This window comes from Alosa alosa, chromosome 1 (assembly GCF_017589495.1).
Source record: "Alosa alosa isolate M-15738 ecotype Scorff River chromosome 1, AALO_Geno_1.1, whole genome shotgun sequence".
NCBI classification, from domain to species: Eukaryota; Metazoa; Chordata; class Actinopteri; order Clupeiformes; family Clupeidae; genus Alosa; species Alosa alosa.
The window spans coordinates 13,301,823-13,372,736 of NC_063189.1; the positions used below are offsets into that span (position 1 = coordinate 13,301,823).

A 70,914-nucleotide genomic window follows, 5' to 3' on the forward strand; every position below is an offset into this window, starting at 1 on the left:
CCAGATCAGGGGGTCAGTAGTAGTCATCTCAGTTGTCAGTACTGACTCAGCAGTTGTCAGTACTGACCCTCTACCACCAACATCCATTCAGATAGTTAGTGATGGAAAATAGTGTTGGATGAAAAAAAAAAGAGTTGAATAATATTTATTGTCCTTTTTAAAATAATATCTGACATGCCTCATATCCCCATTGGAAATTAAAGCAGAACCTTGATCATACTGGCAAAATACGATCAATATGCAGTTAAAAAAAAAAATCGATGTACAAACAAGAGTAGGCTACACAAATGCAGTTACATTTGAACTTTATTCCTTTTGTCTACTTTTTGATATCATCTTAAACAGCAATATCCACAAAATATTAACAGTGTGCAAGAAAACATGAGTTATGGCACATCAGAGAAGAACAATTACAAAAAATAGATATATTTCTTCATAATCAAGGCAAGAAAGATACGTATGCATACACAGGAAATAACACAAAATCATGACTCAGGCTGGGACTGGATTCTACTGGCTAACAACTTGGCTACAGATATAACCCACATAAAGCCTACTCTGAGCTCTCGCCAATGCACTCCATGTTTAAAAATGGCGGACAAGAAGGTCTCGGCGTCACGGCTACCTCAGCACCTTTTTTTTTAGTGTTCTTGCTTTGTGTGGCTAAAAAGAATGGCAACTCTCCTCTGTGTAACCATCAGGGTACGACATAGAAAACTCCACAACCTAACAAGCTCCAATGACAAGAGCAACGGTGATGGGGCGACATCTCGGCTGTTAATCGGCTAGTCCCGATGGAGGAGTCTAGGCAATGCTGAATCTGGCACTTAAAGAAACGAAAACAAAAGACACTTGGCACAGTGGACTCCTCACACTCCCTGCTGGTGAAGAGATAGGAAACTGTGCTCTGAAATGCTCCGTGTGTACCTTCACAGTGTTTACTCCCGTGTGTACCTTCACAGTGTTTACTCCAGTGTCATGCCATCTGAAATAGTACAAAGAGTCAACAGTTTACTTGGTTGCTGCAGATCCAACCTGGCTAATTACGGTTAGGCAATGTCGTTTTTCACACTCCGACTGCTGTTACACATCCATCATGATTAAGAAATCCTTGTCTTTTTACTGACTGGAGTCAATTTCTTTCAGCACTTGATCATTTTATTCAGTTTCAAGACAGGCCGAGACACAGCTAAGTAATATTTCTGTGTGGGGTGCCAGCTGACTTGTCCCTTTAACTGGTTAAGAACGACAGCATCATGTCCTGCTCTTTTCCTCTTCTAATTCCAAACTCTACAAGGCACGGTACAGCTTCTGCTCAAGTCCAACTGCTTCTTTGCACGGGGTCACCCAACTCACTTCTATGTCCCTTCTTCTATTCACTTCTCCAGTACTGAACACCCTTTCAATTATCAGGTGGTGGATGAGGACTGGCGAGCGAGACATCAGACACCATACCGAGACACCATACCGCTGTCTGACTCAGCAGCAGCGGTGTCTTGTGACTTCACCCTATCTCTGACTCACAAGTACAGGGGGGGGGGCTCTAATTTTCTATAGGGGCTCGGGACTGTTGTTCTCTGTGCAGTGACCACAGGTCAGAGCCTCACTTATGGCGGTCATGCTGCCATTTTCAGCACAAAGGCCAGCGAGTGACAACACAGTGCTATTGAGCGCTAGCCCAGACCATGATCTGTGGTTGTGTGTTGACGGGCAAAGTTGAAGTCATCTGACTCCATTTTTAGTCGATTCTGTGCTGTCGGTCAGGCTGCCCACTGGCAGACAATGCTCCCACTGACCCTCTCTATCGCTCACACACACACACACACACACACACACACACACACACACACACACACACACACACACACACACAGTGTGCCTTGACCTTGCTGTTCCCTACTGAAGCAGAATGTGCTACTCGAGTGATAAACCCAGGCTTGTGTCTTGTTATGTAACATGACACGCTGCCCTTGACACCACTGACTACGGGACCACAACACATATCCTAGCGTCAGAGTGCACTGGGGAAGATATTCATGAACGTTGGACCTGCATACTAGGCAGTTCACTCATATCACACAGGTAATATAGACTGCCAACACACTCAATCCATTCGCTACAGTTTTTTGAGAGGATAGAGCAGGTGGAGCTTTCGGGTTCTTTGACTGGGTGTCTCTGATCGCTATGCTGTTGGGTGTGGAGGTAGGCTATAATGAACTTATCCATCTTATCTGACACAGAGCCCATCCAGATGTTTTCCCTTCCCAATAACAAACAGAACTGTTAAACATGGTCGATGAGAAGAACAGAAATATTACACAAAAATTACAAAAGATAAAACATCCACAGAAAATGAATGCGCTTTAGTTATCAAACACTGTACAGCATCATACTCAATGACTCAGATTCCATATAGTCCATATAAAGAAGAAATGTCACCAAACAAATCCAAACAGCTAGTCTCAAAGGTAACACTTTGAAAGAAAGTTTATACATTGTTTTCTTTCTTTTTTTTCCTTCATGGATTTTACAATCAAGTTTGGTTTCAGAGACGAACAGCAATCTCTGCTTGGATGAGTCTTTTTTTTCTGAGACTCAGTCTTGTGTTGGCGTGTGGCACATACAATTCAGTTTCTTCCTCAAAATGTACTGAGAATTATCCAACGGCTATAATTTTTCTTCAATTATGTATTAGAGGTTTCCTTGCCTATCCTTCTGTTATCACATCTACATAAGCTGAAAACCTTTATGCTTCAAGTAAATAGTGGGCTTAAATATAGACTATGTTAATATAATTGAAAATGAGGACATTAAAATCAGGGGTATTTGTTTCTTTTTAGTTTTTTTCAAGATATCATATGTAAGTATGTTTTGCCAAGGTTAGTAACAAAAATGTATTGAAAACAAATATCAAGTCTATAGTTCAGTGGATCCAATTTGAAAGAATTTTAAGTGATAACTTGTCTGAGAATACTGTAAAAATATTGGCAGCTCTGCCAAAAGTCTTGAATCCCTTTGTAAATCATAAAATGTGCTGTCGCAATAAAGGTAAGCATGTCTGCAATATTTTTCTTCCATATTTGGTCATACAAATCTACAGGTAGCCACTTTCAGAAAATAACACAGCTAATCATTAACACTGAATAACCATAACCACAGTGTGACTGGACTAGCCAGCTAGACAGTCAGCTTATTCCGTCAACCCAAGACACAACGACCTCCCTTAACTTTCGCTACTCTACGCACAGTCCACATCGTCAACCCTCATCACTAGACCCGTCCATCACTCCATGGTAATATGGTCAACTCTGGACTGAAAAACATGCTTTATATCACTCAGTCGGTATATTTTTTTTCTCAATGTTTAGCATTTTAAAAATTGTCAAATCTGCCATCCCCCTGTTAAGTACATCTGTGTGAATGAATGCACTAGAGACAGTAGCCAGAGGTATTCTGCGCGTATGCACACATTCATTCACAGAGACGCACTCAACCACTGGGCTACATGATGCTGAGACGGATATTGCCCCTTCGCCTTTATCAAGAAAGTGTGGCATTTTAGTTTTTTTTTATCCAGAGTTTTTTTTTTCTGAGTAAAAAGTAGTGTTTGAATTGCGCCCACTGACTGTAACTGGGCATCCGCAAGGTCGGAGAGGCAGGGGTGGCATCGGGGCGCGGCTATAGAATGATGCAGGGCTTCTTGTCTTTGAAGGGGTTCTCCGAGGTGGGCACCCCCACCAGCAGGGGGTCGTTGCGGGCGTGCTGCTCACAGTAGCTCATGAGGTCAGCTGCAGCTTTCGACACCTGGGGACAGGTATGGGAAGAACATTACACTATTACGGGGTTTCTCCACGTGCATGAAATCAGTGTGATGCTCTTTCATTAGTAAAATCAGATGTAGTAAACTAATCAAGAAGGCCACTGTCAAGCTCCATCAACATTGAGGATCAATAAAGTATCTATCTATCTATATATCTATCTATCATTACAGAGAGCAAGGGAAGGCTGAAAACCAAGCTGAGCTGGAGCTGGGTATAGGGATGGGGGTTGGGGCATGGGAGTAGGGTTGAGATGTACTATTCTATTCCATCAATAACGCTGGGGTGAAAACTGCTTGTTCTTAATTTGGGAGGGCTATGTGTTGCCCATAGGGTCCTGTGTGCTTTTATGTGGTCACACAGTGACCAGTCCTAGTTGCTGGCTGTACCTTGATGCGCTCGATCCCCGCCTCGATCCTCAGCTGCTCCACCAGCTTCCGGGCCTGGGCTATGTTATTAGTTGTCGACATTCTCTGCCATCAGTTATGAAGCTGCAACAAGGAGAGAATGCTGGAACAAAAGAAGAGAATGGACAACATTAGAGAACGTACCACCTAGTACAAGGGCAAGAGGGAACAACGACTCGTCATTTTCAGTTTTGGGAGTTTGAATTTACTGGATATCACAGACATAAACACACACACACACGTGTGCGTGCAAACACACACACACACACACACACACACACAGAAACATATTGTGATGTTAACACAACACAAGCCCATTTTCAGTGCCTAATAGTGCTCCTTACTGGCATGACTAATTTCCTTACGCAACAAGACCCTCTAGAGTACTCCAACAGCACACCAAAATGCCTCAGACACCGAGGTGTCCAGTCAGCCGGCCAGCTATTTCAGACCTTCTCCTCAACAACCACCATCAATCACTCTATCAGTGCAACTCAGGAACAGGTGCAGTCCATCCATTGTGACCAGCCAGACGGCCGTATCTCTAGTAAACTAGCGGGGGTGCAGTGGACAAGGAGCATAACAAAGTGCAAATAGTGAGGCCTTGTATGTGAGGATGGGCTGACGCTCTCCAGCCAGAGGGAGTGAGTGTGTGGTGTGTGGGGCCCCCTGTCCTCCTGATTCCTCCGCTCCACCACCCTGTCCTATCAGTGGCACCACACACACACACACCCAGTCACCACAGCTCCTGCTCTGGATCCTGGAGGGCCCCCACAATGTCCCTCCCCACTGGGGGAAGTTACTTGAGATAAATGCACATTAGAAGTGTTTGTCTGCAACCTTGAAGCAGATTCGATGCAGATAGCACCAGTGTAAAGGCCAGTTCACTCTAACCGCCCTGTGTTTACCTTTGAGGAGAAGTATAAGTATATATACTCTTTTGATCCGGTGAGGGAAATTTGGTCTCTACATTTATCCCAATCCGTGAATTAGTGAAATACACTGCACACAGTGAACACACAGTGAGGTGAAGCACACCTAATCCTGGTGCAGTGAGCTGCCTGCAACAACAGCGGCGCTCGGGGAGCAGTGAGGGGTTAGGGGCCTTGCTCAAGGGCCTTGCACTTCAGCCGTGGCCTACCGGTCGGGGTTCGAACCGGCAACCCTCCGGTTACAAGTCCGAAGCGCTAACCAGTAGGCCACGACTGCTCCACAAGGTCAGGGTCTCTGGGCCTTTCAAACCCAAAGTGAACATCTCACAGTCAGTGGTGGTGTTAGTTGTCAGATAACTCCTCCAATGTACACTTCAGTGTTAAACATGCACATCCAAAGATCAGCTTGTTCAAATGTAAAACCAGAAAGTAAAAAATGCAAAGTAGAAATGCAATAAAAACAAAACTGTCTCCTGACTAGAAGTGCAGACAGTGTCCCGCTTCGATACAACTGTATGGTTCACAAATGCAGCTCGGGAAACATAGAAAAATAGTCATAAAAAAGACCTCTGTTCTTCTCCCTCGCATAAACACACATTACATCAAACCCCTTCTCCTTGGCACATTCCTCAGCTAGTAACTATTACCCTTTCCTCTCCGAGCTTTTCCAAGAAGTGGCTCTCTGCAGAACAGACACCTTTCTCAGTGCCTTTCTCCTTTGTCTTCACAAGGGCACACAGAGCTGCTTTTCACAGGGCACCTGCCGCCTTCCAGGAAATGTCCCGCGCAGCCCCGGAGCTAAATGCTCTACTTGAGAATACACAGACATGCTTTCATTCGAATGAAGCGAATGTACACATCTCATGAAGGACAATATTTCTGGGCTACACCTTTTTTTCCCCTTGAGACCCCCCACCAGTGTCACACTGGCCTGGTAAGAAAACGGCTACCATATGACCTGGGAGGAGAATAGCTACTGTTTTTGTCCCACTTTTGTGCCGTTCCAATGGTTTCGTAATAAAGACTGAATAAATGGCCTAGATTTGTCAGCTCACACAAATGATCTGGTCTTTGCCAGTAAACATGCATCTGATGAAATGGCGCTGTAATGTTAGGGAACTTCCATTCTCGCTCATGTTCTAAAAATGATCTTGGACTGCAGTCAAACCATCATAACCTGGTGCAAACGTGTTCATCAACAGTGTGCATTTATTGAAGGTAAGCAAAAGCAGAGATTAAAATAGTAACACACTCTGTTTCTCTGACATCACATAAAGTGGGTTAAATCAAAGGGGGTTCTTCCAGGTCGAATGGCGCCACCAGGCCCCCTCCTATTCCCCAAAGGAGAATCCATTTTCCCCTTTCAAGGCCAAGTGGAGTTCCTCACTCCCATTCAAAACACACACACACACACACACACACACACACACACACACTCCCTCCTTCCCTTCTACTCAGCCCCTCTATGAGCAGTAAGCCTCACGTGCAGTAGGCCCCCTCCCCTTTAAATTGCTGTGTGGTCTACTGAACAAGCATCTCTTTCTCCAGAGAGTGGAATTCTGTTCTTCCCAGAGGGTAGAGGGAGGAGTAGGCAGTTTGTCACGGCTCATTCTCCCATACCTGGAACACTTTCAGGGCTTTTCTATTTATCTTCTGCATGTGCAATGTCCCTTTGACCTTTGTGCATGAATGCACAAATACCCACTGAAAATGCTACGAAAGAACAAGACACTCCCTCACAATGCCCTCAGCTATTCAGATGCAATTAAATATAGTCCTATTCCATTTCTGCCTAGGAAAATGCTGTAAATGCTGAAAATGCTGCAAATGTAGTCACACAGAGCAGGGCTGTGTAATAAACTCTATTGGCACAGAGTACAGTCATCTCAGCCTTGTGACTTTGTTTGGCATCTCAACAGACAATCCTGCCCTGCAGCTCTCTTCTGACTGACTGATGGACTGAGTGAGAGCGTGTGTTTGACACCCTTACTTTTGCATCGTCTCCTGGGATTCAGATCTGTCCCTGATTTGATCGGTTCACCCCCCCCCCCCCCCCTCCGAGAAAAAACAACAACCAACAACACACGCACACACACTCCTCCAACTCCCTACAGAAGATTACTAAGAGCGAGGGAGCGAGTGAATGAGTGAGGGATGGCGGGAGGGAGAGTGGGAAACGGAGGAGGGAACGCTGGTGGGAAATGGACCCGTGGCATGGCGCGGTGAGTCTGACGTGGAACAGAGCTGACGAGCGCTGATTACAGTACGGGGTGAGGGAGTGCCGGCCACTCGCTGACAGTTGGTGGCGGGAAAAAGGCTGAGCAAGAGAGCCCTGGCAGGAGTCTGAGGAGGACGGTTGTGCCAATGAGTGTGTATTGCACTCCAGATTCGCATGTGTGTGTGTGTGTGTGTGTGTGTGTCATGTGCTTTTGTGTCTAGATGCTATGCTATTGTTCATAGCTATTACTTCATGGCATAAACATCTATGATCTATGGATAAAATGCCATACAGGGAAAGGTATCAGCTCATTCTACAGCATGGTCATTGATGTGAAAAATCTAATGAGTAACTAAAACCATTCAGGCTGTATATATGCTATATCACATAATTTAAACCTGCACCAAAGGCCAGTTGGCAATTGCTAATGACAAACTTCATTAGTTCATGCTGTTCAACGAAACAAAGATTCTATTTTTGTACTGTCATAACTGGAGTAAGCAACAGCATTTGCCCCAAATACCACAACTTTTGTGTTATACAAAAATAAAAACAGTAAGACTAAAAATAAACTGTCCTCTAGTACTTCTCTAGTACTTTGCTCTGCCCTCTCACAGCATGCCCTTTCCCCAGAATTAGAATGTGTGTGTGTGTGTGTGTGTGTGTGTGTGTGTGTGTGTGTAAGAGAGAGAAAAAGTGTATGTGTGTGTGAAAGAGATAAAGAGATAGATAGAGAGCAAATAATAAATTATGTCTATATGTATGAGAGTGAGAGAGATTACTAAAATGTGTGTGTGTGTGTGTGTGTGTGAGAGAGAGAGAGAATGAGACAGCGGGAAGTGGAGGGAGGTTTTTTGCCTCTTATGTCCCGTTGCTTCTGCTGCAACCAACACGCATGACATCAACAGCCTCCAGAAATGCTTTGGTGCCTTTCTGCCTCAGCCAATCCAGGAGCTCACTTGGCAGCAGGCCGTGGAATGCAGTGTTGGGGGGAGGGGAGTGGAAGAAAGGTGTGTGTGTGTGTGTGTGTGGGGGTTCTGATCACTCAGCTGACCTCATGTGATGAGTATGAGCTCATGGTAGCATGATGTGGAGGTGGGGTGTGTGTGTGCTGCCATTAGTAGTGGTGCTTTGTTTGTCATTTGTCAGCTGGACAAGACACTACATGGGGGGACCCCATGCCTATGTAGTTGATGGTGCTGCTAATGACCACTATCCACATTAATGACCATGCTGTTGCTCTGTCATGTGAGTCTCGGCTCACCCTTGCCTTAATCTCTCTCTCTCAATCTCTCTCTCTCTCTCTCTCTCTCTCTCTCTCTCTCTCTCTCATTCCAGTTACAGCATGGTCAGATGACTCCATGCTTCCTGCCCTGCCCCAGCTGTATATGTAATAAAGGACAAGGGCAAATGTATTGCTCAACCCTCACATTCCACCGCTGAATTAAGTAAGATAGGGTGAGGGGAGAGGATGGGAGGAGCTTGTGTGTCCAGAATTGTCACATTGCTGGTGCCAAAACATTGAATATGCACCACTGGAGCTGGTGCAGTACATTGCTATGATACGAAGTAGTGCAAATGGTGATCACCATAAGTTGACCTGTACAAAGTGATTTACAGTGACTTACAGTGCAATCAATAATATAATTATTATGTATAATATTGAAGACAGTATACAATTTAGCTATACAAAATGTTACAATTAATGCTGAAATTAGATATATAGATAGATTAACCTAACACCAAGAAAGATTGTGCGAGAGGCTAATAACACCAGTAACTGAGCATCTGATCTGGGTCATCATTATGGGGCCAAAGGTGGCAGTATCATGGCCATGCATCCATTCATATGAACTCTGACAACAGTGTGTGAAAGAGAAAAAAGAGAGAGAGAGAGAGAGAGAGAGAGAGAGCAAGGGGAGTTGACTTACATGGAGAGAAAAATATGCAGGAAGGAAATGGAGCTATGTATACACAACGAGCCTGATAACAGCCATAGTGATGGCTGCATCTATGCCCTCCTCATTTAGACTGGCCTGCTGTGAAACTCACCCCGGTCTGTGCTTGGCCACTGAGACATCAGCTCCTGATAACACATGTATGCCCATAGACTACTGAGCATAGAATCTAGAATCTAAGAAGCACTCCGGGGTTTTCCCAGTGAACAACTTGTTGACAGTCTATTAATGGGACATTCTCCTGATGTTCCATGGAGACTAATGGGGACAGAAATGTTATCAGATTATTAAAAAAACACACACTAAACAAGGATTTTACCATTTGTGCCATTCAGAAAAAATATTGTATAAATAGATCCAACCTAAATAGACCCGTCTGAACAGACACCCTGTGGCTTAAATAGCACCTCAATTGTGTGCAGAAGACAGAAAGCGGTTACATGGAGGAGAAAAACAGACTCTCTGTAATTCTGTTTTGTGCTTTGCCCTTCAAAGTTTCCCGCCCTCTTTCCACTCCCATACGTACTGAAACTTTCAAACAGAAAACAAATTAAGCCGGTCCTCCCTGTGGAAAAAGATGGGAACTGCCCTTGGCTCTGAACAGCACAGAAACTCTCTTGTTCAGTGCTGGAGCAGGCGTGACCAGTCAGGCAGGAACCACAGAAAGGCTGGCGTGGGCTGTGGGCTGTGGGCTGTAGCATACCCTGTGCTACACGGGCAGAGGTCACATGATCCCATGTGTTGACTTAAGAGGTGCCCCGGGGGCAGGAAACCAGCAGTTAAGAACACAGGAAGACGAGCTGAAAGAGGAGTCCAGTCGAGATTAGCTGAGGCGCTCCGTTGCTTTTCTACACCTCTGGGTTGTGGGGGAGGCACACAGATTTGGCAGTAAAAAAAAACTATATGCAGCTTTTATGACAACATGCTACAATTTTGATTCACTGAGTACTTAAACCAAAACAAAAAGCAAGAAACACAATTAATCCTTTGATTTGTGTAATGGGAAGACATACTCATGTAACAATATCATGTAACAATATCATGTAATGTAACAGCCATGTCCCTGGTGTCCTCTGCTATTCTGTAGCTGCAGAAAGGTGTTAAAGGCTTATCCAAATAACTCAACTTCCACAGACTCCACAGAGTGAGTGTGTGGCTCCACAGTGGGCCCCAAGGGACAGCAGTGAGCTGATTTCATCTCCTGGACCGCTATGAGGTCCACTGCTGTTAACAGCTCCTGTGTGTCTCTCCCGCCTTCTGCATTCCCTGGCACCGGTCAGACCCGGGAACGCTTTGTTCAACGGATGACAAATAACGGTCGCTGACCAAAGAGACTAGAGAGGCACGCCGAGGGGAGGGGAGTTGGAATAAACGGAGGTCCGTTTTTTTTTCTTTCTTCTTTCTTTCCCACCAGACAACAATACTTCATCCCTTCTGCAGGGCTCGTACCCAGCTCACCATTCCTAGCGCAGGTGCGAGAGCTACACCTGCTGCGTGCGCGCCTCTCTGCACCTCTCCTCGATCTGCGTGCGAACTGAGCACAACGCTTCTCTCCCGAACAGGTCGAGTCACCCTAAGCCCAGGTGCACAGTAGTAATGATAATAACAAGAAGGCCCGGCACGAGGGGGCCAGACTCAGGGAGGAAGGCGCTGGGTAGTAAACAGCGCACATAGGGCAGAGTCTGGCTGAGACAGACGGTGACTAAGCAGCCGTCAACCAGCTGGCTTCCTCTGAGGAGCACGGCCTTATAAGGCCAGAGGAAGCGCCGCTGCTGCTGCTGCTGCTGCTGCTGCTGCTGTTGCCGCTGTCAGTGGTGGAGAGCGTGGGGAAACCCTGAGGGGCCAGCCAAGACGCTTCCAGTAACAGTCTCTGCTCACCAGGGCCAGGATGGAGAGAAGAGGGGGCAGATTCCCAAACACTCCACACTCACGCATGAATGCATGCGCGCGCGCGTACTTTTTTTGCTGTTTCTCCTTTTATGGAAACAACAAAAACAAAGTGTGGCTCTCTATTAGAAATAGACAAGAAGGAAAGCGGAAAAGACACACACACACACACCCAAACACACACACAAGCTAGCTTGAAATATAGATATTATTTAAGCTCTACTGCTTGCTTAATCATTTATGCACAGGGGGGTCTCTGTGTACTATGAGTGTATATGTGTGTAGTGTGTGTGTGTGTGTGTGTGTGTGTGTGTGTGTGTGTGTGTGTGTGTGTGTGTGTGTGTGTGTGTGTGTGTGTGTGCGCATTACTCTATTGAGGTCAGTTCTCAGGACTGGTAGTAAGAATGATAACTGGCGCACAGCCTGTGCGTAGTCGTCTCGCGGAGTGCAGCCTGCAGGCCGGCTGTCCTTGAGGTGGCATCAACATGGCAGGGTGGTGGGAGAGTGGAGGTAGAGGGGTGAGATCTTGGATGACGTGAGGGATCATTGGCCAAGGCAGCTTGTGACGCAGGAGAACGCCGCGCATGGCTGTCAAGTCTCCACTGGTCCCTATTCTGATAAAAAAACGCCTGCTCTGCCGCAGGAGACGGTTGGCTGTGAATTACACCCAACATGATCACACGTGCATCACACACTGCTGTCCTCAAATCAGTCACTACATCTTCACATGGATAGCATTTGGGCCTTACATAGTCTGTGCAGCATTGAATTCAGCACCTCTTCAACAAAAAAACATTGTGGCATGTGGATAAAAATACTCCTTCCTACTTCCTCCTATTTCTTCATAATAAAGGCAGGCTGAATAAGCTCTAAGCCTACAGTGTGCACTGAAACTCCAAAACATTGAAAAGAGAAGACGTGGTGAGTGATACGTTTTCTCAGACAGGGTGCAACTCTTACTTTGCATCACAGTGAGGGAAGCTCGAGTTTCATACATTTCTTGAAACACGGAACACTTCCGCAGCAATCTGATAAGAGCACAGTAATTCTTGCAGTGCAGTAGGTTAACTCTACGCACACTGCGCATATCTGGGTCAAGTATTCCACAGAGTGGCCCACTCTCAATGCAAACCCTGACGAAGCAACCACATACCAATGACACTCGTCAAGGATTCAGGGAACTCCCCCATACATACAATACACACACACACACACACACATGTACGCACAACAAAAGCACCTATCAAGTTTGTCTGAGGAACAACAGAAGAGTGTTTTTTAGTCTTACGTATGTCTCCTATTTTTCCAGTTTTCCCTCCTACTGACTCTTAAAGCTATCAACTGTGTCTGTTTAGTGTCTGAGTTTGGATGAAAAAAAGGAGGTTTTAATCTTTACACTACAAGACTCTTTGTTCTAGATGCATTAGCCAGCCTGACTTCTATAAACATGTAAAATAATCTAACCATTCAAGATGACTGAGTGTGTGTACATGAAGGCGTGCGCACAGGCATTTTCAAGTTTTGACAGACTACCATTTTTCACTCTTGCCATTTCTACTACTTCCAGGACAATCTCATCAGATCATGCTATCATGAATGGAAGAGCATTCATCTGGACAACAGGTCGCATCCATGAAAGGATTACTGGGATCCCATCAAGTCAGAGTGAACACAATGAAGGTAAATGTAAATGCAAATCAGGTTTGTAGGCCAAGCATACTTGCTTACACAAGGAATTTGGTCTCTGCATTTATCCCACCCATGAATTAGTTAACACACACAGACCACAAAGTGAACACAGAGTGAGGTGAAGGACACACTAACCCAGAGCAGTGAGCTGCCTTGCAACAGTGGCGCTCGGGGAGCAGTGAGGGGTTAGGTGCCTTGCTCAAGGTCACTTCAGCCGTGGATGTGGGCATGGTCGGGGATCGAACCGGCAACCCTTCGGTTCCAAGCTCGAAGCCCTAACCAGTAGGCCACGGCTGCCCCAGGGTTATGTTCCTCACCATCTCTTCCCTGTTTTATCACAGTGTGTGAATGAAGGAGGTTGTGTTTGGCAAAAATGGCAGGAAAGGTCATTTGTCAAACCTAGAACACAAAACAGGAGGGCACAGTAACACACAATTACTTTCATCTTCTAAAGCTACCCACAGCCCAAGGCATACTCATTCAATTGTGTGAGCTAATCTTAATATCTCAAGTCGGACCATTCAAGTCCATTTAAGGGAAGACTACAGATGAGTGGTCCAGCAGAGGATTGCTCAAAGGATGAGCCTTATCAAGCACACTCGCGGTTACAAGTTATCCACTCATTTTTATTCTTGTCCAGTTCTGTTCCGACAAATTATGCCTTTGAGTTGCTACCAAACTTTGGACAGCTGCTGCCCTTATGTCCCTTCATACATATATTCACACATGGGGTCTGATCTGAGGGATTCAGATAATGATTAAATGTCCGGCCGGTAGATGGAGTCCAGGGCCTGTCTGGGCACGTCTGACCATTCGAATCTGCCTGCCCACATCTGAGATGTGCTAATTTAGCTTTGATGATGGCATTTAAGCAAGCCCATGGGAAATGAGTAATATGTGGTTTCAATCCAAGTGTGGGCTGTGTTTTTGAAAAATCCACCCCCGCACACACACACACACACACACACACACACACATATGCTGGTCATTACTACACACAGTAGAGGTCTGCAAAGGTCCTTTACTCATCTGTGGTCATCTGACTAAACAGCCTGGGAACCCTACGCTGACCTGCGGTGCTGTTTGGGGCAAGTTTACGGCCCTGCCTCCACGAGCGTCGGTAGCTGTAATAACAGCTTACTGAGCTGAGCCAAGGCGGAGATTTTCACACCTCAGTGCTGGAACGGCACAGGGGCAGGGTTCACGTGCGGCAGGAGGGGGCAGGAATGGGCAGGGGAGCCACTCAGAGCACCTGGGGGGTTATGGGTGCTCTCCCCACCCGGCCCTCCTGCTAGGACAGCCTGCAGAATCCCTCAATTGCACAGGTGTAGAGCTGGACTTTCCCTGCCCTCGCTGGACTCGCGAGATTTTTTCAGAGAGAGAGAGAGAGAAAGAAAGAGAGACAGGAGGCGGACAAACAATGTGTCCAGTTCAGGTTGACCACCACATAGCTGTGCTTTCATGAGATCTTATTAGTAATGATATTCCACTTGCATGGTGTCAGTGGCATACTGTATGTCTGCCAGTACTGAAACCCTTTTGATCTCTTCATTTCATTGACACCCTGTCAGTGCATATGAACTGGTGACAAGAAGGCAACGGAGGGCAAATCAGCTGCGGAATTGCCCCGTGGCCACTCCTGACCTTTCGGCCCATGCGTGGTGCGAGCCCGCATCAGGGAATGACACACTGCGTGTCATACTCAGCAACACAGCGATCGCCCAGTAAGATAAACTGCCCAAAAGAGCAAAAGTGTTTGATTGCGATGATTCACAGAGTGAATACGAACGATACGAACTGATGCAGACTTCAGTACATTCCCTGAGTTACAGTTACTAACCAAAAGCCCTTGGAGCAATGCCCATGTTCTATCTGCATTTCCATACCCAAACATGCACAGTGCATACCATGACACCAACATGTTATTGTAGGGACAACTTGGGGACAGAACAGTTCATCCATTTTAGTGGCAGTAAGTTCTGTGTGAGTATACAAATACACGTTGCACGGTGACCTCTCTGGGGTTTCTCTTTTACACAGAGTTAAATAAACAGTGACGTGTGGGAGGTAGACCTTTGCCCCCTGATGGTCAGGGCAGGGAGTCACTGCCGAGAGAAGCGGCACCTCCACTTTAATCCAACGAACCAATAGCCCCCACATGGAAAGTGTCTAAAGTCCATCTGAAATGCTCACTGGGGCAGTCATTTAGCTTTTCTCTTTTTTTCTTTTCTTTTTCTTTTTGTCCATGGATTGGGACATTGGGTCACTAGAGTAGGAAGTGTCAGGAAGCTGCAATGTTTACAGCTTTACAGCTTGTACAGATCCAGTGTGCAAACTTTCATTTCCACAAAGGCCTGAAATATGCTGACCTATTCACAAACGAAAACATACACGTGCGTGCATTGAAAATCAACGTCTCATGACAGATCATGTCTCGTGACCAAGACAAAACAAACACAACCAGCAGCCAAAGCGCAGGTGTGAGATTCCAGCACCCACCCTGTGAGTGAGGTGTCACCTCGACGCAGGAGTTCCCTGCATCAGACAGGGCGGCTGGAGCCTGGAGGGGATTCTCACGCAAGTCTGACTGGCTGATGGAGGTCACAGTTGAAGAGTTCAGCCAAGTCCCTTAAGGGAATGGTGACCAAGTTATAACACATTATCAAAACTAATTTATAGAGTGGTTGCAAGGTTTAGCCAATGCACTCAAACCCCATGATTTCTCCTTTAAAAGCCTCGCCAAGTCCACCGTGGAGTGCCTCAGGGGAGAGTGGACACTCAGAACAGCGTGTTATGGGAGAGAGAGAGAGAGCGGAGACACAAAGGGGGCAGAGGGGACAGAGGGGGACTGTCTGTGTCACAAGTGTAGCAGGGAAGCAGGACGGCACACAGGACACAAGCTGTCCTGACACCCACCCACCTGCGATTCAGGTCACCTTTGATAGTGCCGGCAGGGACGTCATAGCACATAGGAATGCTGAGTCAAGGGCAGAGACACAGGCACGTGGCACAGGGTCGGATAAAAAAGGATGCACAGGGCCCTCGAATGGGAGGACAGAAGCATCTCACATCTCTAAACAACAGTTGAAAGACAAAACGTGCAAATCTGCTAATAAAGTAGCAGGGGAAACAACTTGTTTAAAAAGATAAAAAAAGATTATGTATCAGTCTGATTTCATAACAACATGTGTTTCTTAGGCAAAAACGTATCCTAATCTAAAACATCCTGTTTAGAACATTGTAACCGCACATACAACAGGAGTTCTCAGTTAGACCTGCAGAGAATGACATGCTGACCCCTTACAAACCGTTCTCCAAAACCACAGAGCAAATCTGCCCTCATATAAAGTAAAACATTTTGTTTGTATCTCTTGCAATGCGAGCATGCAGAACTGTTAAATGAAATATGTGCATCTAAAAAGTGCACAAGAACCCACTATAGCCAAACTGATTATCAGTACACCAGTGATAACTACACATGGTGCAAGTATTTGAAATCACACCCACAAACATGCCTGAGATTCCCACTGTAACTGAAATTAGTCAGGAGGAAGAGGAGGAGGAGAAAGATGAGGAAGAGGAGAACAACGGGGAGGCAGAGACGTTATTTTTTCCTACATTCAGCATCACTATATTAGTTGTTTTTTTGGTGCTCGCCAGTGGGAAGAGAAGAGAGGGTGGCGGAGGAGAGGTGGCATGAAAAAAAAAAAAAAAAAAAACGTGTGGACGAGGGAGGCACGTGGGAGAGTAAGGGCAACCGACGCTCACATTCCCACGCACTGCATTCCTTCTCTCAACGACAGAAACAACAAGAGGGGAAAAAATGCAATAGGAACACAGTTAAGATTTGGGGGCTAAAGAGTCTGTTTGACTGACCTTCAGTGAATACATGCCCTGAAACTAGAGTAAAACATGACTTGCAACAAGACCACACTTCAATTCAGCACTTCTGCTTGTAAGTTACTCACCGGAAAAAAAAAACCCTATCTGAAATCATGCCAATGTGCACCAGAGGAGAAGGTGACTAATCTGATGCAAGCTGCTATGTTAAGCATGAAAGGACTCTTACTTATCAAATAAAGCAAGGTGCTGACTCATGTTCTGAGCGCAGAGAGCGACAGAACAGCAACGTCATCATGATCCCACACTTTTTACCCAGCTTCTCCTCGTCTGGGACTTCCTGACATCCTCCTGAGAGGCCAGGCAAACAAAGCTTATACAAATCCACTGTAACCTTTAGCAACACCTCGACCAATCACAGAGTTAAATAAACGAAGTGCCCTACCCCTCACCTTCTATTGCAAAACAATTGCACAACAGCAGTAGGGACCATCCATATATGTAATTTCCTTGAATTAATTCAGCCATGCTGTCTTGCAGAGTGGGACCTTTTAGTCTATGATGCAATGTGCACCATCTCGTGATCCTGTGCACCTACATTTCATAACCCTGTTAGTTAATAGTGGGTAGGCCATGGCTACATATCTCTTACAAGACAGTGTTTAGTCTGGGTGAGATAGATGTTATGGGGGTATGCCATGCTTCCAGTAGGTGCCAACATGGCTGAGTGTCCCTAAGCCGCACAGACTTCCCCCTGAATGAATAATCCAGCTTTCCCTGTGTGGCAGGGTGGGGGGTGGGAAATTTGAACGTGTGCGACACAGAAAAAAAAAATAACACAGTCTAAACGCAGACTGACAGTGGGCCGGCAGTCGCGCCACACAACGGTGGTTTCCGGAGGCTTGTTTTTCCAGATGAGACCCCGAAAACTTTTCCCCGACAGCCTGTGAGTCAAAGAGCTGACGTAAGAGGGGTGGAATGCGGTCGCATGTCTGACCTCAGTCGTGCTCCTCGACGGTTTAGGAAAACAAACAGAGAGGTTTGCACCCACGGCTCCACACTGCCAACCTGTGGCTTGCATTCATTACTACACAGATTTGCCTACTTGGGAAGACTTTTGGGCAGGGGTGGACAGTAACTAAGTACATTTACTTGATTACTGTACTTTGATTTTTGAGTATCTGTACTTTACTTGAGTATTAATATTTTTTGAAACTTGTGACTTTTACCCCACTACATTTTAAAGACAAATACTGTACTTTTGACTCCACTACATTTGAAATATGAGCATAAATACTCATTACTTTTAACCACATTTGAGTTTTTGAATACAATAATGCGATTGACCATCTTGAAGTTTAAATAGTCCAATTTGAACTTGGCTAAATTGGCTGTGGTAATGATGGTGACAATAGACTCTTATCAGAACATCCTCCATGTAGCCTGGGAGAACTACACAAACCTGTTTGCAATTGAGACTTGAGAAGTGGTCTGGTGTTAACCAGGTTATCCTCCATGATCATTGTGAAATTGGAATGAAATTAGACAATACCTATTACCTGACATTCACCACATAGCTAGATCTTTAGCATACATAATTAAACGATAAATAATCTACTCACAATTGAGTTATGTGGTTTTGTATTTGCCAGTTAAAATGTTTTTAGATTTGTGAACAGAGAATGACTAATGATTTACATTATATTATTGCATCCATTTGAACAGTTGCAACAAGATGTATACCCTATTACTGTAATGGCCAAATAAACATGACATTACAATGCATTAAAAAGGACAAATACTTGTACTTCTGAATACTATTCTTATTACTGCTCTTATTTTTTTATTATTATATGTGCCCTCTTATTTACTTATTTACTTACTTTTTTGTTTACTTGAATGTTATGTTTGTCTGTGGACTTAAATTGGTAAAATATGTCTTGTCTTCACCGTGGGATAGTGAGAAACGTAATTTCGATCTCTTTGTATGTCTGGAACATGTGAAGAAATTGACAATAAAGCTGACTTTGACTTTGACTTTGAAGTGTTTTTAAAAACAACTTCTGTACTTCAACTTAAAGGATAATTTCGGTATTTAGCACTTTAAGTCCCTTTTCTGGTTTGTTTTGGATAACCTAGAATGGTGGACACCGAAATTTTGACGATGGGTCCTGTCTCGACTTTCTGACTCGTTTTGAATCGCCTTTGACTGTTTCAGAGTGGCTGGCTATGGGCAGAAAGTCAAGACAGGACCCATCGTCAAAATATCGGTGTCCACCACTCTAGTTCATCCAAAACTTAAGGTGTATGTACTTTCACTTAAGTAAAGGAATTGTGTACTTCGTCCATTGTGTACTTTGTCCACCTCTGCTTTTGAGGGAACTTTTGAATGGTGCACAGCTGATTTAAAAAATCTACAGGCACTTGAAAATAACCTACAAATCTAGGTAAGGTTTTCCACTGCATTTTTCATGATGGATAAAAACTCTAGCCTTTTGAACCAGTCCATGTCAGACTTGTCAGGTGAGTTATGAATGTGGACTACCATAATTTCCCAACTATAGCCGCGGCTTGTACATTGATTTTGCAAAATTTCTTCAGCTATGAGGTTATTACACGGGGGCAGTAAATATGGTATTAATATGGTTTTGTTTCTTTTAACTTGCATAAAACACTGTCCTGCGGCTTACAATATACACAATGCGGCTAATACACAGGAAATTACTGTACATGATGTAAGATAAGCAGGACTCTTTTGTAGTGTAATAAAATAGTGCTTACTGGTAATTTAAGAAAGCACCCAATGTGTTGCCGCCTCATTAGTTAAAAGACAAAGAGGTTAGTGCTTCGGGGAAGCCATTTAGAATTGTGATGGGTTATTTGTATTATTATTATTTTGCAACAGTTGTAGCCTTTATTTCAGATACCATGCCAACTTTAACCCATTCTGGTGTCCACTTTAACAAGATAGAAACAATACCTGAAAAAGATGGGTGCAGAATATTGACTAGGTTTGCCACATCTGCTACTTCAAGGTTGGCATGGAATCCAGAACCCAGTCATGGTTAAACTCATGTTAGTGGAATAAACTATCCCATGGTTAATGTTTCCTTTGGTATTAAGTTTACCTTGGCAAACAGAAAATAAATCTTGAGTATGACCGGAAGCCCGATTCATTATCCATGTGTCAGCGGTCGCTGTTTTGCACTGAAATTCACCTTGTAGACAGCATGTCAGACTGCTGAAGGGAGAGGTTCTATATAGAGTGAGGATCTCATCACAACAAACACAGTGGCACTGCAACTATGAAAGTTTGCTGATTGACATGCATGATTATATTAACATGCATCTGATTCTGACAAGTTGTTCCAAAACACACAGTCCAGGATTTCTGTGGGGTACGATAGAGCTGTGAGGTTGTTATTCTATCAGTGTAGCAATGCTGATGATAAGAGCCTGGATCCATGCCACAAGTCTGAGAAATAAGGACATTAAATCTTAAAATGAAGGGGTTGTGTTTCACTAAAGTTACTGGAGTTTACGTGCCAAATGTCAGTGGTAGGTTTAATACCGATACCACACACACAGTCATTACACGGTGCATGTACACTACATTATACATAATCGTAGCTTACCAAACAGCAGTCAGTGAAGCAAACTGGCATGTCTCTCTGCCCAAAAACCTGCAGCAAGCACCACAGTTCTCAGAAAATTACTGTAGTTATTCTTATAACAGAGCCCAAGCCTCTAATAACTTGACTTGTAATTAATACAAACAATCTATACTAAGTATACTTTTAATTGGTAGGTCTGGGTTTCATACTATAATAATAATTATAAAACAGACACGAGATGGAGTTGCTCTGACACCTATGGAGCTGATAAACGTGTATACACTGCACTGAAACAATTACCCCCTCATGTGTCCATAGTATGGTACTGTACTCTGGGTGATGTTCTGACTCTGAGAGTGTTTCAGGATGTGATCTGGTCCTACCTGTGTGGTGATGTAACTTGTCCTGATCAGAGGTTGGATTATTCTGCTGCACACATATTGGGGGGAGAGAGAGAGAGAGGGAGAGAGATTCAATACAAAATGAAAATTATGTCACATAATTTGTAACATTGTGTAACATTTTCTTTCACTAGGAGGCATTTTGATATGGGTACAGTACTATCAGGGTATAGAAATAAAATACATACTGTATAATGGTGCCATAGGGCATGGTATGCTAATCTCTTATATGGCAGGATGGAAATAATTGCATTTCCACTTTGCTGAACTATAGGTAGACTGTTAAGTGAAAAAGGCCTGGTCACTAAAACGACAATGGTGCTCGAACAGTGCTGTAAAAGTTAAAATAAGGGCAACATGTTGAACATTTGGGCTGTACAGAAGATTGTAAATATCAATCTTTGTTTTTATAAAACATGCATTTCCATACATAGTTATTGGATCAAGTTAGGAAAAACACATACATGGAACAATGACTGGATATACTTTGAAGATTCGTGCATTTGACTTTAATGTGTTTGAGGTCTGGTGACACTTTCTGTCCAAACTCAGAAATAATCCTTCTTAGCAAGTAAACAAATGTTTTCAACAATATGCCTTTTGAATTTCCCCTTGGGGATCAATAAAGTATCTATCTATCTATCTATCTATCTATCTGATTGAGATTTTGTCTGTTTTGGTAGTGATTTATTGTAGTACTTATAGTCATACTACAAAATATATCTTTATGTATGCCACTAACAGCCACTGACTGAGCTAATCAAATGATATATATGTTGCAAAGCTGAACATGAATAAATATACATGCACAGTAAAACAAAATGTTCTGTATAATGCCATTTCCCTTTCTGGAAATAATTATTCTAGCTTACAATATTGTTTTCCCATAAAATAACAAAGAATCGATGTTAACAGTAAAATTGTGTAAATGACATGATATACCCAACAAATCTCTATGTGGAACAAAAAAAACAATTATTGTACTATACTGCACAAGAGGTCAAGACCAAAAGGGGCCAAAATAAAACACTTAGCACCTCACTAACATCCACACCGATGGACATGGGGTCACAAATGTTAAACTGTGCGTATGTTACCTGTAGGGGAACTACAATTACTAAAAAAAAATCCCTTTTAATTACATTTCTATTAAATAGGTGAATGGCTTGTGTCTGTAATTAGACTAGTGGGCCAATATGTGTAATTACATTCTTGTCCCAAAGAGGACCTCACAGAGAGAAAATGTGGCGCTTCTCCGGGCTTTTGGATGATGGGAAATAGGCTTAAAGGTGAGATGGTTGATTCAGACATTGATGTTTAAAACATTTTGCTTCTCTCTGCCTTGTAGGGAGTTAATTGTGTAACCTTTATGTCAGATCTACATTTTCCAGTCCAACAACAAAATAGCATTTTTATAAAAAAAAAAAAAAAAAACAAGGCTATGATGAAGGCCTATATCTAACATGAAAGACTGGACTAAAAGTGCAAACGTGCAAACGTGAATCATTTCACAATGAGGTATGTTAAAATTGAACTGAGAGGGTGAGTTGAATGAGTTGTGAGACTCAAGAAAATTCCAGCTGATATTGTAGAAAAAAAAACTCAACTAGGCTATTCAGATGAATGACTCCCACGACATTTAAGATTTAAGGATTCTTAATAGTATCACGTGAAGCCAGAATAAGAGAATGGTTTGGTGGGATAAAAAAAAAATCAATCGATAGGCCTAGCCTATCTGAACTATTTTCTTAGGCTATACTCCCGAGCAAGTCATCAATACCGCAGAAGAACTGAGTCTCTATAACCTAAGGCCTACAACACTCGGTCAAAAACATACTTAGACAGTTAGTCTGGTACAATAGAATAATACATAAATACAAATGAAGTATGCTATCTACGGGTGGCCAACTGTATAGATCAAAGCCAATTTAGTCTCCAGCAAATGTTTATCGAGCATGTCGTGACATTATTTCGAGAAACCATCCAATGTGTGCTAACTGAAACTCAATGCAACAGTACAACATAGGTCTACTGTACTCCGTTCATGCCTTCTCTTGCTACTACTAGGCCTTATTGAGAGTGATACGAAGACAATGCGGGTATTCTAACAAACGGAACATCATGAATATCATTTTGTTATCGACAACGTATACAAAACATCAAATCCATATTTGCAAACATGCACATTCAGCTAGCACAAGCGTCTTAACATACGAATACATTTTACGCGCAGAGGTGTTGACAGGAGGCGCATGAAGCCTGCGCTCGGCTATACGGTATTGAAATTTCGGTCTAATACGGTAGGAATTCTACTTTATAGCGAGACGTGCCACCATTAATGCTTAACGATATGGACTGTCACATAGTTCCGCGTAGGAAAATCCCCGTTATATATGAAATCAAAGTATGCACGAGTGCTAACACCTCTTGATATCAAACGTTTCCCTTCTGCCCACTCCCCACCCCTCCGGACAAAGCTTGGAAAATTCAAGCCCTATCGCATTCGTGACACCGGTGGAGTTGAACACCCGCGCCCTGTCTGTGCGAAAGCCTTATAATGACAAGCGTGTAAACGTGCAGTAGAAAAGCATGCTTGTTGCATTTCAATTAAAGGAATGGACAACATTTTCAGTTTTTCGGTACTTACCTCCGAATACGGTGTATGTGCAATTTAAAGGGCCAGATTCGCGCAGATTGTTCCCCTCGATCGTTCACTCCCCCTTACCAAACACCACCCCCTCCGTTTACCACTGTCCACCCAATCCCCCTTCTCCCCACCACTTGTGACAGCGTTTTCACACACAAACTTGCTTTTCTCTCCGGGGGGAAATAGACTCGAAGTGAAAAAGGCGGCTCTAACTTGATATTGATATCCAATCACCAGGCTACGTAGCTATCACACCTAACATAGAGATACTGTGTAAAGATTGCAGGCTATTTTCATCTGAATTCAAACGGTTTTTTTTTATTATTGTTATTATGCGTATGTAATATTGTCGAAATAAATCTGAACAGCTATGCGACGCGGTGTTCTCATCACCTCACACATCTGCGCAGAGAAAACCATTAATTTCACAAACCGCAATATGCAATATCTGGTATTGACCCAGGAGGGCGCCGTTACTCAATATCTGTTTCTCAGCAGCTTAGACAGTATGTGCCTCTATAGGTGTTTTCGTGAGTATAGATGTAAAATGGGGTGGGGTAAAAGACAGGCTCTAATACAGTATGTCATTCAGTTCATTAATAAATTATCTTACAATAGCCTTTTTAATGTGTCATATATGTCGACACAATTGCATGCATAATCAGAAGCCCTCTCACAGTTGAGTGTAGAGGTCCCATCTAGAATTTTCAGATGGCTTGTTGTAGGCCTATCAAAGTTATGACACTCTGTGCTTGGGAAATCTTTGCTTGACTAAAGCTGCTGTGTGGAGTATAATGTTGGTTGATCCACACTTCAAGGGGAAAAGTACTCTTTGGCACCTGATCAAACATCTCCTAAGACCTCCAGGAGGAACAGGGGCAGGATTTCTGTGATGTCTTGTGATAGACTGGAATTATACAGTGCTTCTACAGATGGAGCACTAGAAGATGTGTTAATCTGGTGGTCAATTTCATACAACTAAATATTATCACAGGTAACTCTTTCTGTATTATTAGCAAAACTATAATATTTGTCTTTGCCTCTTCTACAATAGATAATCCAGAGGTCACATTAAAGATGGCAATGTTTTGCTCGATGTCTTACAAATGCAAATGCATGATGTGTTCTTGCAGTTCTAACATGGGTGCTTAGCTCGTGTGTCAAAGATTCTGTCCATTCTGATGTTCTGATGTTTCCATTCTTGAATTTCCCCTTGGGGATCAATAAAGTATCTATCTATCTATCTATCTATCTATCATGTTCTCATAATCTGCTGCTCATTTAAGTTTAAGTTCATTTATGGTGATCAGAGGCACTATAGTGAGGGCAAAATCACAAAAACATGCGAGATGGCATTCTGACTTTTGTCGGACAACCGGCATCTCCACAGTAGATGTTATTTATAGCGAACACGAAGAGGAGAGAATAGCTTCTACTGCATTGGCCTAATTTCCTGTGGAGCATGAAATTATGCTGATGCCTATACATTTCTATTTCTCCCTCCCTTTGAAGTCCCTCTCACCAGAAGCAGCAGCAGTGCATCTCGCACAGGCTGAGGAGCTGCAGACACTGCATTAATGCTGACACAAAGCCCAGCTCACAACACAGCACTCTGACAGAGAGGAAGAGGGAGAGAGAAAGGGTGAGACAGAGAGAGAGAGAGAGAGAGAGAGAAAGAGTGAGAGGATGGAGAGAGACATAGGGAGAGAGAGAAACGGGAGAGGAGAGGAGGGCAGGAGGAAAGAGAGAGGAAGAGGAAGCAGAGAAACAGAGAGCAGGAGGAGAGGAGAGAAAGCGAGAGGGAGGGGAAAAAGCTAGGAGGATGGAAGGAGAGGCGGCAATGGAACGAGGGAGAGAGAGGCAGCCAGTGGATCAGTCAGAGGGGAGTTGAGTTATTTCACACCGGCTCCCAGCAGCCATTTTCTAACGTGTGCTTCTGGGTAGCAGTGGATCAGAGGCCTTTGTCACTGCGCGTAATTAGCTTGCTGATTGAGCCATAGCCACCGCTTGCTCTTTAAATCAGTGATTCCGTTCATTTCTCATGCTGTAACATCTACTTGGAATGCTGAAACAGTGCGATGTTATCGTCTGTGCTTACGCATGGGCATAGGGATTCTATTCGTGTAAGCATTGTATGGTGGGAGTGGCTCAGTAGAGATCAGAGAAAAAATGGTTGTCAAGGCCATGGACATGTGCTGGTACAAAATCATAATGAAATTCCCTTCTCTCTCTTATTATGACAACAAGAGTCAGCGTCTTCTTGTTAAGAGATTACTGTCTCAGGATTGACATCAGTAGGCCTATGTGTGCAGGTGGAAGGCATCCAACAAGAGGGATATGCTTTGAATATGCCTCTATCAATATGCCACTCTGTCACTTTTATTTCGTTCTGCCTTTCTGTGCCATTCTTTTATGTAAGCTGTTAATGGTGACGAATCTAATGAACTAGGCTATATAAAGCATGGCTCCTCCTCATCTTGACATTTGTTCTCGTTCATTGCTGTGCTTTGGTAATTTCTGTGTAAAGTGACTGTTATGACGAAAGCGTTTGTTATTTGTCGGGTGCCGGGCCTTTGGAGTAATTGTGCCATGTTAGGCTATGTGTCAGCGATGAGCAAAGTTCACTGCCTCCACATGCTCCTGTCCTGAGCCAGCCAAGCATAGGACGGGAAGACCAGCATGACGTTGCCATGGAAACAGTGCACGGAATCTCAGAGCGGAGTGGATTATCTGGATAGAACTTCAAAAGCATGGTAGCTATACATACAGTACATTGGCTATACATGCAGAGTTGTGCATATAATTATGTAAAAACAAATCAAATGTCAGTCAGAGGAATGTGAATTTTAATTCCATTTTATTATGAAAATCAGTTTGCAGATTTATCATATATAATATCATTTAAGTATATATCATATTTATATATGTCATATTTTTGTTTGTTGAGGGATGCATGAGGACAGCATATTTTTAATAGGAAGACTATTGCTATAGGAAATGTCTGTATACTGTATATCAGCTAGATTAAAAAATACTCAAACCATAATATTGTACAAAAAACATATTCAGTAAAAGCAATATACTTCTCAAACAAATTAAATGCACAGGAATCAAAGTGAGAAGTTACTTCACAGTTGTGTTTTTTTTTGTCCTTGCCCTCATGCTGGTGAACACCAATAGGGACCATGCTGTACAGGTTTCGTATGGATTGCAACATTACACGCGATACCAGCACCTCACCATCCACAGGACCCAGTACATTCCTTAACCCACACAAGTTTAAAGTGCTCTCTATGCCAACTAGCTAGCTTGGCATATGCATCCAAGTTATCAGACATTGTTTAAGGTCCTTTTTGACCATTTTTTAAGGTGTGTTTATAACCAGAGTTGTGAAAAGAAAGAAAAAAAGGCCAAGGAAATATCTTTAGATCCCTCAACTAATAATGACCAAAGCCATTATGAAGTGTTATGCTAATTCCTCTGTTTCCAGTGTGGGAACGTGAGAAATCTTATGAAAGGGTCATGTACATACAATTTTACACTTATTTACAATCATGAAAATGTGGAAAAACAGGTGACACCAACAAAGTTGAAACCGTAGAGCCTGCTGACAGACATTGTTAAAGTAGTTTAGCATTGCTTAAACAGGAGACAGAGGGAGATGGGCAGCTATATGCATTGCGGAGTGATGTGACAGAAGAGCCGTTATGATCGCAAGCCTTTAAGTCTTTGTCTTGTGACAAGCTCTCTACCTCTCCACCATACTGGCCACAGCCTAAAGGGAAGTGGAGGATTGGAAATTGCACAGACACTTGGGCACAGCCATGTAAAGCCAATGTGATTGCCGCTGAAGGGGAATGAGAGATGTGGGGGTGGCGAGACTCCCATGTCCCCTAGTAGAATCAGTGGTGCACATCTCAACTGCCACCAAACCAAGAGTGAAAGTTTGGTGAAACTTGTGTCAGTCCTTGTTGTCAAGTGTTGTCTGAGTAAGCTGGTGCATCCAAATGAGCGTGAAATTGACAACGGCGTTTGCGCGACTCCCCTCCCACGACACGTTTGCATCTTGCGAGCGCATTCCACCCCCTGATCCTGAGCCTTCCATCATCTCCGGAGGCATTTCAAGGATGACTCACTCGCGCTCAGAGCTGCATGGGATTCTATGGGAAGCGGATACTGAGGCGTTTTCACATCTCACAGTGGCAAGGGGCCTAGGAAGGCGCCGGCTCTGGGCTAAGATCTGAGCCAGAACCGTCTCCAGAGCAAGCTACAACCTGGGCAATTCCAGATGACTCATGTGGAAGTCAAAGAGAGCAAGTGGAGGAAGGCTAGTCCGGATTCACAGTAATGTATATTATCAAATTCATTCATTTTCACTTTGGCTTACACTGGAGACATGGCTGTGCAAGATTAGAATTAAAGGACTGGAGGACTCAGGAGAGGGTTTGGTTGCACAATAATATTTTTGCATATAACCTTGTGGAGTACAACCAATGTCACCAGATGTGTCTGCAAGGTGACAACTTCTTCACTCATAGCACCATTAAAGTAGAACTATCAGAATCAACATCCTGCTGAATGACATGCTAAACATACAATAAAAAACAGCCATGGACAAACACATTTAAAACCTATGTTTCAGCAGGGTGGACAGTAGCTGTTATTCTACAACTTCATATGAATCCACAGGATCAGAGCAAATAGTTCCAAATGTCTTAGCAATGACCATATTGTGCACCTCATGAATGCATTTAGAGATTGAAACTGCATGAGTTTACCCTAGAGAGCATCTGTCGCTGTTCCCCACCCAGGCCAGCTTCAGGCCATATCTGGTCCAAGATGGAGCCGCTATCTCACTCTGTGATAGCCTTAGCTCTCATTATAATAGAATATATTTGGCATTAACATTGCTTTATGCTTGGTTTTTGCCTTGTACACAATGTTTACATTGGTATTTGCCATAATCATCTCTGCTTCTCATCTGAGATGCAGTATATACCATTACTGCAAAATTGATTGTATGGAGAGTGAATTTTACACTGACTTTGGACATGTAATTTCAGAGAGGAAAAAAAGTACTTTTGCACAAATTCACTTGACCAGTTTGTTAAAAAAAATAGATCCGTACATAATGTTACAGGATTCAGTACATAAAATGTCAATGGCAAAAAAACATTGTGACACAGAGATATGTTGACACAGCGCAATAGCATGTTGTACTGTATATTACTTTTGCTTCTGAATGATTTTCCAAACAGGAAAATTCAATTTGCACTACCGTACGATTACACAGAAGAGTACTTGACAGATATCAATTTTACATATTAAGGTATTCAATGTACCTTTTTCCACCAACCTATTTTACACACTGAGGTCAATACAGTGACATTAATTAGAATCTAGTAAAGTGCCCAGTTGTTTTGTATTAAATGAGATACAATGACAGCGCCAGGGGAAATTGGTTTAAAAAATAGAAGTGTGCTTCTCTTCGGCGTCAGAACGAACATGTATAGCAACGGATTTGTTTGGTATTATAATCAATTGACACACTGACTGAAGCCATAACACAACAATATCAAATTGCATCTCATAGATAAAAACAAACAAAAATAAACATTATTTTTAAAGGTACCTTTAAAAAATGTAAGACCTCTCCGTTATCAGGATACCCTGTTGGTCACATCAGCCAAGCCAAAGAAACAAATAAATAAAATAGATAGTCTTGTGCTTTTGACTTAGTGCTGAAACATATCACCATCCTACTCTGGGTAAAATGACAAGGGCCATTTTGTTCAACAAATGCATTCAGTCCAGCCAGGCCATCACCCTCTGATCAAACACAACAAGACAACAACACATACTCAAAGCACAGAGAGAGAGACCAAACAATGTTCAGCCTCTCAGAGTTTGACTGAAATAAAGTGCAATGCGAGCAAATTCTCACACTGAATTTGAAACAGGTTAGGGGTTCTGCCCAGGTATTGGCTCATTAGTCATCTGGGACACACAATCTGCATGGTGAACTGAGCCCATCTGTTTCAGGACAGGGACGCCATGGAGTTTGTCTCTCCACTTCAGTCCTGACTCTATAGAACCTTGTGCAACATAAATCTGAATAAATAGGTAATAAATAGAACTCAGTCAGCCAAATGATCTGGACTGATGTTTGTTAGTTCACACAAATAAGTGTTTTGTTATTTTGAGATTTTTAAAAAAAAATCAAAGTAATTTTTCTTTCTCGCAAAAGGTAATGATGTTCTCTGTCGGGGCAAGCACTAGTTGACAAGCAGTAAATAATCAAGATGTACTTGTATGCAACACATGGTCTATTATTACATACTGGCCAAATCTGATGAATTGGTCTGATACAAGCCAAGAACAAAGTCCAATTCATTCTGGGCACTGTGTATCCTGTATTCTGTCTGTATGATATCATGAGATGGAAACTAACTGCCTGACAAATTACAAGCCTATATTGGTGGTTAGAGTGAGAGTGTGGCAACAATGGACATGAACTGACCTGCTGTCCAAGCCTAAGACAACATGTCTAATATTTATGTTAAGTGTTTTTGTTATGAGCAAACTTTGTTTTGTAATATTCTTTTTTTCCAAAATGATACCTCTGAACTTGAGTGAAGAAGGGTCTAACAGCAATAATGGTCCTGGATCCTGAGGATTTCAGTCAAACATGACTGCACAGTTAAATACAGGCTTGGGAATACTATAAAATGTTACAATACTGTCAAAACAAACATTAGTAAACTGGGCGTATAATGAATAGAAGCAGTGATGTGTTTATGTTAAAAGCACAAAGAAGGAGAGATCAGCAAGTCTGAAGAATTTTCCTTAAGCTTGGACATTTTTGGACACATTTATAATCCTACTCTAATTGCAGTATTTGCACTATCTTATTATTATCTCTAACATGAAAACCATGCAGATAGACGTGTTATCTTCTATACTTGAATGAAATGATTGTCATAAATATTTCTGTCTACACTCATGAAATGGAATTGTGGAACTCTTAGGCCAACAGATAAAGGAAATCTTCCTTGCATCAAATCTACCTATGAGAGTTAGGTTGATATAATATTCAAACTTTTATGCGTGATCTTTTTGTCATTGTGCTTTGAATTTCAAAAAACCTGTTGTGAACACTTTAAAATATTTTTGCAAGATGTGAAAGGCAAAAAAAAACCAGTGCATTTCTGCTGGATGCTCTTTCATCTTTGCTGTTTGTCCGTCTTAGGGAAACTTTTATGGAGTTTCAGAAACCCATCCTGCAATGATGTCTGCACCACAGTGCCTGAATGACAGCGTAGAAACCCAACTGCACTCAATGTTGTTGTGCAGTTGGGTTTTTAAGCAGTTATGAGTTAAAACTAAATTTGCATAATGTAACCAGTCTCATCTCAGCATAGACATCCTGACAAAACGGAGGCCCATCGTATTACATCTCTGTTGAATGGATCTTCCATGTATTCCTTTCCGGTGGGAGGGGGGACATGGGAGGGGGTTGAAATTCTATTCTACCCAAAACCATGATGGTTTAGTTGCTTGACATACAGTAGTTTACACAGACAAGGCAATAAGAATGGTATGGCTTTGGAAGAGCATGTACATGTGTACCTGTGAGTTTAAACAGGCGGCGGGCCCCCTTAAGGAGAGATGGAGAAAGATGGCTGGTTGAATGCACAGAAGGGAGAGGGAAAGGCATGCTTGCCATTAGGATGAGTAGGGCTACACTGACGACAAACAAGGTCCCCGACCATGGTGAACCATTCACTTCCTCATCCCTCTTCCTGTGAGGCTGACGTTCTTCTCGCTTTGTTGGTTCCAGTCTCTGCCATTAGCCATTAGCGTTCCCCCTGCTATCCCCAGCTCTCATCTGTCTACATGACGCTGCATTTGCCCTTGAGCTTGTCAGCTCGCGACTGCTTGCCTGACCGCTTGCCGTCAATGTTCAGGCTCATGTTCCTCTTCTTGTCCAGGTTGAGCAGCTCCTGGAAGAGCTCTGTGACGTTGTGGTTGGTCTTGGCCGAGGTCTCCATGAAGGCACACTTCCAGGAGGTGGCCTGGGCCTCGCCGTCCTTGGTCTCCACCTCACGCTGGGGCTCGTCGATCTTGTTGCCCACCAGCATGATGGGGATGTTCTCCACGTTGCCCTTGATGGCCAGCACCTGCTGGTAGATGGGCTTGAGCTCCTCCAGCGACTGCTTGCTGGTGATGGAGTAGACCAGGATGAAGGCGTGGCCCTTGGAGATGGAGAGGCGCTGCATGGCGGGGAACTGGTGGCTGCCCGTGGTGTCGGTGATCTGGAGGGTGCACACGCTCTTGTCACAGCTGATCACCTGCCTGTACGTGTCCTCCACTGTGGGGATGTAGGTGTCTCGGAAGGTCCCCTTGACGAAGCGCAGCACCAGAGAGCTCTTGCCGACGCCACCGGCCCCGAACACCACCACACGGTAGTCGTTACTCTGCTCTGGCATCTTGAGCGTTACCTGGGCCTTCGGTTCCTACACCTGATGAACAGATATCAAAAGATCAGCATGGCAGTTTTCAGCATAAAACACGCTGTTTAGAAACACACTAAAACAGAAAAATAATGCTCACTGTGGGAAATGAGTTCTAGGGATCCCCTAGCACCTGTTACATTTTGCCATTGTTACATCAATGAGCTCGGAGAAGTAATTTTGAAGTTGACAGCAAAAAGGAACGTTGATTTGGGATGGGATACATATCTCTTACGCATACTGTTGTTAGCTATGAAGGTCTCCATATCAGTGTCATTAAAAGTGCCTTTATTCCTGAAACACTTTTACTGACTTACTTAATTCTAGTCTAATTCTTTATGTGACAACACAATTCTATAATCGTTAGCCATAAACCTTGTCTAGATTTCAAATCTAGATACTTGGATTAATTTCTAGAGCATTTTGATACTCTAGCAACATGTTTCTCAAATGAAGTGGTTGAGACACAGTGTTCAGCACTGTTATTCAGTTCATCATTACGCATCTGTGCTAAGCCCTAAAATAAAATTTCGCTTCCTCTGCAGAATAGGCCAGTGAAATATTTATTACATTCAAGGCGACAAAAAATTTATTCACAGTGGAAAGGTCTCAATAAAACAGTGAGTGTGCGTGTGTGTATCTGCTATCTGCTGACATGATTGCATTGAAGTTTATATTCACATGTACACAGATGGAGTCAATGGTCACACTTTCTATCCCCATTTCCTATTGTGACTGAGGAGTATCAATGACTCGGGCCTGTAAGGACTGGCAAGAGACACTGACAAAATCACATGTGAAGCATAGCAAGATCAAGAGAAGAGCAAAGGCAATAGCTCAATTCATTTCAGTGGCCTCGTCCAATTCCAGTGCCAAATCAAACCAAAATAGATGGTAAAGGAAAATGGAAATGTTATAACAGCGAGACTGACAAACTGGCCATTGCTTTCCACTGAATGCATTATCATCACAGCTAATCAACAACTGCTTCAGTAATACAACAACCCACATGCATTACCCATCATTTGAAAATTGACATTGGAGTGAAATTACATGGTGTACAAAGTGTGACAGTGAAATTTCAAATCAAATGTACAACCCGGGGACATTCCAATCTCACTATGGCGTAATGCTGCTGACGGTAATCTCTCCAAGCTGGTAACATTGCCTGCCTTCCCTTCCTCGTGGGGAGAGAATTGCTGTGTCCACCCTGATGAGACTCAACTCTACACACTCTGCATTGGAATGGACCAGGACATGCTCACTAAAGCGCAACAAGCCCACGAACAGACACGCAGACAGGCGGCCTATCTGCTCTGAGAACACCACTGTGTGCTCCTTCCCAGTTCTCCTGCTGTCCAATCAATAAGCAAAGACACTGAGGCTTTGATCAATGCCTGTGTCTGCAGAGTTAAGCCTGATGACAGGGCACAGCCCCCCACCCCCACCCTGACTTCCCCCTTCTCCCCACAGTGAGGGGAGCTGTGGATGCCAGGCTGCTCCCTGTGATTGATGTCAATCCTCCGAAGAGCAAGGGTTTCTTCTTTATTTATTTGCCTTTGCAAGGCGGAGGGGCCGAGTGACTTATTAATGGCTTTAACGGATCTATCCATCCAGCCAGACTCCATTATAGATTAAGTTGGGCACTAGCGGAGATTGCTATGCATGTCCCTCATTCAAGGTCCTCCAAATCACGCCCACGGTTGTGCTGATGTGGCAGAATTTGGGAATAACCTTGCATTTAAGTGCCAGCTTTGAGAGTGGACGAATAAAGAGTGTGCCATTCCAACATCAAACCCTATTTTAGTCCAACTACTAATGTATGGCTTTAGCTGACACAGGGAGCTTCAGTACAATTATTGTTGATTGCGGTGTTGTTACCAACTCTGCAGTAGAAATCCTCATATACACACCATACAACACAATTGCAAACCATACAACACAACCATGACCACCACACATATTTTGTATTCATGTGAACACAAAACATGCATAAGCTGACAGGCAGCATGGCAATATTGTGTACATAGGACTCACATAAAGAAAAACACAGAATATGACGATGATGACTACAGATTATACTATAGACTATAGATTCCTAGACTGAGTCAGTGTTTTCTTTTCACTTTAAGACAAAAAGCAGTGTGGTTTGTCATTCAACTGGAGTCGATTAGATGTTAGCCTTCACTAATCTCAACAAGGAGCTTTATGACATACACACCATTCTGCCTAAAGAGCTGCTTTCACACCATCACACATGCCAGCCTGCACAACAGCCACCCAGGGAGCGCTATCTGCTTCCCATGCCCATAAAAAAGGCTCCTCAACTCATCAAGAGTGGCATTAAGGAGCATTAATTACTGTGTGTTTGAATTTTTTTGCCACAAAAGTAGGCCATTCACAGCAAACGTAGGCAAAGACTTGGCTAGCAGGCTGACCCCTTCCTCTCCCCCTCCCCCTCCCACGGCCCTAGATTGCTAAGGGGTGCGAAGCAGCTGGAGGAAGCATCTGTGTGTGTATACATTGGAGTCTGTATGTGCAGTTGAGTGAGAGCAATCCTGTGGCTGTGTGTGTGCGTGTGTGTGTGTGTGTGTGTACGCACACATGTGCGGGAGATACTCTAGTTCCGCACGTCCGCTGGGGATTTCTCTCGCTCCGTGGGAGAGCGTTGGTTACTGCAGGAATGGGGCCCTGGGGCACGGCCATGAGAGAGCGGGTACGATGTGGGGGCTGGGGGAAGGGAGGTGGAGAGGAGGAGGAAGAAGGAGCAAGATGCACAAGGCGAGAGAAGGAAACGTACACAGGCTCTGGTCTTACATCACGATTGTCAGGGATGGATCATGCTGCATTAGGAGAACAGCACGGTTTTCATTGTAACTGAAGCGTATGCCCATGAAATTGTTTTTTATTTTTTTTGATTGGATGATTATAGCAATAAACATGGTGCCATGCAAATATCCCATTCATTTCAAGAGATACAGTATCTAATACAGTAGCTAATGCTCTAATGCACCAGATGGGAGATATCAGCCTGCTAGGGCTAAGTGAGTCATCAGCTTCAGCACCAAACAAATCACCAAAAGCCTCTGGACAACTAAACATTGCCTACAACAACACATTATATTTATTTTTTAATTGTTTAACTGGTCTTACCTATCTTGGAACAGTATGCGTGTGCATGTGTGTGTGTGTGTGTGCATGCATGTGCATGTTTGTGTGTGTGTGTGTGTGTGTGTGTGTGTGTGTGGGTTGTTTAAACACACCTCTATTGCAGGCCTTAATGTGAGAGTAAACCCACAGACTAAAAATACCCACTATCCATCTGCCATCTCTCTGCACCAAATGTTGTGTGGATTAACACAAAGCCATTCCCTCTCGGAATTGCATGAGGGGATGTAGCCCATGTAGACCAAGTGAGAAGTTAAATGGTGCTTCAGAGTTTTGAGACACTCCCTGACACTAGCAAGCAGTCAGCTTTCATTAATCCACAAGCCCAAATACAGTAGCAAGGGCACAGGATTTCAGTCATCTCAGCACCATGATATTTCTTTCACATGGACTACTGAAAGACAGGATGCAAAATAATGATGCATTAAGCACCACCAGCATCACACAAAACCATGAAAACCATATTTATTGTGCTATTATTCTAAACCGCACATTCTACACACAGTTCTACAACAGAATCCTCCAGCTTGCTGTATAGTGCATCATTATCAGTGCGTATGAAACACTAATACAATGAATTAGTTTTTCACTGCAAAGCAGAGCATTCATTTGCAACAATTATTTTGCTATAGCTCTCACTAAAAGGCACACAGATAGACTAATAAATTGACCGAGCACAATACAGCCAAATCAGCATACCTTGGCTCAAAAAGCATCTTGTGTGAAGTTCTCGCCTGCATACTTTCCTTTGCTTTGGGATTCGATCATTTGGAGACTCCCTCCCTGTCAGTGTTTAAGGACAGCACCGGTCCTGATGTGGTTCATTTTCAGGCTGTCAAACAGATTGGCCCACTGTGGGCAGGGCTTACTGGCTAATCATCATGATTAACCTCGTCTGCGCTTCTGGACATGATTCCACTGACCCAGTTCAGAGGATTTAATACCCTAGCATGCAACCAAGACATTAACCTTGAAGCTCACATCTTTTACAAGCATTCCTATGCACTGCTGGTGAATTCTTTTTCCCAAAGCATGTTTTTCACATGGCTTACACATTATGCACATGTGGGCTAAAACTTAAAAAAAGTCAGCAAATATGTAAATTGTGGAGAATGTTCCTAAATTTAAGCTGAATTAATTTGATGATGAAGTTAGAGATAACTCTACATCAGATGTATGCCATGTAAAATCTATATGACCATTGACTAGAACATTGTAAAATATTTCATTCATGTGTGTAATGCTAGTAAGCATGGACAGTCTTCATGTTCTTGGAAAACCAATCCTTGCACAGGACCATGGACAGAGGGGCAGGCCATAGTTACATATCCAGGATTGGTCAAGGTCTAACCTGTTCATCTCTAATGAAGATGGTTATTGAGTCTGACTCTTCATTAACAGCATTCATTAATTAAGGCCGGAGCACCTGACGAGCCTACTCCGCAGAGTATCATCCCTGCACTTGATGGATGATCAGTGGGCTGGAATTAAGAACTACTTACTGTCATACTGGGCTCTAAAGGAGGATTTAAAGGATGATTTAACTCATTCAGCCTCTAAATAGTATAAAGAAAAGGCACTCTAGCAGCCCTAGGCAGTCTATTCATCATGGTAGCATGATGTTAGCATTGTAAAAACTGTCATACATATGTCCTTAGTGATCATATACCACTGATTAAAGTGAAAAAAAAAAAAAGCTTAATGGAATGGGCTGAGAGGAAAGAGACCACCCTTTGATCCTGGCTCATAGAAGAAAGAGACATGGCCATGGTTGCTGGTACTATAAATGAAGAGAAGACCAGAACGTGTTCTCAAGTGCTCTGTTCCATGGAAAGCATCTTACATATGCAGGCACTGTTTTTGTTTGTTTTGATGTCCCAGAGATCCAATGGTCATCTACCAAGCTGCATCTTCTACCCCACAGCACCCATTATTGCTATAGGTTAATTAATATGACTAACATTCTACAACGCACAGATTAGTGGGCCACCTTGAGGCAAGGTTTTATGCCACAAAACAAAAGAAAGACAGGGATCATTATGGATACAATACCTTCTGATACACTCAAACAAAACAAGCAAATATTCTGCGCCATTACCACATGCGCCATGCGTCTAACATGTTGTGCCAAATGAATGTACACCAAACGTAGAGTACTGCACGGCCTTTACTCCTCAAGGTGTTATAACCGAAGATAATGTCCCTACAAACCACGTCTGCAGCACCCAGCAGCACCATTATAGCCATTATTGTGAATGCACGTCGTCTACACTGTGACGTCGGTATCTCATTCAGCAACGCGAGTATGGACATCAAGCTGACATGTGTGCATTGCCCTCACTTTTACACCCGTTCAGGCAAAGCCATGAGCTTTAAATGGTATTCACAGCGGACTACTGACATACTTAATTGCTTCGTTGTTGCAAAGATAATGTGTAATGCAATCTGGTCTTGTTTTCCAAAAGACAATCATGGCAGACCAACCAAGAGGGCTGCGCTGACTGCCATCCGTACACAAACTGAAAGCGTTCACAGAACCGACATGGATTCAGCGAATATTGCTGTGACGACCCAATTTAAACTGTCGACACAAATAACTTACAACCTTTTCCGTGACTGGTAGCCTATACTAGCCTATACGCATGGTTGAAAATGTAGTCCGACGCGCACGCATGTGGGCTATTGTTTTTTTGTGTGCATGGCAAAACCTATAGCGTTATTTCCTAGCCCTACCCACAGGCTCCGTGGCTTATTCTTCCTACTTGTGTACAAGGGTCTTTTAGCAGTCCTGATAAATAAATGACTTGGTCTTGAAGTAAAGCATGATTTGAGCATCACCACTAGCGCATCTGCAGCTGTTTGTCGATCCACCCTTGGTATATCGTACGCAGCTCGTTTCATTCATAAATAGGTGAGGATTGTCATCACGTCCGTACTGTCATTATTTTCCGGGCATGCCATGATACTCCGCTCATGAACAGAATGCGTTTTAAACCCCCGCCTGAAAACTGCCCCACCATTCATCCACCTAAACGATGAACCTCACGTTGTTACATTTATTCAAATGATCATAATCACAGCAAAACATTCTCCACAGGCATGTAGCCAATGTTTTCCCCATGACAAGATTATATGCTGTAGAACTATAAAACAACAATAAACAAAATCTTCCAGGGCTGACGTATCGACAGTACGCGCGTAACTGTAAAAGCCACACCAATTCGTACGAAAATAGTAACAGATTTTGTAAATCAGCGTCGATTCAAATTACTTACCTGAACTTATATTTAATCGTCCCGTATGACTTCAATAAACAGATGAATGACAGACCAATCGCGTCCTAACGCATTTTACAGAAAATAATGAAGACCTGATAGCCTATAGTCCAGTCTCAACTGCGGCTCTCTCTCTCTCCCTCTCTCTCTCTTTCTCTCTCTCACTCACTCTCTCTTCTTCGTTCTCTATCTCTCGCTCTCTCAACTCGTTTCAACCTTTTGATTCCAAAGATAGAAGGTGGGAGGTACTTCCATTTCCCATCTTTCTTAAATAGGCACACTTCACTCCAACGTTCAAATAAGGTGATAGGCTATAGTGATAGGTCGGTGGCGAGTATATGCAAGTCCTTCAACAATCCCATGACGCTTCGCCCACCAGTGTTCAGAGATCGAGCCAATTATTGTTTAACACTGATACTTGAATAGGTGGGCTTGCAATTGGTAATGTCGGAATGCATTATTGCTGTACAGTCTGTCGTTTTGCTCATTGCAGCATTTCTGCAGAGAAGGTTCGTCTATACGAGTGACGGATGAGTCAGAAATGTCCAAATCAGGCTCATTGCCTGATCACTGCCCGTTACCAACATGTGCACTTCTACTTGCTCATGTGCCAGCGTGTGCAGCATAGAGAGAGCGCTCCTCAAGTATTACATTAATGCAATGGAACAAACAAACGGTCCTGAATACTACACAAATAATCGAGTGTCACTAACTATGACAAAATCGCCTCAGAGTGAATACAAATGAAACACCCAAATTGAATTGCGTGCGCTAAAATGACATCTCCCTGATAATTATCCGTCTAATTTGAACATGTAAGGAAGGCAGCAATGCAAGGAAAAGAGAGGCCCTGTATCACAAATGGAAATTATAATTTTACGTGATGATAATAATATAAAGAGTCCAAAGGAGGTAAGCTTATATTCAAATATTGGAAATGAATAGCTCTCATTTCTTGGTAAACATGCATGGTGTTTCTCACACTTCTGCCTCCAGTCCCCATTACCTGCTCCATCTGAGTCCCCCACCAATCCAATTCCGTGGGAAACTGAGGGTGGAAAGATGATAACTTTATGACCAGCTGGTCAAGCAGGTGCCAAACCCTGAGGAGGCCGACTCCTTGTGGAGAGAATAGCTTGCTGTCTCTGACTGAGGTGATGTTCAAGGTGAGTCTGGTTTAGGGCATAGATTAGGCTATAGGACTTATGTTTATGTTGGATGCAGTTAAGAAGTGTGCCTTCAAGTCATGATGGATTTGATGGATGATGAATATGTTGCCTATTTAGTTGCGTTAAGGGCCCAAAGCATTCTTGAAAGCATTGTAAGGCCATCCTTAAAAATATTTTCGTTTGCCGTAACCCGACCGACCCTGTCAATTTAGAACCGACCCAAATATTTATTTTTTTTCCCCTTTTAGTCCGACCGACTTGCCGGTTGTAAACTTGCGTTAATACCGACCGATTGTTTTTTTTTTACTCTAAACAACCAATACAAGTGCAATAAAATAATATTTATTTTAGTAGGCCCAAGTATTGTGAATATAAATTGCCTACATCCAAACGTGGCTCACTTAAAAAAAAACCTGTGGCGTCATCTCTACACCATTGGTTTTACGCATGTCACACTATGGCCTACGCTTCGTTTCATTCACACAAACTGATAACGCTTTTACTTGGCACGAAGTTCTGGAAGAACTGTGGCCAGATCTTTTCTCATCCCTCCTCCCCTTAGTCTAACGGTGACCGTGTCGGAGTATTGAAACTGGTTGTGGTCTATTCAGCATTTCTCAAAATATGGGTCCGCAACATGGAGACTGCTGGTCCGCGGAGTCGTGGAGTGAAATTAGGCCCAGTGCTTCATCTGATAATTTGCTGCGCAGTTGATCAAGAAACCGCGGATCGACGAAAAAAGAAAAACGTTTCTGCTATCGATGTCATTAAACATGGAGCCCTACAATTAAGTGGTGGTATGAGCATTCATTCAGTGCGCGTCTGCGCGAGAGAAACTGAAACTAATCGATAACGTTGGTATCAAAGCTCCGCTTCAACCTGTTGGAAGGCTATTTATTTATTTAACGAAACTTAATAGAACTGGTTGTTTTTTGGAACTTCCTTAGAAACAGAGCAGAGACTTTATAATACACTGTATATCATTGAGTATTGTATAGTCAAATTTCAATATAACGTGGCCAAGAGCTATTGTAGCCTTCTTTCTGGGTACATGTAGATGAGCCCTATGACCCAAAAGTCTGCCATGACCGGGCCTCAGGTCAAAGAAGTTTGAGAAAGGCTGGTCTATATAACCTGCATCAGAATGAGGTTTGCAATGGTGCGCCTGAAGGCACGGGTTGAAGACCCAGTCAGTTACGCCAATGATATGCACATTTGTGTAAATTCATTCCCTACGTAATCACCATGACCAAAATTGTACTTTTTTTTTTTACTTTGAATCTTGAAAAAAAAAAATATTGACCTACCTACCGACCCATTTTTATTTTTTTTTGGCTGTTACTGCAAACAAAAATATTTTTAAGGATGGCCTAAGCCTGAGAAATTCCCTCTTCCCCCTCTTTTGAACGTCTTCCGCCAGGATTTATCACTCTCAAACCAGGGGCCAATGTCCGTACATCTGTCAAAAATGGAATCTCATGGTGACAACAAGAGTGCATGCACAGTGTTGCACCTTGTGGTAAAACAAGCAGGAAGGTGTGATCAAAAGCATTAAGTGGACAGACTCAGATTGAAATAAAAAATAATATAAATAAATAAATACATAGATAAATAAATACATACATACATAAACAAATACCATGTACAAGTTTGGAAACATATAATCTTTTATGGGTCCTTCTTTTTCTGACTATTCTAGATTGTAGAACAAAACTAAAAACTCAGAACTACATAACTCACATGGGGTTATGTAGTAAACAAACAAGAACTAACAAAGCAAAATGTTTCATATTTTAGACTCTTCAAAACATCTGCTATGATGGCAGCATTTTACTTTTGGTATTCTCTCAACCAGTTAGGCACTGGGAATTGTTTTCCAACAGTCCTGAATGAGTTTCCATACATGTTGAGCACTTGTTGGCTGCTTTTCGTTCACTCATATCAAGGCGTATTCTAGATCAGTGGTTCCCAAACTGTTTTTCTGCGTACCACCACCTACCACTGACTCGGCTTGCGTACCCCCACCATCCGATACATAAAAACGTAACACATTCTATTAACGCATTCCAGGCATCATAATTATCCCATGATAACTAATAACAAAATCAAAATGTGCAACTGGTCTATGAGCTCACACACTTAAAAACAGTGTGGAGAACAACACTATGAAACACAAAGAACAAAAGCTTAAGATTTTGAAAAATACCTTTCTGACATTGCCCTTTTCATCTTGCGTAACCCCTAGTAGAAGCTCAAGTACCACCAGTGGTACACATACCACAGTTTGGGAATCCCTGTTCTAAATGATCATCTTATGAAGTTTATGATGATGCACATGAGTTTTGTTCTACAATGTAGAAATACTGTAGTCTGAAAAAGAAAGACCCTTTAAAGACTATTCCAAACCTTATACACACTCTCACACACACAAACACTAGTACACATTGATGTATAATATGAGTGCTGCATAATGGCAGAAGTTTACTTGTGCAATGCATGCATTGGTGTGTCACCAGACTCAGAGTATATTTTGTCTGTTCTGACAGACCTGTTTGTGAAGCATGCACACACACGCATGCAGGCACGTCAAGCACTTCAAGCAGTTCAGACTGTATGGTTGTGTTGCATTTAAAAATCATTGAGTAACCAAAAGAGAAGATGTAAAACTTGATGTTTACACAGAGATATAGGACTAGGGGATGGAGAGGATTTGGGAAGTGTGCTTTACTGCATTTTATTTTCATAGGTGTCACCATGTAGCGGTCATGTAGTACATAGTTAGAAAAGATAGATAAAGACAGCAATGAAAACAGATGCAATAAAGTCAATAAACAGGGTCCAAGATTAGTACTTGTGTAGTTTGAAGCCCTATTCACAACAAACAAACAAACAAACAAACAACTAGAATACTAAATATCCTATTCTATTATAAAAAGGCTAGGTCAGACTGAAATAATGTCATATCATATATGACATGAGTATGGTTAGGCATATGGTTATATATTGCCATAGATGTTATATGTGTGTTTGTTTTTTTAAACATAAATATTTCACATGGGCTTTCATTTTATCAATCTAAAAAGGTTGAGTGAAGACCTTATGTTTCAAAACGGTCATATTTCCCTGGAACACAGCATAAGGGTTAAAATGACCGGAAATTACGTTGATACTGTAGTGTTTACGCTAGCGTTACTGTTTGCTCTTTTGCGTGCAAGAAGCCGCAGAGAGTTGACTGGGACAGGACATTGGTGGAGGGCATACGAAGTCAAGACAGGGCACAGCAAAAATATCCAGAAATGTTTTCCCTGTCTTCTACATTGCAACCACAGGTATGACAGTGGAGCAACTTGGTGGTTGGTCTAAACAGCGTTGATTAGCTTGCTGCGCTAACACCCTTTTAAAATTAGCACAAGCTATCGATGCTAACTGGCACCTCGATAGTTTGCTCGGTATGATGATGATTGGTCATTTAATCTCAATTCATTTAGTTTAATCTCGCCCTTTTCTACGATGTTATCAGTGTAACGTTATATATATATATTTATATATGTCTATGTTAATTCCTTTATGTTGTTGACAAGGTAATCCGAGCACGCAACAAGTTTGTTAACCCCTATGCTCGCTAAACGCGTTCGATATCTGAAGGCCCCTGTTTATGAATCTGTCAACTATGTGACGTTATTGAATCTCGCAGCGTTAGCGATGCCAGCGTGAATACATTAACATGCGAGTTGTGAGGTAAAGTAGGATAGTGGCTTACCTACGCCAGCTAACGTTAAAATACAAATGTGCTTACGTGACCAGCTGTCTTAGCTGTGTTGACCAGCTAACGTTAGGTAGCCAGCTTTATTAACGTTAGATGACATTTAACCTTGTTCATGAGAAAGTCAGAGCCATGTTTCTTTGGACTGTGTAGGTTTAAAACACAAGCAAGGATCTGCCATATGATTTTGCATATGTTTGATGCATTGTCTCAAATTAACAATTCTAGAGGTGAACAACACGTTATGTTTGTTGGCACGCAATTTCTCCATCCTCCAACGTTTGAATGAGCTCAGTTTGTTGTACATTCTGTAAATAAATAAATTAAAATAATATAAATAAGATAAATTATGGGGGTTAATAAGATGGACTCACTTGTGGTTTCAGGTTACAGTCCAACTGAGCCACATCATCAATGCCTTTCATTCTCTCAAGAGCTCTGTTAGTAGCACGCCTGGCAGAGTTCAGCATAGAGATCAGGCCCCAGAACAAGATGTACAGATCACAGAGGTAATCACTCTCATTTCAAACACACACACACACACACACACACACACACTTTTGTTCTCACCATCTTGCCCTCTACATGGATTTTCAAACTCTTTCTCTCTCTTGTATTTGCTTAAAGGTGCATTTTTGAATACAAATCCCACAGATTTACCCCTGGTTTCCCCTAATCATATCAGATTGTGTGCTGTAATCTGCAGACTACCTGGAACCTGAGGGAGCTAGGTTTGACAGACCTAGGGGTAGGACAACTAGATGAAATAATGAATAAGTTGCTGCCTAGCATTGTCCAGCAGGGGGCACTCCCAGCCCCAAACCCAGCCAAAAGCCCATGGAAAACCTCCCACAGCTCCACAGAGTCATTCTTCCACAACAAGCATGGTGAGAAATTATCTTGATACTTTAGCATTATTAATATAAGCCTATGCATGGTTTGAAATGTCCATATTTGGTCACATAAACTTACCTTGCTCTCTTATTCAAATTCTGTATCTCCTTATGGTAGGATTTTCAGGTGGGCGTATTTGTGGGGCTTCCCCAATCTTCTGTAGACAGAATATTTCTCCTCTACAGACTTTACATGTAGATATGCAGTTTTGGCCATGTAAGTCACTTGTCATCAGTACTCATGTTTTGTTAACTGTCTTTCAATCTTGACCTGTTAATAAACTGCTTACTTAATATGACCATTTAATTGGAGCTGTTTGTTTGGATGTTTAATTGTGAAGTCCCTTTCTTTTTTCAGCATGGCAGCAGAGTCGGGGCTTTAAGACCTTGAAGTCTAGAAGACGATTGCAAGGTTTCGATCGCTCAGTGGAATCTGAGGGGTTTACTCCTTCTTTCATGAAGGTTTGTTACACTGTATTGTTGAAAACTAAGGTTACCTCTACATTATTGCGGATTCTGTTTCGTAATGGGTTCCGTTATCGAATTTGATCTACGTCCACAGTGAGACGAAATCAAAATGTTGTGCGTCCACTTTACACCATTGATCTGCAAATCACACAACCATTCACTTATGTCTACCCTTTGTCAAGTCCTACATTCCTGTTATTGATTCTAGGTCAGATAAACAATGACCATTTCGTCCATTGACGTGAACATGCTAAGTGAAGAAACTACTGAAATGCCTCATATGGTGGACATTTTAAAACATTACACGGTGCCTCTCAAGATCTGCAGGAATTTATTTATCACATACACTGTTATAACCGTATACCATTTCTTTGAAGTAAGTTGCATATAAATCCATTGCCATTCTGGTCAAAGTGAGCATAGACTATAATGTTAAGGAATTTTGTCGTGGAATTTGTTGTGGACTTCTGGAAAAGGGGCACATGGTCATTATCGCATGATGGGTGCACAACAAATCAGGTAAGGAAACATCAGACTGACAATGTCCAATCAGGAAGGGAACATGGATGTTTGTTTCTGTATTAAGCGTCCACACTATAGGGTCGCCAGCGGATTCTAATCTTTCTGTTTCAGGAGTTTGAATACGATAGATGTGGACGCGGTCGATCTTGGGAAAAAAAATCAAAGGAATCCGCAATGATGTAGACGTAGCCTAAGGGGCAAGCAGCCTTAGCTCTGAAGCATCTGACTTTATCACTGATCATGATCTGTGAATACCGGTATGTGATCTCTTATTTGGAGGAGAAGTGCATATGGAAAAGAGTTGTTATAGCTATTAAGGTTGGTATGTGTCATGCCCAGTTCTGAACCAGATACCTACACAACTTCATCTTACTTTAATGAGGGAGACCACAACTTAAGTACACAAGTGTGAGGAGTTAGTAATATTACTTTCGTCATCAGAGGGTGTACAGTACATGTGGCACTGTGTGGACGTACGTTGACCCTCTTCAATTTTTTATCACCATGCAGACAAGTCCACGTGGTCATAATGCTAAAATGGCACTAACAGTGGACTTGGACATACTCCAAGTGGACTTAAAAGCATAAGATCAACTACGTGTCCGCAGCCTGCCTGTTCACAAGCGAGTACCGACCCTAGCCAGGAATGTGAATATGAGTATAGTCATAGCCACGAATGTGAACATGAGTATGGTCATAGCCAGGAATGTGAATATGGGGCATAGGAGAACAGGAGATGAGGAATGTAAGAAAGTCCGTGATCAAGAGATAAGTCCTTGCTCTTCACAAACCCATTATATGCAGAATAAACATCATACCATTTTCATCAGTTGTATAATTTAGTTGTAGGAAAAAATTGGCAGAGAACTTCAACTGAATTAATTCAGACAAACGTAATCCAGAGTAATTGTGAAAGCAGTTTCACATAAACTGTGATGAATGAGCTTGGTTTATGCTTTTCCTTTGAAGAATTTCCTGACACGAGACAAGGGACAAGAGGTGGAAACTCTTGACAAGATGCTTAAAACCAGAAACATTCCCAACGGACAGCATGATGCTTTCAAGACTGGCTTTGCTGAAGGTTTCCTGAAAGCCCAAGCACTTTCTCAGCGCACACAAGGTCTGACCTGTCTTATTATTCGTGTGTGTGTGTTTTTGGAAGTCAAACCAAATGTATTGTAATAATTCATGAAATACTGTATGTCTTTTAGACTATTTGTATGCTACAATATTTGATGTACTGATAAAGGTGATTGGTATGAGTTTATATGCATGTTTTTATTTGAATGGCAGAGGCCTTGAGGCGGACTCGACTCATCCTGCTAGTGTTGTTGCTGGTGGGCCTGTACGGACTCTCCAAGACGCCCTTTCTGTCAGGTAAAGACTCCCTTTCTATCTTGGCCCACAGTTTGGCTTGCTTTGCAGTGCACAAACAACGTTTTACTGCACTTAGTGCATGTTTGACTGCAGTTAAGCGTGCACACTCTAATTGTTTATGGTGGATGGTTTTTACCTGCTTTTCTCACCATTCATCCCTGCCCCCGGGCATGTCAATCATTGGGAAATCCACGCATGCGGTGTTCCCCGAGTGCCGTTTGAGTGTGAACTTTTAATCTAACCATTCCGGACAGTGCGATTCCGAACCACATCAGGATTGGACTCAGCGGTGGACCCTGTTCAGATGAAAAATGTGACCTTTGAGCATGTGAAGGGGGTGGAGGAGGCCAAGAACGAGCTGCAGGAGGTGGTGGAGTTCCTGAGGAGCCCACAGAAATTCACTGTCCTCGGGGGAAAACTGCCCAAAGGCAAGTCTGCACCTAAAATCCCAGTTTCATGAGCCAGTGCGTAGCGTCTATATGTACTCAGTTCCATAAGGCATGTTGTTGCTGTGCTTTTCCGAATAGGGCTTGTAAACTCTGGGAATCATACTGGGAGACATTTTTGTTGGTACTAACGGTTTGTCATGGTAGAGCCATTGTGTGAGTGTGTGTGTGTTTGTTGTGTTTGATTTGATTTTCATTTAGCGTTCCCTTTGTGCAGGCATCTTGCTTGTCGGCCCTCCGGGCACAGGGAAAACTCTGTTGGCCAGGGCTGTGGCAGGAGAGGCCGATGTCCCTTTCTACTACGCCTCTGGCTCTGAGTTTGATGAGATGTTTGTGGGTGTTGGAGCCAGTCGCATCAGGAACCTGTTCAGTGAGTGATCTACTGTACCAATATAACACAACACCAGTATACCCCCCAGCCCCTCCACCAATGGCTCATCGATGCATGTGTCTGCCCTCAGGGGAAGCCAAGGGCAATGCTCCATGTGTGATCTTTATCGATGAGCTGGACAGTGTGGGGGGCAAGAGGATCGAGTCGCCCATGCATCCTTACTCCCGACAGACCATTAATCAGCTCCTGGCTGAGATGGACGGGTGAGCTTTGTGAAAAGACCGCTTCGGTGCTCTTCACATTATGGCACACGGGTGTCGGTCAGTGAAACACATCAGCCTTTGTGCGTTGTTGACTTTGGCTTGGTCTGATCACTGATTTGAATATTCTCAGGTTTAAACCAAATGAGGGGGTCATAATCATTGGGGCGACCAACTTCCCGGAAGCTTTGGATAAGTAAGTCTTGTGAATGAGCCCTATAGTTAGCTGGTTTGTGAACTGACCAGAGGTTAATACCACGTCTCCTCCTCCTTCCCTTCTGAACCAGTGCTCTGATAAGGCCAGGTCGGTTTGACATGCAGGTCACCGTCCCCAGGCCAGATGTAAAAGGACGCACAGAGATCCTTAAGTGGTACCTCAGGAAGATCAAAGTAGACCCAGGTACGTCTCTTGTGTCTCATGGAGAGATAAGAGGGACTGGTTAAAGTGTAAATCCCCTAATGCAGAAGACCATGTGCTGTTTCCTGCAGCTGTGGAGGCGGAGATCATTGCCAGGGGAACCGTGGGGTTCTCGGGGGCAGAGCTGGAGAACCTGGTGAACCAGGCGGCGCTGAAGGCAGCTGTGGACGGCAAAGACATGGTCACCTTGAAGGAGCTGGAGTTTGCCAAGGACAAGATCCTCATGGGTACGTAGCAGGGGTAGCATTGCAGTGGTCTCAGGGGTAGTGTGGACTTCCACCTCTGTCCACTTTGTCCACTGTCCACATACACAGCAGTTTTGAGAAAGGGTAGAACATTGATTTCAACTCCTGAAAGCAATCATTCACAGACTACAGGGTGAGAGTTGTACTTTTAGTGGGTGATATGGTGTCTTTGTTGAAGTAAATTCCTATCTTTATTCAGGCAGCTGTTTCCAGCTCTTTCCTCCTCCTCTCACCCTTTGTCTCCTCCCTTATCTATTGTTCAGGCCCAGAGAGGAGAAGTGCGGAGATCGACGAAAGGAACAAACGGATCACGGCCTACCACGAGTCTGGACACGCCATTATTGCATATTACACCAAAGACGCCATGCCTATCAACAAGGCCACTATCATGCCACGAGGCCCTACCCTGGGCCATGTAAGTCCCTCACAGTCATGGCTCAGCAAGGCTGTTGAGCTCAATGCAAATCAAACCAGCTAATAGGCTAACTGAAATAAAACCATGCCAATCTCTAGGTATGGTGAAGGGTATGTGATGTGGGTCTATTTTAATTCCAAAGGCCAAGGGAACTTTATCAGGATGCATAGTATCCTGGATCCATGAAATAACTGGCCTTTAAAAATAAAAATCTGCCTGCCTCTATGGGAATTTAACACAGTATATTTGTACATAATATATTTATGCCTCCTGTATTTTAAAGAAGAACATATAATTATTTGTGATACATTATTCATTCACAAAGAAAATGGGTGTCCTTAAAGGTTGGATTTTTCCTCATTTTTTTAATTAAGGCATTAAGATCAATTTCCAAAAGATTTTTTTTTTTATTCCTCTTTTTAGTCAACTTTAGCATGGGTTTACATTTTTTCTTACCACTGTATGTACTGTAATAGAACATGGCCTTTGAGCAAAGGTGTTTTGTAGTTATGACTTCACTTCCTGTCTGTGAGAGCTTGTGTTCTTGTGAACTGTATCCTTCACTTGAATGCTTACTTTTCTGAAATTTGCATGGCCAATGCAGTCCGTATAATCACTGGAGGAAAACAAATGGCCTTCACATTGATGGCCCTCTAATGGTCTTTTAATCAGTTGGTTTTCATCAGAAATTGAAGGGGAAGTGTGTGTGTGTTTGCTGATGAGCCCTCTTGTTCCTGCAGGTGTCCATGCTGCCAGAGAACGACCGCTGGAGCGAGACCCGAGCCCAGCTGCTGGCCCAGATGGACGTCAGCATGGGAGGCCGCGTGGCCGAGGAGCTCATCTTCGGGGCCGAAAACATCACCACAGGTCAGCACTCCCCGTCTTCTTACTCCAGTTCTCTTGTGGACTTCTTCTAATTTAGAGAGAGAACTCAAATGATGTTTTGATTTTATCGTTTGTTTGTTTTGTTTTTGCATAAGATGTAAAACCAACACATTTGTTCCCTCTGTAGGTGCATCAAGTGACTTTGATGGTGCAACAAAGATAGCCAGAATGATGGTGACTCGATATGGAATGAGTGAAAAGGTAAACAGCTAGTCATTCCCACTAATTCAGATACATTGTGCCCTCACATAAATTTGCATGGTTATCATTGCATTAGTCATGCACATGCATTAGTTATGCTGTAGCTTCCCCCTACTGGAGTTGACACTGACTGTTTCTCAACCTGGGCCATATTTATAGATGTTTTTGCAACTAACTTTTTACACAGAAAGGAAATTAACTAATTTTGTCAATCATTGAGTCAGAACGCGAAAATAGTCAACTTAAAAACGGAAGCTCTTTCAGGCAACGGAAGCTCTTTCAGGCAACGGAAGCACGATGCACATTTGGACACACACTGTAGACTAACAAAATGCAATTAAACAAGTCTGGTAACATGGAGACGGAGATAACATCACATGCATGTGTGTTTGCACTGCTGTAAATGTAAAGGAACTAACAATTTGGTCCAAAACCATTAAAAATATAGGGCCCAATTCAAAAACACCACAGTTCCCCTTTATGTAAAATGTACACCATGCAATTCTCTGTAAACAAGCGACTCTGAAACTTAGTCAGTAATTTCATTTGAACTATTTCTGTAGCTGGGTGTGATGACATATGTAGACCAGACAAAGCAGAGCCCAGAGACACAAGCAGCTATTGAGAAGGAAGTCCGGATACTCCTGAGGGTAAGTGACCCTGCACCGACACTGCACAATAGTTTCTGGAACATAAAACATGATGTAGCCATAAGTCATTCTGTAAATATTAGTGATTTTATAAATCATGTTTAGGCCAGCCAAAACATGACCCAGAAAATTAAATAGTACATGAATTTTAGTTCCCTTAAAACCATGAAACTATTTTCTGCCTATTTCATTTGATAATCCTTGAGGCATGTGCTTATCCTCCTTGTCCAGGACTCTTATGAGCGGGCCAAAGCACTCCTGAAGAGCCACACCAAGGAGCACAAGAACTTGGCCGAGGCCCTGCTCCGATACGAGACCCTGGACGCCAAAGAGATCCAAATGGTCCTGGAAGGGAAGGCTCTGCAGACCAGATAAGCTCTGGAGGCTTCAGGAGGCTAAAGCCACGAGTCCTGAATGTACATGTGCAACCTCAACAAGAACAACAAGTCAAGCCGCACAAGCTAGTTTCTCCAAGTGTTTTTGACCACGTGTCTAGGCTACACATCTGTCACTTTATCCTCTGGGCCTCTCGCACAACAGAAGTAGTCCGCAGGACCAGGCCCAGGAATTGTTCACCCAATCAAAGTCTGTCCACGTATGTCTTGTGACTACTCAGGCTGTTTGTTGACTGTCTTCACTACCTGTTATACCCACGCTACCCCTCTGCACTGGATCAAGTCATCTGTTCCATGGCAAACAAGCCCACAAGCAGCAAGCCACTCATGTCACTAGTAATAAAACAGAAATAAGGCCAGCAGTACATACGTGTTTTCAGATGTCATCTGATGTCTTTTGGTTGGTGGTTTCTCAAATTAATGCCAGTTGTGTTTTCTGTATGTGTGTGTGCTTCTTGTAAAAGGTGGCCTTTCAGAAATCTTTAGATGGAGGTATTTGTTTCTTGGGAGGAGGTGCAAAAAAATGCATCGTTCGTAGCACTTTGGTCAATGCAAAACTGTAAGTGTGTGAGTGTATAACCATGCTTTAACTGAACACGGGGAAATTGCTGCTGCCGTTTGGTCATTTGAAATTGCAATCAACATCTGAACGCAAGCATGTCTTCTGTATGTTTCTCCTGCTGTGAAGAGTAAGTGTGTGAGTGTGTACACGCCACAGGAGCCCCTTTGTGTGTGTGTGTGTGTGTACACACAAAGGCGTGGGACTGATGAGGTTGATAGAAAGTCTTTGAAATGACTGACTCCATGGACTTTTTTTTTAATGAGCGACTCAGGGATGTGAGGGGATTGGTGTCTGGTGAATGGCTGGATGTGAGGGGATTGGTGTCTGGTGAATGGCTGGCCACGGCTGTGTTATACAGACTCCCTGTTTCATGCATATCAGTAAGGAGATATTGGTCTATTCAAGTGTGACTGCTTTTAATTTAGCTACGGTCCTTTAAGGGTAACTATTCTATGCTTATGTATTTAGGGTTTTTTTTGTTTTTAAATTATTAATTTTTTTAGGGAATTCTTTTTTTAAATCAAACTGCTGATTTATTTCCCCTGGTGACATACAGTTTAGAAAAATATGATGGTTTATGTATGCTAGAGTCATACCCGGAAGACTCTGAGCACCTTTTACATACATTATGAATGTTTTGGTTCATTTGCTTTGAACTTATTAGTAGTTTGCCATGTTAAATCCACAAAATATAATCTGGTTATGTTTATTCAGTGCACAACTCTTGCCCTGGCTTCTGCATCTTGCCCTTGTGTTTGCCTTTTTACCCATGATATGTATTGTACATATTTAAAGCACTTCAATGGGGACATTGTATATAGCTGTATAGAGGTATTTTAAGTTGAGTATTTAGTTTTATGCTTTTTGTGTCCGAACTTGACAGATTTGTCAAACCCAAGCTATAAATAAAGTATACAACAACTCCTACTCCGTCTAGCATGTGTGGTTATTTTTAATGTCTGTGTGCATAGGGCACCCCCACAAAATTGTATACAAGTATTTATAATTCCTATACATCATGCATGTGCTTGTGCCATTTATCTTCAATTTTTATTTTAATAAGTTCTGCACCAAACCTCAAGCTGTACATTAACATGAGCAAATACTAGACATTTCACTATAATAGCGTTTTCCCAACATTATATGAAATAGATGTTTATTGTAAAAAATATTAAACATTTTAAAGCATTTCCCAAACAAAAATCATCAGGTTGCCAGTATTACATATTCTTGAAAAATGAATGCCAGACTCATTGTGTTACCGATTCTGTTTTTTGATTGCTGCATGTCCCCAGAAAGGTCAAAAATACAGGAATGAAGGCAATGCCATGAAGCAGCCCAAACAGGATTACGAGAGACATGATCGCAAAGAATGTCCTGAAGATGTAGCTTGAAGAAGCGGAGAGCACCACGATACCTGCCAGTGTAGATAGCGCCCCCTGTAGGATGGGGTAGCCGAGACTGGACAAGGCCTCCACCACCTTCTCATTGGCCTTCGTTTTTGGGCTGGAGACAAAGGCGTACGAGATGTGAGCGGAGTAGTCCACGGCGAAGCCGATGCAGATGATCAGGTTGATCATGGAGATGGAATCCAGGTTGATGCCGCAGTAGGTCATGAAGCCAATGACGCCCATGATGACAGAGGCAATGGCAAAGGTCACCCAGAGTGCACAGAAAGGGCTCGGAATGAGCAGCAAAGATATGATCAGCATCACCACGGCAACCACCAACACAGTCTGAATGGTGATGTTCGTGATCACAGCATACTGGTCAGAGTAGATGAAGGATGGGTGATACACCAGCACAGGTAATTGGCAGTGATTTCTGGTGTTCCTGAAGTCCACGAGCATTTTCTTCTCATCTTCGGAAGTAGTAATATTAACAGTCTGGAGGAAGAAGCGTGATGCGTAAATCGTATTGTTAGATGACATGTTGAGGTCCTCTTTGAACTCTGGATGATAGTCCAAAAAGGACAACAGGCTCTTTGTGAATGTAGCCTCTGAGTTTACAATCATTTTAGTCTTATTTGTAAACTCTTCAAAAGACTGAAGCCATGACACAGAATAGTCTGGGTTGACCTCGGTCAGACTGTGAAAATGCTCTATGCACATGTTGAGTTTAAGACGCCTCCTCCTCCCAGTAGGGATACGTGTCCTGCACTGCTAGCATCACCATCGCCCCATACTCAGAGAAGTATTTTTTCTTGTACTCATAGTATTTCTGTATGTATGAGTCATCATTAGCTAGGTTCCCAAGGTCTATACCCTCCTTGATGTTTACACACCCATAAATCCCCACGGCAAGATAAACAGCATAGAGAACACAGACAAAAACTCTCATCCAAGTTGAAACCAGACATGGTCCATAGTACCGCCTCAAGAATTTCTGTATGGGCGGCTCTACCTCTGTCCCTGTAACGTGGTCGTAAGTCCCTCCCACACAGCAAACACCAGAAGCTCTAGAACCTCCCTGTGCTGGTTGTTCTGGAACCTTCATGCAGGTGAACCAGTGCCTGTTGCTCTCCTCCCTTTGCCCATTCAGTGCCAGACATGCTCCGAAAAAGGTGATGTTGTAGATGTAGCAGAACATGACTGCTGTGCCCGTATACAGGCAGAATGACTGCACTGAGCGAAACGGGTTGCTGTAGCTGAGGAAGAAGGCAAGCACATCGGTGAGGGTGGTGATGGTGATGGAGATGGCAGATGCCTCAAATGTGTTGGACAGACGGTCCGGCACGCTGTCCTTCACGTTGGTCTGCTGCCAGCTTGAGATCATGATGAACATGTCATCAACACCGATTCCTATCAAATTAATAAATGTTTAAAATAAAAAAATAAGATTATAGAAATGAAATGGATATGCAAAATTGAAAGAGGCTATTTCTTCTTACCAAGGATCAAGAAAGGGGATGTTCCCACTGTTATGACAAAGGGTACACCCATGGCAAGCAACAGGCCAAAGCTACTCAGCACAGCAAGGCCAGTGGAAAAGACACCTAGACAGGCCATCCACACCTTATTTCTAACATTGTCAAACCTGTAAAAAAGAGGTTGCACTGTAATCCAAAATATGTGTTAGGCCTATGAGTTTGCTATAGGCCTACCACAGAAACGGAACCAGACAAACCAGAATTAGTAAAAACATTCATATGGTATAAATGATGAGGTCCTGTTGAACTCTTCATGTTTCGGGAATAGTTTACTTCTAACCTATTGGGCTACAGGTGTTTCCAAACAAATCTCCGATTTTGGTTTACAGGGTCTTAAACTTCTAACAAACCCGTTTCTCTTGCAGGAATAGACCATATTAATTTAGCTGTATTCATCTTCAATTAAATTATTATAATAAAATGTACAAACCTGAAGCAAGATACTATTGAAAATGAAATGGCAATGACATATGCAATTGCAAAGAATTGGATGACACTCTTTGAGGTTTTCTCAAACTCCTCCTGTCTTGATTTTGTGGTGTAGTAAGATATCTATAGAGAAAAAAAAACATTAATGGCATGATTAATTTATTATCAAGATATGGTAGTCTAAATGATTGCTGAATTATTTGACCACTTACCGTGTCCGACGACTCAGAGGACAGTGAGTCCACAAACTTAGTCAGCCATAGGTCTGACTTTTTTTCATTATCCTCTTGTAAATAGAAATACAGTTGTATCGCTTCTGCACTTAAAACTATATCGTTATTGTCCACTTTCACACCTCCAATAAAATAGCCTATGTGAGTACCGTTCTGCACTGGAAATTTGATTTGAATTGATTGGACATTATTCGGGTTAGGCCTATAACTGACCATATCAAGTACGATATTGGAAAAGCAATTATGGTTCACTTTAGCACAAATATCACTGTAGTTAAAGGTTTTGTCGCCAGACGTGACTGTCATTTCACGTATTTTGTGCTCGATGCGTACGACCTCTTCAAATGCCTCTTTTTCTAAAATGTTTGTTTTATGCGTAAATATTACTGTTGCGTAAATTCCTTCTGTGCTGAGTCGCAAACTTGAAAACATAGACGCTTCGTTAGGAAACGTATCTTGGATATATTCCCTTTCCAATTTCCCTTCTCCATTCACAGGGGTGAATTCTTTTTCAATGTCGTTTGACGTCATTTCCCGAAGAAAGTAGAATCCTGCTCCCATAATTCCGGACAAAAATAAGGGAATTAAAAGAAAATACCAAGGATGCTTCCCGATAAACTTGCCAATGATCCCAAAACAAAACCGCACAGGTTGTTCAATGAAATCTACTTGTATGGCCATCATTCCAGAAAGCCTATTCTGCTGTTCCTCCACTGTCTGGTTTCTCAAACTATTCTCTAAAAACACTATAGTCCTACATGTAGCCTATAGTATATCCAGTGGCATGCTAAAAAATATCCTTCTGTTTGTCTTTCAAAAAAGTAGTCTCTTGGCAAAATGCTCCAAAGCAGTACCTGATGGCAGTCTGCCAATGAGCAGAGTGAGACTGAGGATGGGAGGCTGTCTTTTGTATTTCTCCCTGATCATCACTGGGCTGCTATTTAAAAGATAGGGTTACCTGAAAACACTGTAATTTCCCCCTTGCTTTTCATTGCCTACAGGAAACTATTCATCTTAGACAATACTGAATGAAAACAGTTCATCCGCCACAGCTGTGGCAAAGATGGTATGCGCACTTAATGATCCTGAAGGAAATTTAAGAATATAGGCTTTTTTTCTGTTTTTATCAGTCTAAAATGCTGAACCCCATTATCTGAACCAAATGATCAGTGGCCTGAACCTATTTATTGAACTGATCCCTCTTTTGGTAAAGCCATTAATATTTCATTTAGGCACACTTTTTTCACAAAATTTTGTTTAAAGTTGATGAATGAGGCAAATGAGGAGAAGTGTGTCTGAAGAGGTGTTGGAAGAAGATGTAAGTCATTTCAGATGAAATTTGAGTAATTACGATGCTCATTGATAAACTTTTAACACAGAGAAAACCAAGACCATTATGGTATGTGAATGAAATAACATTCAATACTGTATTGCATGCAGAAATGACAGTATGCAATATCTAGGCCTACATTTTCTTCTTACTGATTTTGGAATTTTCTCCCAAAAAATGTACTCCTGACAAATTGATCATAAACTTTTCCTTTCATGAGCTATATAGCACTGTGTCTCCCATTTGATGCAGTGTCTATAAAGTGTCTATGGAAGTGGATTAAATGTCTGAAAATAATATAGGACTTCCTGTGCTCAGTTACACCATGGAAAATATGTTAATAACTTGAACAAACTCAAAAGAAGCCTATATGCTATCCTATGTCTAACTAATGAGGGGAATGCATCTGAAACACATAGTGTTTCATGGAGAGAGGAAGCTTGACTGTATTTACCATGCAGGTTCAGGAGGCTGGAACAAATTATCATATAATTTCACTTTCCCCATCATAAAACCATAACCAATAACAGCAGGCAACCGCTAAAGTAATATACTCAACAACAAAGAGAGTGGGTGGCTGCAGTAATGATACCTTTATGATCCTGAAGGAAATTTAAGAATAGGTTTTTTTCTGTTTTTATCAGTCTCAATTGCTAAAATAGCCTACTGAACCCCATTATCTGAACCAAATGATCAGTGGCCTGAACCTATTTATTGAACTGATCGCTCTTTTGGCAAAGCCATTAATATTTCATCTAGCTAGCTCATTTATAGCCTATTCTTTTGCAAAACTCCATTCTCATTCAAAATTTTGGGTTGGGTCTCAGGAGGGCCTCCTGAGGAGGCTATCATAAAAATAACAACAATAATACAATCAATGAGTTTTCATATGAACAAAACCCATAAACATAACTGTAAGAGAAGTATTGAATTAAGTTCTGTGGTAGTCTATGTAGAGCCGGATCAAGAGCAGGGTGCAGATTGAAGGATTTGAATTTAATTCTGGCTGCCAATTCAAAACTAACAGAGTTATAATTACAAATACGCTAATGGTTGGCCTAATTCAGAAAAGAATGAAGAAAACACAAAATGCATCGAGCTCTATTAGGTCCAGGCTACATGTGGGCTCTCTGGGTTCCTTTGGATTCCGACGACCATCAACATCTCCTGTTATGTTATGCAACACATCTGGTGCTGCTGACGGGTTTGTGTCGACGTCACATTTCTGGTCCGAAAGTCTCAGCAGTAGCATAGCAGAGCAGCGTCTAACCAGACATCTGTAAACAGGCGAGAGAATATGGATGACGACGTGTTAACAACTTTAAAAATATTAATTATCGGAGAGAGCGGTGTGGGGAAGTCGAGGTAATTACTTTACTATATGTCGTTTGTTCATCACTAGTTTTTGCCATGACAAACATGTCAGAACAACAGAGATATCTGGTGGCTAGCTGGCCAACGTTAGCTGGTCATTGCTGCTCCACTTAGCTATCTATAGCTAACGTCTGGAACGTAGCTGCTAGTTGGCTAGTAAATTGGATGAGTCCTCGGACATCATGTAGGCGAAAATATAGCTTGACAGTCAGTTAAACAGTTACGCGTTTTTCTGATTTATAGTGTCATCGTGTAATCAGCTCAATCCGCAAATTATTGGATTGTGTAATAAATGAAACAACTCGTTAGCTACCTGTTAGCTGTCTTGTTCTATGTGACTTGACTTAACGTTAACGTTTTGATAGCTAAACTAAGTTACCTTGCAAGCTAACTTATTTTCTCATTGCATCAGGATCAAAGGCTAAATTAAACGTCAACGTTTTTGGCCACGTCTTTAACCAAAGGCATCAGGTCATATGGATTAACGTTAACTTACATATCTTCATGATATCAACAATCAATATTCTGTAGCAGCTATGTTTAACTTTCTTGCCATAGGACGTGAAAGTTCTTTGTGGTGTTTACCATAATAACAATCATTGTGTCCCAGTGATGTTATTAAGTAACATGCAACTTACAACGTTACTTAGCCAATCCAGGTTATTTACACCGTTCGTTTACTGCCAGAAGCTCGTCAACTAACGTTACTCAGTATTAAACTGTTCTAAGAAACTTTTGTTTCTCTGTTGCTTAGCATTACTATGGTAATGTACGTTAAACCTTGCGCCCTCTTTTTTCAACAGTCTTCTTCTAAGATTTACTGATGACACCTTTGACCCCGAACTGGCAGCAACTATTGGTAAGTTCAGAATTTTTTTTTTAGTCAAACAACAGAAAAGAACAACATGGCCTGAATAGATGTGTAGATTAAAAGAAGCTATTTGTAGGGTAATGAAGATATGATGTCATGTAAATGTGGCTCATGAAATAGTCAAGTCAAGTCAGCTTATTTGTATAGCGCAATGTGTTGGCCTGAAACCTGCAGTGACTTAAAATAGGTGTGGACAAAGATAACTGTATGGCAGATATGTACCGGTAATATGTGTCATTTGTACAGGTGTAGACTTTAAAGTGAAAACAATTGCGATTGATGGGAACAGGGCAAAGCTGGCAATATGGGTAAGTTTATATCCTCCATAATTAACTCATGAGACTTAGAAATCACTTGCATCAGTCAGCTGTCTGACTCAATTGCATGATGTCATGTAGCCTACTGGGTTGAGCAATAGGTGGGCCACATTCCTCACATCTAACTATTGTCATTAGAGGGCGCCAGAACACAGTTTTCCACAGAGTCGTATAGCTCTGGTTTTCCACTCTGAAGGGTACTGATTGGAAGATCATCTTCCAAGATCCAGATCATCTTCTCTTCTCTGATCATCTTCTCTTCTCTTCTCTTCTCTTCTCTTCTCTGTATTGCTTAAATTACAACAGATATTGGGTCTGTTCCCTCAAAACCAGTCCCAAACAGTGCAGGGTTTTCAATAAGAGAATCTGGTGACAATGCCGTTTTCTCAATATAACAGTACCATTTTACTCTATTATCGAATATTTAGGTTATTTTGGAGCATGTTTCTATGCAATATTAATGCAAAACAATCTTGGTGTCCTGATTGGCAGGACACAGCAGGACAGGAGAGGTTTAGGACTTTGACGCCCAGCTACTATCGGGGTGCGCAAGGAGTCATTTTGGGTGAGTTCAGCTCTGACTTAGTCCAGAAAACCAGTTTGTTTGGAAATTTGGTATTTAAAACAACAACAATTCACAGATGTGTGACATTAATTCCTTCAGCAGGTTGCGAACAGGTTAGGTTACATACAGCTATGTTAGCATACAGATTAATTCACATTGATGCATTAATGCCATACACTATTTCTGATCTAACGTAATTATGTAATTACACAATTATTAATTTACACAATTAGAATTTATTGTTTTGTTGAGTTCCCAGTCTGCTTTGAGACTATTGACATTTATTTCTGCTGTCAGATTTTTCTTTTTTTTTCTTTTTTTTTTTTTTTTTAGCATGCCCAAATTTCCGTCAATGATTCCGGGACACTGAAAGACCGGGTACACGAAACTTTAAGTGGACATGTAACCCCACATGGATAGCATGGAACCATCGTTTTCGTTTTGATCTGTAGCTATAACATAGTCAAAACTGCACGAAAATTGGAAGTGTAGGATCATTATGACACCCTGTATGCACGCCAAGTTTTGTGGAATTCCGTTCATGGGGCCCACACAATAAATTAATTTATGTTACTATACACCAACTGGCCTGTAGGTGGCGGAGACAGTTTTCTGTGAATATCTAGAGAACCGTAGGGCCTAGGGAGGTCCACCTTTTTTTTGTATGTTGGTCTTAAGGGGCATGTCAACCCATCCCATTACCACTTATTTCATGTATGGCACCTAGTTAAAATTAAAAAAAAAAATTAGGTGTTTTTTCATCTCAATATCTCTGGCTGACAAGGTCAAAACTGGCTCTCAGAATGATGTGCTAATTTGAAATAGTATAGAAGAAATTATTTAGCAGATTATTATTTGCTACATTTAGCTTTATTCATCTCTCCAGTGGATAACCTCCGCTTGTTAATGAAAATAAGTCTGTGCACAGTTCATATACCAATTATACACACACACACACACACACACGGCAGAAAATATGAAATTGACAAAAACTGATGGATGTTGAACTTGGAACTCTTTAAAAGAAATCCAACAGTAACTCATTTTGAAAATCAGGCATAATGTTCAAAATTGTCTAAACACACCTGCAACTTCAACCTATTAGGGTCATAGGGTCATATGGAGACATTAAACTTGATGAAAAAGAATCAAGGGACTGTCCTCGGTCAGTGTGATAAATGTGTACATTTTTACCATGCTCTTTGAAAGGCTGCCATAGAAGATGCAAAATAATAAGAAATGGTAGAAACACAATGAGTGCCTACATAGCTTCACTGCTTCGCCCCCAAATTAGAGTTATTTGTTATCAAAATTGATTACACTGACTATTAAAAAGGACTAGCTGAAGTGAGAAGAGGCTCTTTTTAGCACCTACACTATTTGGAATGTGTTTCTTTCGAGAGCAAAAAGTGACTCCATATTTCGGTTGCTCTAATTCATGAACAGCTTAAGCTAGACACAAGATTCAAAACCTCTGCGGTCTGTATTATTGGGTAATTGTCATGCATGTTTGAAGCTGATACTCCTTGGCAGCCTGTTTCTTTAGAACTGAAATGAATATTCAAGATTTCAAAAGGCATGAGCCAAATATCTGCTCATTTGATGCCAGCCAGTCAGCTAAAAGACTTGCACTGCCAGTGTCTCTCTCCCCCCACTCTCTCTGACTTGCTGTTCAACCATATTTAGTGTCTGACATCAAACCAGAAGAATTCCTAATGTTTCCTGAGCTCTCACCATATTTGCATTCTCTCTCTTGTAGTGTATGATGTTACAAAACGGGACACTTTTACCAGACTGGAAAACTGGCTGAATGAACTGGAGACGTACTGTACACGTAATGACCTTGTGAAAATGCTGGTTGGAAACAAGATTGATAAGGTTTGTTCAGTTCTGTAAGTTAAAAAAAAAAAAAAAAAAAACAATATCCCTTTGTGGTCCAAGGAAGTGTTGACCTTGTTTACTCTGGAACACTTCTGTGGTTGTGACTCCCCTTTTTTGTCTTAGGACAATCGGGAAGTAGACAGAAATGAAGGCCTTAAGTTTGCACGGAAACATTCAATGCTGTTCATAGGTAAGTAGGCTGTGTGTCCTTTCAGGAAATTGCATAGCATATGCAGATGGGATTTTGTTTTTGAGAGATTGTTCCCTGTTGGCTCTCCGTGTTGGCTTTCCTTGTTTCCACACACTTTTTTAATGAAATCTGGTTAATGGCTCGTGGATCACATGTCCTGTGACATAAAAATAATCACAGGTCTCTCAGTTATTTATAGCCACATAAGTATACGCCTTCTTAGATTATTCAAGTTTAGAGCTGGACACTGATTTCATGCTAGTTAAAGCCAGTCATTATATTGTTTTGCTGCATGCACTGTATTTCTCTCATCATGTTTAAATGACCTGCCCTGACATGAGCTGTCATTTAAGGGTTTCTCACAATATTTGGACGTTCTCCTCTGACACAGTGTCAGCCAGTGCATCAGTGCAAACTCGAGGTGCTTTTTGTGAATATGAAGTCCACGTTTACATTGATGTTAACTATTTGCATTTCACAAAAGGTACTTATCCAACAGGTTACTTGCTTTAGTCCATTCCTTCACTTATTAATCTAATTTTGTATTAGTTATTCCTAGATGCTTTCTATGTTTTTCCTAATTGTACCATATTTTAATGTTCAGGTAGGCAAGGTGAGACTGAGACATGTATCCTCACAAACCTGTCTGCAAATCTGCCTGCCTATTTTTATTCATCTTCCTCTCTCTCTCTCTCTCTCTCTCTCTCTCTCTCTTTCTCTCTCTCTCTCGTTGTCTGCTTACTCCAGAGGCGAGTGCTAAGACACGTGATGGCGTGCAGTGTGCCTTCGAGGAGCTGGTGGAGAAGATCCTGCAGACCCCGGGCTTGTGGGAGAGCAGTGTGCAGAACCAGGGCGTTCGCCTGACGGACCAGAACCAGGCGGCCGGTGGGGGCAGCTGCGGGGGGTACTGCTCCGTCCTCTAACCACCCCCACCCCCTGCCCCCATCTCCACCTCCACCCAAACAACAAAAAAAAAGACAAACTGAGACAGACCACTCGCCCCCCACCCACCCCCACTTCCCTCCTCCCCCCGACAGTGGGTTGGGAGGGGCTGGTCCCTCTGAGGCGCAGTGCCGAGGGGCTCTACTGTTTGCACACTTCATACCTAGTACATCACGTTGTATGGGCCATGCCTCATGTTCTACTCTTTTATCCGTGTTATTTAAACAAACAGGCTTCTTGTTATTCTACAATCCTGCGGGATGCTCGGTGTTAAATAGATCATGTACAGTGTAGTTTCAGTTTCACTGTCCCTTTATCTCCAGTATTGGCCGTGGATGCCACTGCTTGGTGGATTCATCTCCTGTGTTTCTTCCACATACAGCCTGTACCTTCCAGCCCTGAGGGCAGTGAGAGGAGGGAATGGCGAAGCAGTAGACAGGGAGTTTTAGGTCAGGTGACATCACTGCAGACATATACATACTCACTGACTATGAGAGAGCCTGCTTTTCATCTGTTTTAATATATTGTTTATCGATGCTTCTCTCGGCATTGGAAAGCATTGCCTTAGTTCCGTATATTTTGCCTCTTCTGTCTGGATTTTAAATCTGTAGTTGTTATAATAGGCACTACTTTTCTAAGCAAGCACAAAAACGTGCTGTCTTGCATTTTGCTTTAGGAACATGCCTGCTGTATTTTGCATGCCTTTCATGTCATGTTTTTTTTTTTTTTTTTTTTCAAAAGAATGTTTGCATTTCAACTATGTTTGTTTTGAAACATATCAATTCTTTCAGTTGACCAGGACCTGTAGATAAAGTATCATGACAAATACCTCTGTCAGGCCGCTATGGACGTCAGAGCTCATGCCCCAAGCATACAGTATTATAAAGAAGAGGCATAGTTACTCAAAGCAAGCATCTAAATATTTGTGGCCACAACAAAAGCCTTTCCATGATGTCTCCATACTTCATACACACTTCATACTTATGAATTGGCATATTCTCACTTTATTTTTTTGAGATGTTCCAGAGGTGTTCCTTCATGCTTATATGCACATCCTATTTAAAGCAATATTCTCTGTTTGTGACTTTTGTTTGAGTTGTCTCCATCCATACTTTACTCTTTAAAACAATTATGCCTTAACGTCTGACTGTGACATGATAATCTTTGTATCACTATGACAAACTTGATGTCACTTAATGACACAGCACCAGTGATGGAAAAAGTGGTAGACAAAGACATTTTCAGAGTAGATTGATTTTATTTTCTTTCTTCCTGTCTAAACAGATTATGGATCTGTGTCTTTTGCCTCACTGAGCAGTTTGGACATTAATGGAGGCATCGTTAATTGCTGGTTCTCTGGCCAATGCTGTAATACTTGGCTTGGCTTGTCAAAGAAAGGTATTGATTGAACCATTCCTGTATTTGGATGTGGATTGTAAGCCGGAAAAAATGTATGTTGGAACATTAGATCAGCTCTTTTATTTTGCAATAAAACATGTTGATGTTCACCAGGAAGTTGTCATAATTTTGTAAAGTTCTATGATGTGTGATGACCAATGATATGTAATTGAATTTTGTTCTTATCCACAATCATGTTGGTAGTTAGTTGGGACAGTGGCATCACAAACCTTTTGGCCTGTCTTGTAGTTGAAAGTTTGAAAAACATGATTCAGTTACTAAAATAACAAGGAGTGCCATCCCTACTCATGCTTGTAATTCTCTCCAGACCTTTCATTTGTGACGAGCACCAGTTGGAGAACATTGTTTTGTTTTTATTTTCTCTGGAAGCTATAAAGACAATTTCCTCTAGTCCATCAGATGTTAATGCTGACATAACAGATTATTAAATACTGACAATACCTACACTGATATCCAGTCTGTATAGGTGTGTCTAATACATGCCTGGACAATGGAAGAATGTGCACCTCGGCTCTCACGACATTAAGCCTAGATCCGAACCAGTAGGTCTCACCAGAGTGAGAACTGGGCCTTTTCATTCACAACCAATTATTTCAATTGACATAGGAACCCCATACTGTGTGTCCAGTATCATTTTACTGGGCCAACAAGCTCAGGAGTGACCCTAAACCCGGCCATACTAGAGAAATAAATAGTGACATGAGTACAGCTATTCATGTTCCAGTGCGCCCTCTGTTATTAAAGTCATGTGTGGCACGCCACAGGCAGCACACCCATGCACACACCCAAGTGTCTCTTTCGGAAGGTCATCCGTCATTCCGCTCATCAAAGAGAGAACCCCCAGATTTCATATTTCATTTTTCGACAGAATGAAAACATACCCATTAGAGTTGTCTGTTTTGTTAAATGAGGGTAGAAGAAGTCAGTCAAAGCTGGTATTCCTCCTTGAATTTATGTTGGAGGAGTTCCATAGCCATTGATTATTTACAGAATGTTAATAAGACGGTGATTAGATGATGTTAGCCATAAGAAAATAAATGTGATATTATGGTTGACCTCCTGTCTGTTATAACACAGCTGAGCTTATTTATGTTTTTCAGGAGCCTGATCTTGTCTTTGTTAGACACCCAAAATGTTCATGAAATAGATCTGGTTGTCTTCCTGAGTGAACTTCCCTTTAACATGTACAAAATGACAGATCTGTAATTAGTCTCTTCCAGAGTTTTCCCTCGTATCTTAAATCATTTTATCCCTGCCTAATCCGTTCTTTTACTAGGTGACATACTAGGCTATTCTCTAGCCTTTTGCAAAGATGGATGAGTGTAATATGGATATTATGTTTTTGTATGAAGTTGAGTTGATCAATTACACCTAGAAGTGGTGGAACTGGAACATACTTCCTGCATACGCAAGGTCATAAGTCCAAGATGTGATCAGACATGGAGTCTATACTCTATAGTCCACCACAAGACTACAGCATAATGGTATATCAGACCATATACATTTATATAAACATATTGTAGTTGGGAATGGTGTTCTGTGTCCGCAAAATCACATCCACACAAATCCATCTCTGGATTTATGCTTCACTGCCTTTCCCTTCAAAACCTGATTCTGCTACATGTACACAAACACTCATGCACTGATAGCAGAGGCAGCCATGCAAGAAAATAACCACAGATTTTTGGAGGCCGTCAACCTCTATGCTCCCCACATACAGGCACACTGTGATACAGTGTGGGACATACCATAATAATAATGGCATGGAACCTTGTGTATAATCCCATGTCATTGTGTTATTTAGTTTTGAAGTTCAAACTATTGCATTGCCAAACAATCATTGAGTAACCAAGACATGAGATTTAAACATGAGTAGGGGATGGAGAGGACTTGGACAATGTGCTTTATTTTCTTCATATAGAAGGTGGCAACACCATGTGGCAGTCATATCATGAACCACTATGGTGTACATGTTACTGAAAGACTAACGCTTCTCACCTGAACTGAGTATGTAACATGCGTTGATTGTTTCACTGTTTAGGGCTGATCCCTAAGAAGGATGATCATAGAGGTTGATGACTTGATGTTCACGTTTCTGCAGGTCCAGGTGTATGACAGAGGTGCAGGTGCTTCATCACTGACAGGGTTGTGAATGGGGACTGCTTGTTATCAGCATTAAAGGGGTCAGTGAGAGTAATGCCCCATTGTTTTCTTCTGAGGACAATGTGAACACCAGCACAAAGTGTCCTGTGAGGAGAGGTGACAAGTAGATGTTGATGGTAGCCAGTTCTGGTGTGACGATTCTTTTCCATCCACTATCTCTTGGAGACTGTCCTTTTAACTGCCTTGGATGAGCATATGGAAGACCTTTTTACTGCAGTGAATCATATCTGATATCTGCAACATCAGATGGAAATACCTTCAACTCCAGTCTGGTAGACCTTGCCATGCCAACAATGTGTTGCTCAGATGTAGATCTGTAACATAAGCTTGAAACAGCCTAGATGTAGCAGTGGTGCAAAACCCATAGAGGCCATACCAGCTTCAATGTGCTGTTCAGACATAGCAGGGGCTAACTGTTTCAGTATGAGCAGTTTATCAGATTGGAAGTGGCTTTTTCCTAGATTACCACTCAAAATGTCCTGCACGCTCTCTATTTTCCACATTACATGTAACTAAATTTAAAGTGGAAATAATTAGCCCTTTCCATGCAACCGTCCACAACACTGGTGTCTCTCCAGTGGCAAGTCTTGTGGGAACCTATTCTTACACAAGCAAGGCTAGTGGTGTAAATCTAGGACAATTGTTTTCTCTGGAAAAAGTGGCTAAGGAAGACAGGAGTGAAATCTTGAAGGAACCAAAGCCATATTGAAGCCCTGACCACTGACAGTGACAGTGTCCAAAATGGAATACTCCAGTCCCCATTAGGTGACATACTTAGGAGAGACAGAGTAGTCATTCTTGGAGATCACTCAACTTTTCTTTGGAGAGGAACAGCAGTTATCAAAGCAACATGTGGTTAGTGGTTATTTCCAGACCAGTATTCATGCAAATAGGCAAAGAAATATTAACAGCAATGGATGTTGCAAGAATAGTGCTACATCAGACTAAAGGAAATGAATTTGACATGAACACAATTTAATCTATCCACAATAGGAACACTTAGGAACACTTACAAGAACATTGGTTTTATGCAAAAGATGAAATTTGAAAATGTCTTACGCATTCAGTCATAGGACAAAAATCCAGAGTCTACCGTACCAACACTGAATGTCATATAACTTATGAAAATGGTGAACATTCAAAGAATATATTACATTTTCCGACCACAGACATGAGGTTTTGTGTTCATGTATGATAAATGACCATAAGATTAAAGAGAAAGGGTACAGATGAACATTCCCTCCAACTAGTCAGTTGCTGTGCATTCAGGTTCAGTAACACTGATGACTAAAACTTCAGATGACCAAATGGACCAACAAGAAAAACAAAAACAAGAAACCTCTTTATCTTTCTGAGCTCTGTCATGGGAAGGCACGCCAGTGAATGCAATGCATGTCAAGCACAAAATTATTGCTTTTCATAAAAAACACTGTAGTTGGTAATAATAATAAATTCATATTTGAGGAATTGAGGAAGTCAAGTCTCTGGAAAATGTCACTTAATCTTATTTAAAGAATGGAGGGAATTGTCTCTTTCATTTTCTGTAAGAATCCCTTTGTAAAGACTTTTGTGGCACAGAAGAAATCCTCTTTCTCTCTCAATCTCTCCCCCTCTCTATAGTTGTCTTTACCCCATGAGGACTGTTCAAGACAGGGCTGAGTTAGTGTTGGGGCACCAGGGGTACTTTGACAGTCTTTATTTCGGCTATATGGGAGGACTTCTGGATGATACAGCTGGTTGTCCCCGTGGCTGCTGTCCCTCCTTCCTTTCCCTGGGTAGCCATGTTTGTCAAGGCCATGGCGGCGTGGATCTCCTTCCAGTATGTCTCGTCTTTTCCTCTCCCGCCCTCCTTTCGCTTGTTACTGGACAGGAAATGAAATAATATACTCCAGTTAGACATCACACAGGTTCACATTATACAATGTAAACCAATTTAATATAGAATAAACAGCCATCTCAACAGCCATCTCTTCTGTGCTCTACCCTCTAAATCAGGGGTGTCAAACTCATATTAGGTAGTGGGCTGGATTTGTTGGAATGAGACCTCATGGTGGGCCGTCTTTTTCATGGTTATTATCATTTTCTGCATGGGTATCAGAGTGTTATTTGATGATATCATTTATGAGCAAACTGCTGTCATATACTGCTCTCTCTCTTGAAATGCTCTCCTTCCATGTTAGCTTTTCCACTTCCTTCCTGAGGATGGTTTGTAGTGCTAGGTTATCAATTCATCATATCACAGAGATATTGCTTAGCTTATTACACTTTGTTGAAGACAACTGGATGTGATATTTTTTTCTAATTTTCCCTTCCTACCTAAAACATCTGGGTATGAAACCTGCTGGCGGGCCTGATCTGGCCCCAGGCTTTATGTTTGACACCCCTGCTCTAAATAAATAACTGCTAATGGGTAAATGTGTAGATAACACTGAACATTGGAGAGGATCTTTGGATTTTTAGTTCTGGACGATATGGGAATGACACACGCAATGTTTTCTCTCTCTCACCTGTCACATTTGTTTGAGCTGCAGTCCAAAGGCTCTGTGGAGGAAACAGAGGAGTGATTAAATTCATTGCATAGAGATTTGGCTTCTTGAACATGTCTTCTGTCTTATTTGTTAGCTTTTATTAAGGGAGACATATTATTCATTAAGACAGAAACCACTCAGAGAAAATTTCAAAGTATAATGTAATCAATACACATTAGCGGTTCGGTTATTTCAGCTGATAAGCCAGAAAGGTCCCAGAATGGCTTTTAACAACTAATGTCAGGTGGCTGTACCTTACGTCAGGATAATTCCTAAACAACTACACAGCAGGGAAAAATAGGGACAGTTAGTCTCAGAGCGCATCTCACTGGTGAAGTTTTACAGCGCACAAAGGACTCAGAGTTGAAAAGATTTCGGCTCGAAGAAAAATGTTGTAATAACTTAAGGGATGCAAATGAGCTGTGCAGCACTGGAACAAAATGCCTGTGTTGCTGACACAGAGCAGATATCATTTTTCCATCTCTAAAGCACTGGAGGAACATAATTGCATTTGTTTTGGCGGGAGCACCCAAGTCCAGCCAAGCCTGGCACACTTCACTCTTTGGCTCTGCAGAGGAACTCACGCACACTTACACACTTATAGTTCCATATTGCATATGTATGTGTGTATGTACACACACACACACACAGCAAGACAGTGCACATGCAATGCACATCTAAACTATGTCTATGGCTTACATATAAAATGTGCATATATACACAGAATACAGTTCAAGTGTTGCAAAATGTGCATACATTAGAGCACCTAGTGGAAATATTTTCACACAAGCAGTGGATTACACTTTTGTGCTTTTTGTATTCTGCTAATTGTGCTAAATGTTGTACTCTCCACGGTAAAGCCATTAAATGGAATGAATTATTGACGAGGGAAGGATTCTGTACCTTGAACTGAATAAGGAATAAAGTCAGGACAGTGTATTCTGATACAGTTGTGTTGAGCACTGCTGAGCATCTGTGTGCCTTTGTGACTTGCACCTGCTTTAAAGCTTACACGCACTGCTCTAGGGTCAGTGTGAATGATGTAACTCGGCCACCAGGTAAAAAACTTAACACAGTCAATGGCTTTACCTTTAATCTCTACATTTCTGTTCCCACTAAGTCCTTCTAAGTGTGTGGTTGATATGCACTGCCATGCAAGACTCAGTTGAGACCCCTCTTTGGCAGGGATACAATTAGGGGGCCAGGCTACACTAAGCTCCTTGATTTTCAGAGCTCTGCGCTCGGTTGAGGGCGATCCAGATCGGTGGAGGGGAAAATATCTTTAGGGAACCATAGAGAGAAAAACTGGAAACTAATACATAACAAAACAGAGTTTTCAATATTCTTCGCCTGAAATACATTCAACTCAGATTCTTAAAACATCTGTCCTGCCAAGAACTACTGTGAACCATTAATAAATCATTTACCATTTGCTTCTATGAGCTACTGAATGCCTCACAGATCAAACTAAATATCTGTAGCTCTGTTGCACCTCAGCCACACTTTACTTGGAGGGGAAAATATTTCTTTGGGCACAGGGAAGAGACAATGTTTTTTTAAAAGATAATAAACTTCCTCTTCAATTTCAAGATTAAAAAGATTTCTCTCCCTCCAGTTCATTGCTTAACTTTACTTTTTAATGAATATTTAATTGAATAAATTAACATGAATAAAATGCTTTATTTGTTCTTTGGTTCTGTAGAGCAATCTTAGGCAATCTCTAGTACTCAAAAACAGAGGCCCTTGAAATAACTTAAAAAACAGTTGATTTTAACAGTGGTAACAGTGGTGCAGTAGGAATGCCTCTGAACACAATCCAACACAAGCATAGGTACACACAAACACACACACACACACACACACACACACACACACAGCCTATACAGCACGTAACAAAACCTGACCTGGCCTTTAGTTTCACACCCTATTGCCTTAACTAAACAGTGGCCATATTGTGGGGTCTCGTGTTGCCTCCCCTGAGCTCTCTAATGACCCTAAATGGCTTTCTGCACCTCCAGGTTTACTCTGTTTCTCTGAAGTGCTGTCTGTGGCCCTCTTGTTCTCTTCAGACAGTAGGAGCCTATGAATAAAAGGGCAGAACTGAGCGTGGGTCCAGACCAGGGTGGACCAATGTAGATGACACAAGAGAGTTCATTTTTCTAAATCATTATTCACCCCTTTCCTGAATTTGGAGGGACTGGCTTCCAAAGGACTCTCAAATGATCTCATGCGTAAGTTGTCAGCTGGGAAATGTGAAGAATTCACAAATTCTTGTCTCCAACAACATCCTTCTTCAAAAATTTCCATGCGCATATGCTACACAGGAAACTATGTGTCTGTGTGGTGTCAGTCCTAATTTCATACATGCTTGCACAA

The 70,914-nt window shown here is 42.2% G+C and overlaps 6 protein-coding genes and 1 long non-coding RNA gene across 11 annotated transcripts in view; 2 read left to right on the top strand and 5 right to left on the bottom strand.

Annotated features, from left to right (window-relative positions):
- Nucleotides 1-288: 288 nt before the first annotated feature.
- gng7 (guanine nucleotide binding protein (G protein), gamma 7) lies at nt 289-23,506 on the bottom strand. 2 transcript variants are annotated; one of them, XM_048250391.1, is made up of 4 exons: nt 23,412-23,506; nt 20,747-20,789; nt 4,208-4,328; nt 289-3,804 (listed from the first exon to the last, which is right to left on the bottom strand). In XM_048250391.1, exons 3-4 carry the CDS (start codon nt 4,286-4,288, stop codon nt 3,679-3,681), a joined length of 207 nt encoding a protein of 68 aa, XP_048106348.1. In that variant the 5' UTR covers nt 4,289-4,328; nt 20,747-20,789; nt 23,412-23,506; the 3' UTR covers nt 289-3,678. The 2 variants fall into 2 exon arrangements, with proteins under 2 accessions (XP_048106348.1, XP_048106340.1); XM_048250383.1 differs by having other exon boundaries at nt 20,747-20,792; nt 23,412-23,505.
- A 7,422-nt stretch (nt 23,507-30,928) lies between these two features.
- Nucleotides 30,929-38,847, bottom strand: diras1b (DIRAS family, GTP-binding RAS-like 1b). Of its 2 annotated transcripts, none has more exons than XM_048263426.1 (2): nt 38,368-38,847; nt 30,929-31,933 (listed from the first exon to the last, which is right to left on the bottom strand). In XM_048263426.1, exon 2 carries the CDS (start codon nt 31,898-31,900, stop codon nt 31,304-31,306), a length of 597 nt encoding a protein of 198 aa, XP_048119383.1. In that variant the 5' UTR covers nt 31,901-31,933; nt 38,368-38,847; the 3' UTR covers nt 30,929-31,303. The 2 variants fall into 2 exon arrangements, with proteins under 2 accessions (XP_048119383.1, XP_048119392.1); XM_048263435.1 differs by lacking the exon at nt 38,368-38,847 and adding an exon at nt 35,792-35,875.
- A 3,872-nt stretch (nt 38,848-42,719) lies between these two features.
- Nucleotides 42,720-52,294, top strand: yme1l1b (YME1-like 1b). Of its 2 annotated transcripts, none has more exons than XM_048259353.1 (18): nt 42,720-42,865; nt 43,686-43,808; nt 44,006-44,186; nt 44,311-44,409; nt 44,551-44,654; nt 46,152-46,302; nt 46,476-46,559; nt 46,814-46,987; nt 47,223-47,375; nt 47,467-47,599; nt 47,730-47,792; nt 47,884-47,996; nt 48,086-48,241; nt 48,523-48,674; nt 49,415-49,541; nt 49,687-49,760; nt 50,324-50,410; nt 50,642-52,294. In XM_048259353.1, the coding sequence occupies exons 1-18, from the start codon at nt 42,833-42,835 to the stop codon at nt 50,783-50,785; spliced, it is 2,151 nt and encodes a 716-aa protein (XP_048115310.1). In that variant the 5' UTR covers nt 42,720-42,832; the 3' UTR covers nt 50,786-52,294. The 2 variants fall into 2 exon arrangements, with proteins under 2 accessions (XP_048115310.1, XP_048115317.1); XM_048259360.1 differs by having other exon boundaries at nt 46,835-46,987.
- Nucleotides 52,295-52,570: 276 nt separating this feature from the next.
- On the bottom strand, nt 52,571-55,174 carry LOC125306393 (patched domain-containing protein 3). Its single transcript, XM_048261735.1, is given in 5 exon segments — nt 52,571-53,500; nt 53,502-54,168; nt 54,258-54,403; nt 54,727-54,848; nt 54,938-55,174. Coding segments are annotated over 5 exon segments (2,055 nt in total). The 3' UTR covers nt 52,571-52,617.
- Nucleotides 55,175-57,373: 2,199 nt separating this feature from the next.
- On the bottom strand, nt 57,374-58,457 carry LOC125305492. Its single transcript, XR_007195424.1, has 2 exons — nt 58,301-58,457; nt 57,374-57,565 (listed from the first exon to the last, which is right to left on the bottom strand). It is a non-coding gene; the product is annotated as an uncharacterized LOC125305492 (long non-coding RNA).
- On the top strand, nt 57,496-63,939 carry rab18b (RAB18B, member RAS oncogene family). Of its 2 annotated transcripts, XR_007195423.1 has the most exons (8): nt 57,496-57,653; nt 58,466-58,521; nt 58,780-58,841; nt 59,343-59,415; nt 61,175-61,293; nt 61,420-61,486; nt 62,234-62,877; nt 63,220-63,939. XR_007195423.1 is itself a non-coding variant. In XM_048260240.1 (7 exons), exons 1-7 carry the CDS (start codon nt 57,586-57,588, stop codon nt 62,407-62,409), a joined length of 621 nt encoding a protein of 206 aa, XP_048116197.1. In that variant the 5' UTR covers nt 57,496-57,585; the 3' UTR covers nt 62,410-63,939. The 2 variants fall into 2 exon arrangements, 1 of the variants encoding a protein (XP_048116197.1); XM_048260240.1 differs by having other exon boundaries at nt 62,234-63,939.
- Nucleotides 63,940-67,000: 3,061 nt separating this feature from the next.
- LOC125303165 (homeobox protein Mohawk-like) overlaps nt 67,001-70,914 on the bottom strand; it is a 7,981-nt gene continuing 4,067 nt past the window's right edge. The window contains exons 6-7 of the mRNA XM_048256719.1: nt 68,518-68,551; nt 67,001-67,872 (exon numbers count right to left, since the gene is read on the bottom strand). Of these exons, the coding sequence (XP_048112676.1) occupies nt 67,671-67,872; nt 68,518-68,551 (236 nt within the window). The 3' untranslated portion in view covers nt 67,001-67,670. The remainder of the gene's footprint in view (nt 67,873-68,517; nt 68,552-70,914) is intronic.

Bases quoted from the DNA above. Each gene is read 5' to 3' on its own strand.
- rab18b (XM_048260240.1), top strand. From the start codon at position 57,586: ATGGATGACGACGTGTTAACAACTTTAAAAATATTAATTATCGGAGAG. The intron at 58,842-59,342 runs GTAAGTTTATAT...CCTGATTGGCAG, and splicing joins GGGCAAAGCTGGCAATATGG to GACACAGCAGGACAGGAGAG. The intron at 61,294-61,419 runs GTTTGTTCAGTT...TTTTTGTCTTAG, and splicing joins TTGGAAACAAGATTGATAAG to GACAATCGGGAAGTAGACAG.
- diras1b (XM_048263426.1), bottom strand. From the start codon at position 31,900: ATGCCAGAGCAGAGTAACGACTACCGTGTGGTGGTGTTCGGGGCCGGT.
- gng7 (XM_048250391.1), bottom strand. From the start codon at position 4,288: ATGTCGACAACTAATAACATAGCCCAGGCCCGGAAGCTGGTGGAGCAG. The intron at 3,805-4,207 runs GTACAGCCAGCA...ACCTGTCCCCAG, and splicing joins CGGGGATCGAGCGCATCAAG to GTGTCGAAAGCTGCAGCTGA.
- yme1l1b (XM_048259353.1), top strand. From the start codon at position 42,833: ATGTTTTCCCTGTCTTCTACATTGCAACCACAG. The intron at 46,303-46,475 runs GTCTGACCTGTC...TTTGAATGGCAG, and splicing joins ACTTTCTCAGCGCACACAAG to AGGCCTTGAGGCGGACTCGA. The intron at 48,242-48,522 runs GTACGTAGCAGG...TCTATTGTTCAG, and splicing joins CAAGGACAAGATCCTCATGG to GCCCAGAGAGGAGAAGTGCG.